This window comes from Dipteris shenzhenensis, chromosome 33 (assembly GCF_047967505.1).
Source record: "Dipteris shenzhenensis isolate YYH24624 ecotype China chromosome 33, Dip_SZ_1.0, whole genome shotgun sequence".
NCBI classification, from domain to species: Eukaryota; Viridiplantae; Streptophyta; class Polypodiopsida; order Gleicheniales; family Dipteridaceae; genus Dipteris; species Dipteris shenzhenensis.
Window position 1 is genome coordinate 21,957,869 of NC_141628.1, and position 63,596 is coordinate 22,021,464.

The following is a 63,596-nucleotide window of genomic DNA, read 5'->3' on the forward strand; positions in this document are numbered from 1 at the left end:
GTGACATACTGAGTGGCTACCAAAAGATACTTCTTTTTGCGGGCAGTCATGGGCAAGGGTCCGACAAAATCTATTCCCCACTTCTGAAACGGATGGATGGACATCACTGGGTGATGTTGCCCGGGACGCAAATCCTTCCTACCGAAGAATTGACATGGTTCACAGGTTTTGCAATACAAAGTGACATCCTTGAACAATGTCGGCCAATAGTATCCAGCATGTAAAATCTTCTTAGCTGTATAGTCACACTGGCATAGTGGCCTCCACAAAACCCATCATGATAATGCTTCAATACCTTAGGCACTTCATCTGCATCAATGGCCCGTCTGAGTACCCCATCCATGCCTTGACGGTACAACACCCCATCAAGGAGGGTGTAGCGCCTACTATCTCTGCAGATCTTCTTTCTCTCATAGCTTGTACTTTCTGAAGAAAAGGAGAAAGCGGTCAAAAACTTATATATACCACCATACCAAGGATCCCCAACTTCTATGGCTGCTACCAGGGTTACATCAAGGCACTCCTCTAAATCAATCAAAGCATTCTTCAAGTTGGAACAACCCCCTTTTACAATTTTGAAAGAAAAATCATATTCTTGTAGAACTGCCAACCATTTGGCCAACCGGCCCATGGGATTTGGTGATTGAAGAACCTGCTTTGCAAGACCAGTGTCAGTGAGTATAAAAAAGGACCTTCCAGCCACATAATGCTTAAATTTCTCAATACAAAACACCAAAGACAAGGCATGCTTGTCGGTCTCTGAACAGCGTCGCTCGGTGTCGAGCAATTGTCGAGAAGCAAATCGAACGGGATACATGAACCGATCCTCCCCTTGCTGGAGAAGAATACCTGCCAGAGTGTGCTCTCCAAACCCAGGATTGATATAGAAGGTCTTTGACCAGTCTGGATTGCGTAGAATGGGTTCTGAAGCCAGAGCATTCTTGATTTGTGCAAACCCATGATCACAATCCTCATTCCTAGAGAAATCAACCCCATCTTTTAATAGCATAGTCATGGGCCGTGTCAAAGCAGCATACTGATCAATGAAGCGGCGATAGTATCCTGCTAGATTGACAAATGAGCGTATCTGACGTTTAGTTGTAGGTGGGGAGAGCTTGAGGATGGCTTCTACCTTCTCGGGGTCAGGCTTGATGCCCTCGGATGAGACAACATGTCCCAATAACCTCCCTTGAGTGGCTCCAATGGTGCATTTCTCAGGGTTGAGACTGCCATTTGCATCATTGACCCTTTGGAAGGCCAATCTAACCTTCATGATGTGCTCCTTACGTGATGAGAATATACAGAAATCATCTAAAAACACCTCCAAGAAATCCCCCAAATAAGGAGCAAACACCATCTGCATGAATCTTTGAAAGGTGGCCGGAGCATTGGTGAGGCCAAATGGCATTACTTTGAATGCAAATGTCCCCCACCAGGGTGTGGCAAATGTGGTTTTAAGCACATCTTCTTCGGCAATTCTGATTTGATAAAACCCAGAGTAACCATCACAGAAAGTATACATCTCATGTCCACTTACCTTCTCAAGAATGAGGTCTTGAAAGGGTAGAGAATGATGATCCCTCTTGGTGGCAGCATTGAGCTTCTTATAGTCGATGCAGACCCGCCACTTGTTGTTTTTCTTTGGGATGACTACCACTGGTGAAACCCATTCAGTATTGTGAACCGGAACAATAAACCCAGCCTCTACAAGCTTCTGCAACTCTGATCGCAAAGCGTCGGTCTGTAGGGGCCCTAATCTCCGATACTTCTGAGCCACAGGCTTTGCATCAGGCTTCAGCTCTATCTTGTGCTCTATGGCCGTCACATGGCGAAGGTGGTGGTAGCTAGTTGCAAAGAGGTCAGGGAAATCTTTGAACATTTCAAGAAACTCATCTTTCTCACCCGGAGTGAGGTCTGGAGAAAGCATTGATTCGAGCTGTTGAGGACTAGCTGTTATCTTTTCTGTAGGTGGCAGGGTCAGAGACACCCCCATCATGTAAACTTCCTCCTCTGAGAATTCCTCCCCCCCGTCTGATTCTTCCATGGACTCAGACACTGAAGATGAGAGAGTATCACTGTCATGCTCCTCTTCTTCTTCCGGTTCCATAGCACCAGGTTGCACAGGGATTTTCTCCTTGGAAGCACCAAAAGACATGTGTCCTGTCTTCCAATAGCTGACTGCATCACTTTTTCTCAACCATGGTCTCCCGAGTATGGCAGGGTAACTTCTGCCTGTATCTTCAATGTCCACTACATAGAAATTGACAGTGGTGGTCAGCCCGTTGACAGTGATGGGCAAATCCTCAATGACTCCCATGGTGGCGAGTCGTCGACCATCTGCTACCTTGATTCGAGTGGAGGAATGCCTTGTACATTTCAAATTCAATTTCTTCATGATGCGGGGCACCATGATATTACATGCAGCTCCCCCATCAACACACACATTTTTGACACGGCAATTATCTATGATGACATCTACTGTGTGTGGGTGCCGATCAATTTCTTCAGAGATAGAAGATACCTCTCGTACCTTTCCCTTTTTCTTGCTCTTCCTTGTTGAGAGACCTTGCTGCAGCTCACGTCTCACCTTAGGGCTTAATGCTATTAGTTGAGGGAGTGTGATGCTCAAAGAACGATGAGCAAGGTCTTGAACGACCGAATAGTCCTCTTGCCCTGAGCCGATGGGAAAATCCGAGGGTGACCACTTACTCCTGCGAGATCTTTTAGTCTTCTCTGTTGGTGGGTCTGCCATCTCAGCATCTGAGGGCTCTGAGAAGGACACCTTCTTCCTGGGGCGGCCCGGTCCACGGTTTAGAGAGGGATCCGAGGTAGCACGAGTTCTTTTCCCGAGATCAAGGATCTCCACATCAGAATCCTCAGTGCCCGACTCACTTAGAAGATTCACCCTTGGAATATTGGGGCATTCTGTGCGATAATGACCCTTCTGGTGGCACTCGTAGCATACAACATTAGCACGATCTCTTCGAGGGCGGTTGGCTTGATTTCTGATGCCCACCATCTCAAGCCGAAGATCATTCAGGGCCTTGGCTAGGTCATTGACTCCAGGTTCTGTTGCAGGGGGGGCCTCTTTAGTTGGAGGGGCCACGGGAGTAGAGAGGAGGGGAGCTCGTGGGTGAGGCTGGGGAAATCTTCGAGGCGGAGGATGAGGATATCCACCTTGTTGAGGGTAAACATCTAAGGGAGGACCATACATCTGAGGTGGAGGCGGTGGATACATCCCTGAGGGGTGGGGGTATGCCCCTGAGTTAGACCCCCCAGGTTGTTGTTGCAAGAATGGAGGGGGATGCGAAGGGACAATCGTCTTCTTTGAAGCGGGGTCAGACTGAACTTTGTCAAACTTTTGAGCAATCTCATGTGCTAGCACCATAGTTTCTGGATTCTCCCATTTAAGCTTGAGGCGGAATTCATCACTCGCTCCTGCTACAAGGTAGCCCAGCACATGCTGAGTCATTCCAGCTCGAAATCCGGCATTGTCCTCTTGTGTGGCAATCAAACGGTCCAGGAGCACGGCCACTCGATCCACATATCGACGCGCCGTCTCCTCTTCTGACTGCTTCAAATTTGCCACCTGCACGTACACATTCTCTGGCTCCTCTTCTTTGCCGAAATACTCAATCATTGCTGCTGTCAACCTTGGCCAGCTTTGGCGAATATCTTCGGTTTGCTTCTCATACCACACTTGAGCCAAACCTTCTAGAAATGTGGGGAGAACCAATAGCCATCTGTCTTCAGTAAGAAAGTTGAGAGAGACACAACGGCGTTTGAAAGCCACAAGATACTCATTTGGATTTTCTTCTACCCGCCCACAAAACACGGGAATGTCAGCCATGCTTGGAAGATGGGAAAGAGGGGCTTATCTATGGACGAACAATAGTAAGAGGAAGCTTGAACTGAAAATCGGGTGAAGATACATCCAAAAAGCACACATAGGCAGGGTAAGGTGTCACTGGTGTAGTGTGAAATATTACACGAGAAGAATCTTCAGCATAGAATAGCACATAGACTATCTTAAAAGGACCAATCCTCATGATATCACTTTGATCATTACACGCGAGGGTTAGAGGTGCGGCGTCGCATGAGGTTGTTCATCAAGGCAAACAAGAATGCCATGACAAATGTCAACAGTTGGAGAGCTTGCACATCACCTTCAGCTTCTTCCAGTTCTTGTAGTCGCCATTCTATTTCTTCAAGGGGTGTGCGGTCTGACATCCTTCTTTTGAGCAATGTCCTTGAGAACCTCCTGATGGTCTGCCGAAGTCGGTGAACTCGTATCAAGTAGGCCCAACACTTAGTTTCATGATGACCACAACCTTTGCATTCCTTACAAATGATCACCCTCCTTCGTGGCTTGCGGCTTGGTTGGGGTGGCGCTTCCACTCGCGTCATGCGTGATTGAAATACAAGCTTCACGTGCCAAGAAATCAGCAACAAGATTTCGAGCTCGAGGGATATGCTGAATTTTTACCTCTTCAAATGGTTGCAAAGTTTCAAGGCTTGTTGATGTCGTGGAACCAAGCCTTTGCTCCGCACCTTCCACCTTCCACTAACTTGTTCACACACCAGTTGAGAATCTCCTTGCACCTCCAATTGCTTGGCATGATGTTCTTGTGCCTTTTGTAGCCCAAAAATGAGCGCCGAGTACTCAGCTTGATTGCAAGTACTTGCGGGCGAAGACTTGCTGTAACAAAACTCCTCACCACTCGGTGAAGTGAGCTTCACACCCACGCCAGCCGCCTTGGTCGAAGGTTTGTAAGCTCCATCAAATTGAAGAATCCAAGATGTCATCACACCAAGACGAGAATTCGGACATCCCAAGTTTCTCGGTAGTCCAAGATAGGTAGGAGGAGAGGGTGGGGAGAATTCAACACTTGAGCCAAACGTTCAGCACCAAATAAACTTGCAATTCTTTGTTGATAGTTTATCTTAAGCCCAAAAAGAATTACAATTTGAAGCTCGAAATGAGGCACAAAAGGCTGATTAGGTACAAATGGATTCCTTGGTCGAAACATTACCAACCATAGCCAAGGCCTAGAAACCTTTGTAATGAGATTGTGAAATGACCATTCAGGACGAGCTTTTCCACAGGAATCCACAAGCAGATGCGCCAAATCTCCCCCCAAGCTTGGGGAACATCCCACCCTTCGAAGAAGGAAACCGTTTTGATTACCTCTGAAGCAGCAAGTAGTTCGATCACCGCACAATGAGTAGAAGTAAAGTCAAAATCCTCCCAGCGTATCAGTAATTCGTCACCCTGAATCATCCACGGTGTGTCATTCCACCCATCATCACCATCAATAAACCGTTGAAGGTCGACATGAAGATCAAGGAATACATCTCATGCATTGGTAGCCGTAAGGTGCGGAGGAACAGGCACCAATTCCTTAAACGCGTCGAGAAGTGACATAAATGTCCACCCTTCTCGTGAGGCGTGCGTCCGTGAAGTGGGCTTGGAGAAGTTCTGAATTGGCGATCTAGCTAGAGAAGTGGATAGAGAACATAAAATGAAATATTTTTGCTTTTTACAACAAGAGCAAACTCCTTATGGTTAGAGAGTTACAGCTCCTGCAATTTCAATATATGAACAAAAATCATTACATTTTTACCACTTCCAACTTGTTAGCCCAATGATAAGACTTTCTTTTGTGAAGGGGGAGGTCTTGGGTTCCAATCCTACTCTTTAATAAAAAGAGAGGAGAGGAGAGGAGAAGGAGAAGAGAAAGAGAAGAAGAAGAAGAGATAGGGGGGGCGCGGGATCTGCTGTTACTCTTTTGCAGGGGCTCAGAAAACAGTCTGCGACCAGATTAGTCCAGAGAACTGAAGCGCAGAAAACTGTCCGCAACCAGAAGTCGCGGCAGTCCAGAGAACTGAAGCGCAGAAAACTGTCCGCAACCAGAAGTCGCAACAGTCCAGAGAACTGTCCGCAACCAGAAATCGCAGCAGTCCAGAGAACTGAAGCGCAGAAAACTGTCCGCAACCAGAAGTCGCAGCAGTCCAGTGAACTGAAGCGCAGAAAACTGTCCGCAACCAGAAGTCGCAGTAGTCCAGAGAACTGAAGCGCAGGAGACGCACGAAGCGAATGCACGCGCAGTAGCTTAGAAAGAGCACAGATGGTATAGTTTTGTTGATGTAACCCGTACGAATAGAAGATTCGCCAACAGCCGTGGAGATTCGTATCCCAGCAGCCACACCAAAACTTTTAGCCGGAAAAGAAACCGAGACCAAAGGCTAGAGACTAAGTATGGCGACGCTCAAAGGCCATAGAGAAAAGGAGATCACGAGGGCGAAGGGATGTCATAGGGATGAATAAGGAATTAGAAGTGGAGGGAAGGAAAAGGGAGACTATGACACAAGGGGAAAGGGAGAGTGGGAAGAGAAGCAAGTACATGATAGGATGAGGAATGTTGAGATGTAGACATCAAGGGAAGTGAACCATACTTTATTAGAAAGGAGGGATGAGAGGGAAATATCAAAATACTAGCTAGGTGGCTTTACAAGAATGAGCGTGTCTCATCAAGGAATAGCCCCTTCCTTTTATAGCCAAAAGAGGGGGTCTCTCCACATTAATGTATCCTCCCACATGCATGGTGTGTGTGGAAAAGTCTTCCATGTGGGCTAGGTGGGTGCGCACTCTCAATTGTGTGCGACAACCCTTTGCCTCCATTTTCTGCATAAATCAAGCCCCTTATCTCAAGTCTATGATACTCCCTAGGTCTCTTTCTAATTTTATAATAGGTTCAAACCTCTAGGAGGACAAGTGGAGGGTTGGCACAAGGAATCTTGCCGCCTCATCCTACTTTCCCCATTATTTAACTAGCTCTCTTTGTCCTTCTATACCTCCCCCACATGGGCCTATCCCATATGGAGGGAATAACTCAATATAATAGCCATCTCCACCCATTTTATATTGCTTCTCCCATGGACTTTGAGCCATATCTCAATTATTGCATCCTAGGTGGAGGGGTGGCACATGGAGGAGCCATGCCACCTTGCATTTTATAATATTACTATTATGATTATGTACAACACACCTTATGGGACCTTTTACATGGAAGGGTGGCACATGGTCATGCCTTGCCACCTCAACCTTGGGCCCTATGCACACCATATTTGATTATACTATTGCCACATATACAAACACACATACATATTAATGCCTTTTTCCTTAGACAATTTTATCCATAACACTATTCATCTCCAAAAGAGATCTGTTTGAGATCATGTACGGTCAAGCTCTTCCCATACCATACATACACATTGGGGGTATGGTGCTAGCTGCTGATGAATTTTCTGAGCATGAAGAAGTATACAAGTTAAAGTGCATATTGAGAAATCGAAAAGGTAATATAAGACAGATAAGAAAAGAAGAGATCTGAAATTTCTGAAACCAGACTAGGTCTTGTTTAACACAGACAAATTCCTTAACACAGTAAGGAAAAAGCTGAAAATATGTATGAATTGCATTAATAAATATAACTTCTCCACCTTCGTTCTAAATTACAGACTTCAATGATATATTACAGTCAGTGAAGTCAAAGTTACAGGCAAGTGGCATTTGTATCAGTGCTAGTCTGTGACACAATAGCCTAATGATTACATTGAAAGACAAAAAGCTACAGGCTACCTATGCTTTGTGTTATTCATCATGAATGGATTTTACTAGAGTAAATTAAAGATAAACCTGAAGTAAGGTCAACCCACTCTAAAAGATTCTGCGATTTGCTTCAGTCCACCACCATATTTCTTCCACTGTCGAGCTGCTCACAGACATCCCAGATGAAATTAGAAAAATTCTATTCTATTTTGATGATGAATCCTGAATCCTCAGAAAACTAATGATGTCACGTTCACAGAAATTTAAAAAAACCTTTAAGATTGCACTGCAGATAAAGCACCTTATACCACCATTCCTGCAAGTTACACATTGTGTGGTGCTTGAAATGTGGCAAAAAAGGACTTTTTTTTTCGTGAAACTGATTTGCAAGTATGCATTGCTGACATTTCTACATTTTCTTAAATGTCTACATTGCATGATAGTAGTCTCTCGAGATGGATCAGAGTTAAAGCTCCCCACTCAAAAGTTTATGATAGTAACATTTAAGCCGTTGCATTATTGCAGAAACCTCTGCTAGAAAACAGCAGACAAGTAATGCTACAAATACTCAAATAAGGCATCATTCAGCCTGTGCTATGAAGGCAGATTATTGGTGAATACGTTGTATCACATGTGAGAATGAAAAAGATGCACAGGATGCAGAATGGTCATAAAGTGCCCAGAAGATGTTATGAGTCAAAAACAAGTTTCTTAAATGATATTTCTGCAATATTATTGGGGTTTATACTTTCCAAAACTCTCTCATGATGCGGGCAAAAGAAGTGGGAAATCAATGCAGTCCCTGTCAGACACTAATTTTCTAACTCCAAGCAGATCACGGGAGTAGCACCAAATTTGTTCCACCCAGCCAATCTTGCTGAAGCGTGAGAGCTGACGGAGAAAATCAGATAAAAAACCCAACTCAGTCCTTAGTGTGTCAAATACCGTTGTCTAAAAATGACCACTGACATCTCTGTCTGACATTATGGATCTAGGCAATCCATGCAGACAAAATATATGTCTAATAAACAAATCCGCCACTTGCGGGGCACTAACAGACTCTCTAGTCGGAATGAAGTGAGCCATCTTGGTTAGACGATCAACCACCACAAGGATAGAATCATACCCTCCTTGTGTTGTAGGCAACCCTACAATAAAGTCCATGGAAATGCTCTCCCACTTACTTAGTGGTATTTCCAAGGGCTGTAAAAGTCCGGGTGGCTTCACCCGCTCGGCCTTGCTTACCTGACACAAAAAACACCGTGTCACATATTCATGAATATGCTTTTTCATCTTTGGCCAAAAGAAATCTCGCTTCATGAGATCATATGTCTTCTCGACTCCTGGGTGTCCCGCACATGGGTTATCATGGCACTGTCGAATGACTCTCTGCCTGAGATCATTCTGACTAGGTACTACAACCTTGCCATTTCTTTTCAGCATACCATCCCTTATGGTATATCTTGCATATGTTTGGCCTTTTCTGGATGCCAGGTCATCCTTTTCTTTCTCCCCGGGTTTTAACATATGAGCCTTAGGCCATAGACTCTGGACAAACTCGTTCACCTTTTGAGTTTCTCTAATCTCGGTCATTAGAGCACTCTCTAATACCGTGAAACTCATATTGTGCATAATGCGAGACAACGCATCAGCAACCTTATTATCTTTTCCTCTTCGGTACCGAATCGTTAAATTAAACTCCTGCATGAGCTCTGCCCACCTAGCTTGGCGGCCCCTCAAGTCAGGCTGTTTACAAAAATGTTTCAGAGTATCATGATCCACATCCACATAAAACTCTGAACCATACAAATAATGCCTCCATGTTTTCAAAGCATGGATAACAGCATACAACTCCAATTCATGAGTTGGCCAATTCCTCTGAGAGGGAGAAAGCTTCTTGCTTTCAAAGGCTACTGGCCTTCCCTCTTTAAGGAGAACTGCTCCTACCGCAATGCCACTTGCATCGGTTTCCAGGAACAACGGTTTCTGGGGATCAACTATTTTTAACACCGGCCCTGTGACCACAGCTTGTTTTATGGTGTTAAAACTTCCTTGTTGATTCTGTCCCCATATAAAAGCACACCACATTGTTGAGTCCAATCCCCTAGCATCCAAGACCAGTCACAGCTGTCCGAGACAATGTCTCCATGCAGCCAACACACCTTGCATACACAACTTTTTGCACGAGTCGGCTTGAGTCGCAACGTAATTCACAAAGGGCCTGTGTATCAAGGAGTAATTCACAAAGCATAAAGTTCTCACTCTCCTTGTGTGCAGTTGTTGACCTTTTTACTCTCCACCAGCTGCCTTCTACTCTTCTACTACTGCGCTCATCAGTGCTCTCCCCCTTTCCACACATCGTGTTGAATCATGCTCTCGATTGATTGTTCAATCTGCAGTGGAATCAGCACGACTGCTCTCATATTTCAATGTTTATGTAATCACATCTTGGATTCTCTTCCCTCTTGGACGGATGAATGCTGACATCTCTTTTGATCAATCTCATCAATCCTACTTTCTATCCCCAATAATCGATTCACCACTGTTTTGTCTCTCCCTCCCATCTTGGTTCTTGGATTTCTTTCAATTTCTCTGTCTAGCACGTGCGCTGCGATAATCGATTGCCTTGCAGCACTACCATTGCAAGCAAGTGCTAGACAGATAATAATCACGATTCACAAAACGTAATTCACAAAGGGCCTATGTATCAAGGTGTAATTCACAAAAGGCTTGAGTCGTAATTCACAAAGCATGTATCAAGGTGTCTCCATTTCCATAGAAGGCCCTATTCGATTGCTAGCCCCCCAAGCCTGCCCTCCCGTCCCCCCCAAAATGCATTTATTTAGCTTTAGCCCCTTTTGGTCTTTAGCCGAAGACATTAACCACATTCTTGCCCCAGGCACTTACCCTAGGTGCATAGCTAACAAATTAACCAACATTAATGTGCATGGAGGCTTCCAAAGCCTCCTTATCATCTCGGACCCTGTAATCAAAGACCTTGACAGACAAATCCTTGATCAAAACATTTAGACACAACATAACAATAAACTATTTACATTGTTATACATTACCATCGGTCTCTCTAAGGAAACTTTGTCACAAACTGGAACATAACAGTGTCACTTAGTTACACAATCAGGATTCGAAAGTGCAAAACAGATGATCGGATATCCTCAGCTAGCCATAGCATCTCTTATAATGAGCTATCTTGTATAGATCCCTATTGTTTTAACACTTAAAAGCATTGAAGGCCACTCTGCCAACCTAGAGACTACTTGGTTTTTTACCAACATAGGGATTATTTAAGTAACAAAACCAGTTCTTTTTTGAGCTCCAAATGGGTTCCAGCAGCAACATTTGAGATAGTTTTAAAAAAAAACTTAGACCTTTGTCCCGATGTGATTCTTGTATCGCACCTCTTTCTTCTTAACAAAATTTTCTTCATAGTCTCTTTAAGACTATGATGTATTATGCTCTTTGATTCTTTAAAAGAGTGTAGGCCCTCTTATGCAAGGGAAATGTAGCTCGCCGCAAGAGCAAGGCGCTTGTTTCTACTGATTGAAAATTTGGTACTACTATGTTCTCACCTCCTATATGTACTTAAAATTGCCCTATTTCAAAATATTATTTTTTTCAATGATAATTGGTCACTTCCTGACATATGTATACATACGGGGTGTTCAATTTAAAATCCTCTTTGCATATTCATAGATACCTAATTACATTAGTAGATAACTATTTTTTACAATCCCATCAAGGATGTAAACAACGTGTAAGTCTCCCTATTAAAAGAATCCCTGCGTTAATGAAGGTGCAATGTTACATGTTCTCCACCATCTGTGCCAAAGGAATCTGATACTTGGGCAGTTTTAAACGTATGGCCTACTGTTTCCACATCCCCTTCGCACCATAAGAAAAAGTGAAACTTGTTGGACAAGTGCTTCTGATGAGTACATTCCACGACATGCACTCCATAGAAAAACGTGAATTTTAGGAATGGAGTAGCCTTCCATGCCCCTTTCAAGGTTTGCAGGATGATTTTCTTCTTGATGGACTAATGGAACAGTTTTCATCCAATGAGTAGGCTCCCTGACATTTTTACGTCACAACCTGCTTACTCCTAGCCTTTCATCAGTCACGGGCACAGGCATAGACATTGTCCTCCCAACCAACCTCGGTGGTAGTAAGCTCTCACTCTCTTGAGAATCGTTACATTAAAGCTCTTGCTTACAAAATTTCCACCAAGCCCCAAAATTCCCTAGATGGATCTAGTATGCCACATGTCTTCATTTTAGGGTCCCTCCTTAATGCATCATTTACCCCTCTCTTGGGATATCATTAAAACCATTTGCCCCTTGGCACATTTCATGCATTTAGGTCCCTTAGCCTTAGATCCACCTAGTCTAGTGCCATGTCACCCTCACCAAGGACCTTGACCTTAATTCCTTTTTGATCATTTATATGAAGTCCAAACAAATATAATACAACATTGATCCTTTAAAGGAAAATGTCGACTGACCCTTCCGAGGTCATGTTACCTCGACTTGAGCTTCCCTCTTCAGGCATCAGTGTCCTTGATGATGAAGTCTGGGAATACTCTCCGTAACTGATATACGGATTCCCAGGTAGCTTCTGATAGAGGTAGAGAAGACAAAGAGAAGAGGGTAAAGAGAGCAAACCGTGAGAGCCGCATGAAGACTACCATGTTGCGAAGAGCTGACTGGACCACGCCAACTAGCACGCGGACAAAGACTAGAGTGAGCCACGTGGTGGCGAGCGGAGCATGGACAGACAGATACAATGGCAGAACCACTAGAACATGTGACCCATCATCACGCCTTTAATGCCCACCCACGTGGCCAGTTTCACCAGCTTAAACAGGGTACCTGCAACTCGCCATGGCATCCTGAAGACCCATGGCACGATGACGCAAGTGGCGGAATGAGGACATGGGGGCCGATGTGCAAAAGGCAGGGGCCAGGAGAGAGAGAGAGAGAGAGAGAGAGAGAGAACAAGTGACAGAGAGAGAGGAGAGGATAGAGTGATAAAGTTAGAGCGGGGATGCCATGCAACCAACACCGTGGTTATCTTCCGATTGCGTACTTGCATTGTTTCTCGGTCCAGGATTACTATTGGTTTGCGTCTTGCATTATCCTCTATCTCCTGAAACAAAATAACACCCTCGATTATTGAGTCACCTGTATGCAAAAATTTCTTTAAACGAGAAACATGAAACACTGGGTGCACCTTACAACCTTGTCTAATTTATAGGCTACCTTGCCTATTCTTTTTAGAATTAACCATGGCTCACAATATCGAGGTCATAACTTAGCACACTCTCCTGCAGTCAAAGACTTAGAGTACGAAGGAACTCTGAGAAAAACCTTTTCTCCTTCCTTAAATTCTCTAACGGATCAGTTTTCATCCGCATACGCCTTAGCTCTATCCATAGCTTGGCGGATGTTAGCTCTCGCAAGTGCTAGCATCTCCCGCATCTGAACCACAAAGTTCGTGGCACTAGGCACTCTCTGAGGTATTCCAACTATAGTTGGATTCGCTGGTCTATAACCATAGTTCAGCTCAAACGGACTGAACCCTGTAGAGGAATGTTTTCTATCATTGTAGGCAAATTCTAACAATGGCAACCACTTGTCCCATGTATGTTGCCTCAATGACACATATGCTCTAAGCATATCCTCTAAAATTTGGTTGATTCTTTATGTCTGACCATCCGTTTCTGGATGATCCCCACTACTCATTCCCAACTCAGTCCTTAGTGTCTCAAACACCGTAGTCCAAAATTGACCGGTAAATTTGACATCTCTGTCTGACACTATGGATTTGGGTAATCCATGCAAACGAAATATATGTCTAATAAACAAATCCGCCACTTGCGGGGCACTAACAGACTCTCTAGTTGGAATGAAGTGAGCCATCTTGGTAAGACGATCAACCACCACAAGGATAGAATCATATCCATCTTGTGTCGTAGGCAAACCTATAATAAAGTCCATGGAAATGCTCTCCCGCCTACCTAGTGGTATCTCCAAGGACTGTAAAAGTCTCGGTGGCTTCACCCGCTCTGCCTTACTTACCTGACACGAAAAACAACGTGTCACATATTCATGAATATGCTTTTTCATCTTTGGCCAAAAGAAATCTCGTCTCATGAGATCATATGTCTTCTCGACTCCTGGATGTCCCGCACATGGGCTATCATGGCATTGTTGAATGACTCTCTGCTTGAGGTCATTCTGATTAGGTACTACTACCTTGCCATTTCTTTTCAGCATACCATCACTTATGGCATATCTTGCATAAGTTTGGCCTTTTCTGGATGCCAAGTCATCCCTTTCCCCGGGTTTGAATACATGAGCTTTAGGGCAAAGGCTCTGGACGAACTCGTCCACCTTTTCAGTTTCACTAATCTCGGTCATTAGAGCACTCTCTAATACCGTGAAACTCATATTATGCATAATGCGTGACAACGCATCAGCAACTTTATTATCCTTTCCTCTTCGGTACCGAATTGTCAAGTTAAACTCCTGCATGAGTTCTGCCCACCTAGCCTGGCGGCCTCTCAAGTCAGGTTGTTCATAAAAATGTTTCTACATCAACATAAAACTCTGACCCATAGAAATAATGTCTCCATATTTTCAGAGCATGGACAATGGCATTTTCATTTTATTTACTTAAAGACTGGCTTTCCTCAAAGCACTGAACACTATTCTTAAGTATTCATGATGCTCAGTAATACTTTTACTGAATACCAGAATATCGTCAATAAAGTCTACTACAAACTTTCCGATATACGGACGTAGTAAATCGTTCATAAGCATGACGAATGTAGCTGGAGCATTGGTAAGTCCAAAGGGCATTACCAAAAACTCATAATGTCCAAACCTGCTTCTAAAAGCGGTTTTATGCACATCCTCGGCTCTAATACGGATCTGATGGTAGCCACATTTAAGATCTATCTTACTGAAAATTACGACCCCATGTAATGCATCTAGCAAATCATCGATCCAAGCCATCGGATACCTGTGCTTAATCGTGATATTATTCAATGCTCTGTAATCTATACAAAGGCAAAAAGTATCCTCTTTCTTCTTCTTTAATATCATTGGCGAAGCAAAAGGTGAGAAACTTGGTTGAATCTGCCCCAACTTGAGGTATTCTTCCAGTTGTCTTCGTACCTCCGCCTCTTTGGTAAAAGTCAACCTATAGGGAGGTCTATTTACAGATTCTGCCCCCGGGATTAGTTCAATCTTATGTTGAACATTCCGCTCTGGAGGTAACCCATAAGGTAGCTCATCCCTAAAACAATCAGACTCCTCTGCTATTTGATCAGCCAGCTTGGCCATCTCTCCATTTTGAGCAACATCAGTGCTAGCCGAAGAATCATCAATCGGCTCTACCGATGCTGTACAAAGAAACAAAAACTCTTCTTGAGCTTTTCGAATTTCCATTACGGAAACCAACGGTCCTTGAGGTATATCTTTTTCACATCGTAAGACATACAACACATCATTCATCTTGAATTGATAAACGTGCTTTTTCCAATCTATGGCTGGATTCTTTCTAGAATGCCAAGCCTTACCCAGGGCTATGTGTGCAAGAGCAAGCTTAGTCATTTCAAAATCAAGCTTCTCAGCATAGTCATGAATTCGAAGCTCCAACTGGGTAACCCTTTGGTCCCATACTTCAGTTGAACTTCCATCTGCCATTCTCACTGTATATGCATAGTCAGATGGACTAGTCTTTAGTTTCAGCCTCTTTACAAGCTTGGAGTTAATTACATTGTGCGTTGATGCTCAGTCAAACAACACTACAGAGTTATTTTGGCTTCATGGAACTTTCCTTTGATGAGAAGACCTCCGCCCAAATCCTTCGATAGGTGGAATTTTACTTCAGTGACAGTAATCTGCCTCTTGACAAGTTTTTGCGAAAATGTGTGGAGGAAAGTGAGGATGGCTTGGTTAGTCTTCCCCTAAAATGAAGACATGTGGCATACTACATCCATCTAGGGAATTTCGGGGCTCTGATGGAGATAGAAAAGGCAACAATGTGCATAATGGAGAGTGTGTAGAGTCAACGGGCTATGGGAGGGCACCACAACATCATCTAGGTACAGCAGTTAACAGCATCGCAAAAACTAGAACACATAACCTGTGATATTGGCAAAGCTCATGTAGAGCAACAAAACCCATGTGCTTACATCTGGAGATCCTGCATGTGGAGATTGCAATGCATGAGGTAGGTCTGGCAGACAGGGCAAGGATAGGTGCAAAAACAGCAGACAGCTGGCAAGCACATAAAGGACAAAATAACATTCAAGGGCCCGAACAGGCTAGTTGATAGGGTGGCGCGATGAAACAAATTGTATGGAGTGCCCAAAATAAATGCTTGGGTCTTTTGAGGTCTTCAAGGGCACCAAAAAGGGGGGAAGGCTGCACTAGGAAATGAAAAATGAGGATCAAGGAGGAGGTAGAAACACAATGTATCATGGACTGACACACATCATTGGATTCCTTGTTATAGGGTCCTATTATTATTCGTTGGGCTTGCTGGTCCATGTGTCATCCACATGTGGTTGCCATTTCCCATGCTTCAACACCTGTCCTCAAGTCATACGTACTCGAGGGGTCCCACATGAGAGTAGGGTGAGTACCCCTCCTTGTGACACATTTTATGCCGGGTTCCTTCCCTGGCCTTAGTTGGCGATGCCTCCGCCATCCCTTACTAGATGTGCCACCTTATCATGAGTGGGGACCATGCATGGAGTGCCTTTTTGCCACATGTCGTGTGTGCGCATTGTGCTGCCTCTCCTCAAACGCCTGTCCCCCAAGGCGTTATAAGATAGCCTAAAATGCCAATAATATTATTGTGCAAAAACTATCATAGGCAAAAGAGAAACTGGGATTGACTCACATCACATGAAGGGAGGCATTGTTGGAAATCTCCATCATAAGTTGCATATTTTACTAAAACGAAAGGCCTATAGACCCTAGCTTAAGCGTGTCCGTTTGTATAACTACAGGCAATGCTGTTGCAATTGCATCTGTTAGTGAAGATGAAAAGTCTATAGACCCTCACTTAAGTGCGTCCATTTGCATGAGTAGAGGATACACTGTAGTGGACAGCCTGATTTGTAGAAGGCATCTTATCTCTCATAGAGATGGTGGCCTTCATATATACTGTGTTTCTTGAATATGAGACTCTCTCCTTACTGGTTTGCAAGCTACAGCATATTTCCACTCTCTCCTTACTGGTTTGCAAGCTATTGATTCCTTTGCTCTCTCAGCATTCAGTCTCAAAGTTTATGCGATTACAGGCTTATGTCCTTTTCAAAAGGGCTCTCAAGTCACTGAAGAAAACCTTTGCAAGGGAGTCCCAAACAAGAAAGAGTAAGAGGAAAGCCAAGATGAACATGGAATCTCCTTAACAATAGCTGGATCTTGAAAATACATAGCCTCGAAGTGAGATACTAATAGTTCTTATTCCCCCAACCAGTAACTTAAGTAACCAAGAGAACAACGAGCACCAAGAATCTGTTTGTTTCCCATCCATAGAGGGAAGAATATAACGAATATAACACCTTCAGGACTCATCATTGCTTTAAGGCAATGAGCCATAACACACTCTTCATGCACTGTAAGATATACAAAGCAAAAACTGTTGCCCAAAAGGTAAGTTCTCATCAGTCCACTACCTCATCCTTATGTTGAAGGAAAAATAGGTCAGCTAAAGGTCACAGGATCAACAAAGTTGAAAAGTTCCTAGTGTAAATGTATAAATCGCCCAACCCACAAAAAAAAAGCCTCATGTCATACATATTTCTCATTGAGATATTTGGTACAGTTCATTACTTGGAGCTCCCAAGGTACAATTTCCACACAACACTTGAGCATTCCATGGACTTGCCAACAATATTCGAAGCACCTAGAACTTAGAAATCAATTATTATTCAGCTGCTCATAGGGATAGCATCTTTCAATTTCCTTTGGAACATGTATGCTATGCACAAGCCCAAATAAGGTTTCCATTTGATTCGAACTTGAAAGTTAGAAAGGAGGAACTATATTTTTGACTCATTAATATAATCCACAGCAGAGAGAAAAATGAGAGATCGAACTCACCATTACCACTGACAGTCATCAAGTAAACTCTGTTTCCAGCAGCTGTCGCAGTGATCAAAACATGTGGTACTTCAAGCTCATAAAAGTAGTACTTCCTTCCATCGTGTTCACTAACTTCCATATCCCTCACTTGACCTTCCACGTTTTGACCTACAAGTTCTGGCCCAAAAGCATCGATGACTTTCTCTGGTGGTCCAACTTTTTCGATCCTTGCATCATCTCCTAGATCTGTGCAACACCAATTCACACAAGCTTGAACTTTCAGATTAAATGCACAACATTTCTTAAAAGAGTGTGGAAACTATCGGCATGCTCAAAACTTTCTTTATCAACATAAACACATAAATAAAAGTGCCAAGAGATAAAAAGCATAGTTGACAAGAACTTCTATTAAGTATGACCAAAGCACATGGAAACATAAGAAATTATGTGAACAACCTCTAAAGTTCAAATAGAGACAAGGTGAGGCTCCTTAAAAATTCTAGGCAGTGTAAGTGCCCTCTAGCAATGTAAGGGAAGAATAAACTATGGTCCCACTCCCTCATAAAAGCCGATCTCCTGGCCATGGCTGCCAATGGTGAGCCTAAACTGTGCTCCAAGTCATGACAATGTGTCAAAACACTGAGAGCGGCTTAGAAGCATAGGTGTGGGTCCCATTTAAGGCCTCTGTGCATCTAGATCTCCAAATTAGCCATGTAGTGAGGCCAGCAATGATTTCCCAAGCCGAGTCTATGAAGGGGGCCTGGCTCTAGGCATGTAAACCAACACTACCTCTAGAGTGATAAGCTGAGGAAGCTCCCCTCATAATGAAAATGGCCATATCCAAATCCGCTCTCTCATGGAAGACCTGTAAGATTTGACTGAGTAGGCTGAGGCGCTAATCCCCACCAAGTGATGTAGCAAATGTCTCTCCTCATTCTGCCAAACAAGTGCACAATGCCCTACCACATCCTCTGGTTTTCTTTGCATCCACAAATGCAATGCTATGTGATCCAATGGTTAGAATCCAAGTGTTGATTATAAAGGATCTACAATTGTCAGTCCTCTAAAGGAAAAATGTTGACTCACCCTTCCAAGGTCATGTTACCTCAGCTTGAGCATAACATTCCTTCCCAGGTTAAGCATCGACGTTCTCGATGAGATGAAATATGGGAATGCTCAGAGCAACTAGTACACAAATTCCCAAGACGCCTCAAATAGGGCTAAACCATGCCATGTAACCAACACTGTGGTTATCTTTCCATCTCGTACTTGTTTTGTTCCTCGGTCCAAGATTCTTGTTGTTGGTTTGCACCTTGCATTATCCTCTATCTCTTGAAACAAAACAACACCCTCGATTAGTGAGTCACTTGGGTGCAAAAAATATTTTAAACGAGAACATAAAACATTGGGTGGACCTTACAACCCTATGGTAACTCCAATCTATAGGCTACGTTGCCTATTCTTTCGAGAAATAACCACGGCCCACAATATTGGGGTGATAACTTGGCACACTTTCTTGCAGCCAAAGACTTGGAGTGAAGAAACTCTGAGAAAAACTTTGTAACCAGTTATGCAATGATATAAGCTCAAGGTCTTCCAACAAGCCCCACAGGGATGAGGAGGACCCAAGACTATATTTGTAGTCAAGTTTCTTTACATGCAATAAAAAGTTTTTAGTTAACTTTCATAGTTAGGGTTTCTTTGTCAAACGTTTCCATATGTGTGTAAAGATAGGTATAGCTTTACAATGCATCTAGCAAGTCATCAATCTGAGCCATTGGATACCAATGCTTACCAGTGATATTGTTCAATCATCTGTAATCTATATAGAAACGAAAGGTGTCATTTTATTCCTTCTTCGCTATCACTAGCAAAGAAAAAGATGAGAATTCGATGGAATCTACCCTAGCTTGAGGTATTCTTTCAGTTGCCTTTGCATCTCGACTTCTTCAGTGGAACCTAATCTACAGGGAGGCCCGTTTACAGGTTCAGCCCCTCGGATAAGTTCAATCTTGTGTTAACATTCTGCTTTGGAGGTAACCCATAAGGCAACTCATCCCTAAAACAACCAAAGAACTCTGCAATCTGATCAACAAAGTTGGTCATTCCCACATCTTGGGTGGCGTCAATGATAGTCGACAGACCACCAATCGACTCTACCGATGTTGTACAAAGAAATAAAAACTCTTTTAGAGTTTTTTGAACTTCCATCACAGAGACTAACGGACCTTGAGGCAAATCCTTTTTACCTCGCCGAACGTATTGCTCATCATTCTTCATGACCTGATAAATGTGCTTTCTCCAATCAATGGTTTGATTCCTCCTAGAATACCATGCCTTTCCCAAAGTTATATCTGCGTCAGCAAGCCTGGTCGATTCAAAAGTCTACCTTCTTCATGTAGTCCTGAATCTGAAGCTCTAATTGGGTAACCCTTAGGTCCCATACTTCAATAGAACTTCCATCTACCATTCTAATTGTATAAGCATAGTTACATGGACTAGTTTTTAGTTTCCACCTCTTCACGAGCTTGGAGTTAATTACATTGTGTGCGACGCCGAGTCAAACAAAACAAAAACACTATGATTGGCCACTTGCCCCTTCATTTTAATTAACTCTGTATCACTAAAGATATATACGCTATTGTTGTGGGCTTAGATAGAATGTTATCAGGTACACTATTCATTAACTTACAATAGATACACACAATAACATAAATACCAATCTCCGATAGTCGAATTCTGCATCTGGTTAGCTCTAGGACTCTCTTGCATTTCCCTGAAACTACCACCTCAACCATCTGGCATTCCTTGTTGCACGTACAATCTTTCTGTTGACGGCTATGAAGGCGTCAACAGCATAAGCCTTCTCTCCTCGCTTTATCTTTTGGTTATGGGGTTTAAGAGGATTTTGACCAAGCTTGGGCTGCCATTGGAGTTACTTTTATTTCCACTCCAACGGTGATACTAGGCTCAACCGGCTTTGCCTGCTTGGCTTGGCCACTTGGCTATGGAGCACTGAGCTTTCTAACCCACCTCTTTTGCAACCCACTATTTTTGGGTTTGGAGTACTCACACTAATCCCATGCCTGCACAGATCCGCTTGGCTTGCCTCTGCCATCTTCATAGTTCTAGCTATAGCTATTGCTTCATCTGAACTTTTAATTCTATCATTCAATCCGAAAAGAAAATCTTTTACTTGCACTAATTGAGAAAGAGGTTTCGATATCTTCATTATGCATTTCCCAAACTTGTCGGTGCATTCAAATTCTTCTGATGAAGGCACCTATACTTATCCCAAGCTCAAGATGCTTCGTCAGGAGGCAGAAAATGTTTTTTGAATTCTTTCTTGAACCCCTCCCACGCAACGGATGCCATTTTATCCTCTTGTTATTTACCACCTATACGCTACCTCAGTAAAAATACGGGTGACCTTAGGGATTTTTCTTACGCCATTTGTGATTTCACAAATGGCGAATGCTTCATCCCATTTTGAGAAAGCAACTCTCTATGGCATCCAAACTACATATTGACATCTGGCCAGAATACTTTTCCGGTCTATAATTGGCAATATCAAGTACCTTAGGCTTCACAAGCTCGACCGTAAGCATAATGGTTTCAAGCTCTATAGGAGACTTTTCTAGATGGTCTTGCAGATAGATTTCGAACCATCTCTCAATTCGAATTGCCCTACGTTAGCTTGTCACTGTTGTGCCTTCTTTGTTATAAGGCATCCTCTAACAACACAATTCTACCAATCAAAGTACAGGCAACAAAAAGTGTGACACCTGCTATGCCAGCCGGGACTCCTAATCCTATGCATCCACCCCTTCCTCAAACATGCTTTCCCTCTGTCCAAAGAGTCTCAAATCTAATTTTTTTTCATACTACCCAAAGCTGAAATCCCAACTTGCATATAAACTAGAACTGAATTCAAAAGGCAATACAAAGCTCCTTGCTCCAATTTATCCTGTGCTCAGTTTTCAATTTTCTTTGACTTCACGTCCAGGCATTCAAAGATGTTGAAAAGTGCCTTTAAACTGAATTTTCGTCCAGTTCCGCCCATTTATGGATGGAAAAAAACAAGATTTCATCACAGACTATAATAGAAATCCATAAACCATGAAATTCTATGCAACTTTCTAATTGGAATTTTCCTACTGGCATCTACTCTTTTCCAAATTAAAACCCTCTGATTATCAATTCTTTTAAGCCTTGTGCACCTGATCACACCCCGATCAAACTAATGAATGAAGTCTACTAGCAAGAATTAGGAGGACTGTAAAACGAATAGCCTAAGATTGTAGAACAATAGATTAAGAGGATAGATTAAGAGGATGAAGATTTCAGGTTTTGAAGCCCTGCCTAGAAATGGTATGTGTGCAAGGCTTCAAAACCTTAACAGATGTCATGTATCTTCTTTGTCACCTCAAACCAAAACCTTCCAATAGAGACAAGGGGGTTATTGGTTCCACTCCTCCTTCCGCAGGGCTCCTTTGCACTCCTGCGCCAGAGGTACTCCTTCGCATTCCTGCGCCAAAGGTACTTCGCAAGAATTCATTTTTCAGTTCTGGCAGACTTGGCTGAAGAGGAGGAGTTTGTACCCTCCATGCTTGGGGAGCACATCTTCCAGGACAAATTTCCCCCTCAGCAGGGGGGGGGAGGGGTGTTTTCCCCAGTTGACTCCCCTCCTCTTGACACGAGGAATTTTTCACAGGATAGGGCTTTCTCCGCTACCAGGTCGGGTAGGATCTTCCATCCGGCCTCCTCCTCTCGTAGATGAGAATTGTTAGTTGGAACGTTCAGGGCCTCGAGGGTGTACCTCGCCGCCGCCGCAGACAGCTGATTCACAACCAACTTCATCCAGGTGTTACCGGGGGTCCCATGGACATTTTGATGATTCAGGAACACAAATTGGATGCCAGGGACTGTTCCAAGTCGGGTAAGCTTCATTCAGGCCACACTTTTTGGTCACTCGCCTTGGGCACCAGGGGAGGTACTTGTATTTTTGTTTCTTCTTCTATACTCCCCTTGGTGATTGGACACGGGTCCCTTCCAGAGCTCAATGGATTATACTTTTGATTGATGGGCATGAGGTTGGTCTCTTAAACCTTTATGCACCCAATTCTAGAGGGGATTGTGTTCTTTTTTGGAAGGAATTGCTCTCTTGGTCACATATTACAGATGCTTGGATTATAGGGGGCGATTTCAACATGGTTGAAATGCCCTCAAACAAAAGGGTGGTAGGAAAGGTGGCATTCACTCCCTAGAGAGAGCAGTGTGGGATGCCTTCCTTTTTCAGTACAGTGGCAGGGATGCTTGGCATGATGATGCTTTTCACACTCAGCCACATTCTCTCTTGTTTTCTTGGTCGAACAGGAGATTGCAGATGCCTATACATGCATAGATTGACAGATTTTATGTGGATGATTGGGCTCTTGGCAGAGGTGGTACTATTTGCATTGTAATTGAGGTGTCCACTTCGGATCATTTTCCAATGGTTTTGATGGTCTCAGATCCCCATGTGAGTCGCCGCTCTGCCAGTGTTAGGATTCAAGATTCTTTCTATGCATAGGAGGGCTTTAGAGAGACAATGTTGAGGACTTGGGTATCCCATTTGCAGGATGGGCAGCTTTGTCCTTCAGACTTAGCCATAGCCCTCTCTGATATCAGTGACTTTTATCTTTCCGTTGCTCGTATAAGAAGGTCAGGCATGAGATAGGTATCCACCAACAATTGGCTGCCCTCCAGAGGGAGGAGCAAAAGAGGCCTACAGATGCTTGGATTCAGGAGTGCCTTGCTGCAGCAATGGCTCAGCAGCAATCACTTTTAGATCAGAGAGCAGAGTATGCCTTTCATGCCAGAGAGTCATTTTGGACACATAAGGGAGGTAGGGTCAACAAGCAGTTCTTCTCTACTCTTGGCCCCCAGACGGGAGATTGGTTGGACAGCAGCAGATGGATATTTACTTCAGCCCATCTCAAATCCCCTCCTTCCCCTCTCATGGCTGCTATTCTAAAAGCTTGGGGCTGCTTCAGAAACACACTTCACAGAGTTCAACCCACTTCTCGTGAAGAGATTCAAAGGCAGCAGTCATGTGGAATGACTCAATTTTGGATGTTGAACTCAACAAATCCACCTTCCTCAACATCACCATAAATCCACGTTTTCCAAATGGAAAGCACCAATACGATTTCTAAAACACGATCTTTGTCAATGGACGACCTTAGAAGAGGACAATATGCGCTTGTTTTTTTAACGAACACCGAATGGTCTTCTACAGGTCGACGTAGTCTCAAGGCTTCAACCCCACAAATTGCCAAAATGCTCTGCCGACCAATTCACATCAACCTCTCCACATAATCACTCCCACTCGACCTAAACCTTGAAAGCATGACGACGGTGATTTGTAGAATTCCCCCCCAAGCCTTGCTTTGTAGCACAGTCACACAATTCGAGCAATTTTTACTTGGCCAGCACTAGAGTGTTTTATGAAACTCTAAAATCCTAGGAAGCCATGTGGCACATTCTAAGCCATTAGATCAACTGGCCTATTATTAGCTACTTGACATATACTTAGGAGCTGGCCAAGCATTCTAGTTCTACATATCAATTCATGTGATTTTCTTCTGCAAATGACCACAATTCCCTAGATCAGTCTAGATTGCCACATGTAGGTGTTCCTTTTTACCCCTTCTTTGGATTCATTAGAACCATTTGCCCTTAGGCAAAAATTCGTGAAAAGAGCCATGCAAACCACCCTCTCTAATGACCTTGACATTAAATCCCTTTGACCATAAACATAAAGCGCAATGTAGATTATTTACGGTTGTCGGTCCTGTAAAGGGAAAATGCCGACTGACCCTTCCAAGGTCATATTACCTAAGCAACTTGAGCATAACAACTCCATTCCACTAGTTCCCTCTAGGAAACTCCAGTCCACTCTGTTACCGCTACTAAATAGAGAATGATGTCATCCATAGATCTCATAATTACACAAGGCATCTGAATGCAAATTGATCCTCTGTCTCAATCTCTTGCATATCACATAAAGTCCATATCTCTCTCTCTCGTAGAATGCCCGTGTCTTGTCTCAACCCATAGCCAGTGCGAAGATACCTAGAATTGTCTAATCATGTGGAAGATGAATCTCCGTGTAGCCCCATGGTCTGGTAAACCCCTCTGAGATCTGTAAGCAATGAACTATGTAGAAGCTGAGTTTAACCGAAATCTCAATAGGTGCTAACCAAGTCCTGTGTGTGTGGAGCTGCAAGAGATCCTCTTTGATAACCTAGTTCACCTCTGTGTGTGGAGCTGCAAGAGATCCTCTCTGATAACCTGGTTTAACTCTTGGTAGCAAAGCGGCATGGATGGATCCTCAAGGATATACTAAAACAGTGGTAGTCTATCCAATTGCAGCCCCAAGCCTGCAAGTCTAAGCATACCAGCTCCTCTGATTTCCCTTTTCATCCAATTCATAGATATGTATAGTATGCAACGATCTCCATTGGTGCCCCATCAAAGGTTAACTACTCTCGATGTGCGGTTGCTAGGGATGTGTTGGATTTACCCAGGTTGACCTTCAAATCATGTGTCTCATAGAAGGATTGGAGTGCATCCAAATGCCATTGAAGGCCCTCAGCTGAGGAGGAGAGTAGATCCACATCATTTGTATATAGGAGAATCGGAATCGAAGGATCCAACCAAAGGGAAACATGCGGCTCCTAGAGTCATGATAAGGACTCCCGCTCATTGATGTATAAGCTAAATAAGGTAAGTGATAATGGACGGTGTGAGTGGGATGGATAAGCTGTGTGTATGATCAGCTCCAAGAGGTGACAGGGGAATAAAGAAGTATGTGATGTGAGAGGTGAAGGCAAGGGATCCCATGAGATAGTCAACTATGCTGGTCCCTCCTCCATGTGGGAAACAACTGGGCCCACCGGAAGATCACCATTTCTCCATAACATTGTACATGATCAAGTCCTGCATCCTGCCCATATCGGATCGCCGATTTGCACAAACTTGGGGGATACCGCCTCATGTAATGTCAGGCAACATAACCTAGTCATGCTGAAAATCAATGATCGGTACCTAGTGGTCAACGGTCCCGGCGCGTTGAAGTCTCCAAGACGGAGAACTTCCAAGAAGCTCGAAAATTCTATGATGGTCATGTATAGTATGGAGATGCCTCTTCCTCCTTCGGAAGCTTCCTAGCAGTATGTTAGGTCTATGGAGGAAAGTAGCAAACTGCGATTTAGGTACCCCTTGATGATGTGGTCTGATCCAAATCCGAAGGAATCTAGCAATGTGGGTCGCATCTCTGCATGGTGATCATCACTGTGAAAGATGATTGGTACAAAACTGCAATCCCTCAAGATCCACGTACTCCTCCGGCCTCTCTGGTCTGATCCCGATAGGCAAATTCTCATGTGTACCCACAAACTACTGGTAGCAGATGCTCTAGGCTTCGATTAGTCTCTGTGCAGAAGATGTCTTGTCCTGTGTATGACTCCAAAAAATTCCCTGGCTCTGAGCATAAGGTTCCATTATAGTTCTAACTGGTACAGGTCAAGGTCTTGGTCCTGCGAGTCTCATAGACCCTGCATCCCTATGCAGGTGAGTTTCCAAAACCTAGCAGGACTTGGTGCACTTGAATCTGCAATATTTAAGGTCCAGAAAGACTTTTGAATGCATCTCCCAAGTGAAAAAGGTGCACACAGCAACCAATATATATAAACATCCACAAAAACACCGTAACCTCATACAAACACAATGTTTAGGATTGAAAAAGGGACAGAAATGGATTGCAGCCATCTATGTCCTTGATGGCACTTTTTCAGAGAAAATACAAATTATGACCAGAACTCCAAAGGAATAATGCATATGTGCTTGAAGAAGTGAAATCGAAATGGAATATTATATCCAATTCATTGTAAATTAAAACTATACCGCTGAGATTATAGAAAAACCTGCACAGCTCGAACCAAGCAGGATAAAAGCATCCTTGTTTTAAGCAGAGGACCATATACTCACCACTTGCAAACCTCAACACCGGAGCCACAACAACACTTAAGTTTCCTTCTTGCTTGTTTGAAAATCTTAGGTCAATCTCTGTACCTCCAAGATCAGCAATGGAAACTGGGACCTGCATCCACAGATGGCACACAGAATTTAATGAAACCTTGCCTATATATGCATGACCACAGAATTCACAAGTTGACATCTCAAGCTCATCTTCCAAAACTCTAGTAGCCCTGCTCAGCAAGTCAGAATTCAACACCTCTACTGGATCAAAGGTAGATTGCTTGTTAATTAGAGTTATATACCGAAACAGAAGAGAAGAAGATCTCCTCCAGTTCTCAGGTTTCCTGACTGCAGCAAAAGTTTTGAGGTTGAAGCTGATGCAAGTTCATTTGTGTGGGCAGCTTGTTGCTGCAGTTTCTAGTGTGAACAGTTAGTTGCTGCAGCATCTCCCCAATTCTCCAGGAGAGCTAGTTAGCGAGTAGTTGGCGTTACGTTGCAGAAATTCATGTCAGTGTGTGCATTTGATTGCTACCTATGGTATTTGTGGGGGATAACTACAGTTAGCTATTCTATGTGGGGGGGTAACTATTGCGGGTTCTAGTGTGGGCAGCTAGTTGCTGCAGCATCTCTCTGTCTCCAAGAGAACTTGTAGCCCAGATTGGGATTTCTTTGCAGCAATTCATTGAGTGGTAACTACAGTCTAGCAGGCCTCCTCTTGGTTTCTTTCAGAGCAAGGTAGAGGATGACAGTACGAGACACTATGCATGCTCCATAGACAACATGATTCACAATGGGACCCCAAGAAGGAATAGGTAAAGCTTCGATCATTCATGGCCAAGACATACAGGACCATCTACTTGAGATCACATACACTCGTTCAAAATATGCCTTGCCTTTTTCAGCTTTAGATTTTTCAGGTTTGTTCAGCTTCATGTTACATTAGATCTTCAGACATGCAGTAAGGATCCTTAGTTCCTCTACTAGGGTATTCTTCCCATGATGTATTGTAGATTTTGTCTCATATGCCTTTTTGTCCTTCGGTAAAGGTTAATAAACCTAGTCAGCTTGCACTTGGCTGCTCTGGAGTGTGTGGAGTGGTGAGTGCTTCCCTCTGTAACAAGTGGAAAAACCAGACCAATAGAATGGTTCCGTGGTGGCATCCATCCCCTCTATCCATGGTGGATGCATGGGGGAGGATGCCACCTCATGTGGCCCCTTAAAAATCTCTAACCACTACCAATGATGTCATGTCATGGCACGGTTCTCCTAGGACCTAAGGCTTAACTACCACTCTTTTGGAACCTTTCATAATCCTAACCAGCCAATGACCCCGAGGGTGGGTCAACGAACTAAATCATAGTTTATCATTCATTTTTCCAACACTCTCCCTTGATGAAAAGTGGATTTGGCTTAACACCATCAAGTTGAATATTTGCCCTTTCTTAATTTTGGCAAGAGGTTTAGTTCAGATATCTGCTACATGATCCTTTGTTTGGACAATATACCAACTGTATTTTGTTGCTAACAATGTTAAATGGTGTTGCATTTCAATGTGTGTTATTGAGCATGAAATACAAGATCTTTAGCCAACTTCATTTTAATTTAGCTTTCTTTATCAATCGATAAGGAAGTTGGACCTTTTTGTACAAGTTAATAACAATAAGGATTTCTCCTTAACCCAATTCCTTCACATGTAGCATTTGTAGCTACTCTATATTCAGCTTCTATTGATGATAGAACAACAATGCATTGTTACTTGCTAGTTTATGACGCCAAGTCTAATCCAATATTGAAGGAATATCCAAAAGTGGATCTTATCTCATCTTGACATCCACCGACCCAACTACTATCAATGATCTCTGATAGTTTTTAAACAATTGTGTTCTATTCCATAAGTCGGTGTTTGCTTAACATAGTTAAGAAATCCCTTAGCTGCCTCCCAATGGATTGCTTTCGCACAGCCATATATTTAGTTATCTATGTATTTTACTTTTCATGAAATAGACTTTTTCATGTATTTAGTTATCTATGTATTTTACTTTTTCATGAAATAGACTTTTTCATTTATTTATTTGTTTTATTTTACTTTTTCATGAAATAGAATTTCATTAAGAATACAAAAAATGGCCAAGAGCAGAACACTCAAGGAACAAATACATCTAAGGAACAAATACATCTGTAGAGCATGAGAAACCAGTGGTAAAGTACCACTCAAAATATCTAAGCAGATGCAAATCTTGAAAGAAACCAAGCTCATGGCTGAAAATGCCACACCATCCTAGTAAGAGACACAAAGAAGAAAAGAAGGCCTCTCCACTCTCTGAGAAAAAATGTCCTCCTTGCCGATGCACACCCCAAAGTCCCCTACATAGCCTCTACATCTGCATTCTCCAAACTTTGTAGGCAGTGATAGAAATGAGATCCAAACTCATGTCCACTGATCCCATTGGAGGTCTGGCTGAGAAGCAAGAGCAATGTCAAGTTGACAAAACTCAATAAGATGATGAGGAACCATGATACTCCAAGATGAGGCTCAACCCTGATTGAGAAACTTCATGGGAACAACCCCATAATCCAACAGTCGAAAGTTTTGATGAGCAACTGTGGATGATCTATGTGTTGCATATTCCAGAGAGTAAAAGAGGATGTGGAGGCACCCATCATCAAACTCTACTCTCTTGGCCTTATTGAAAGATAATAATTTCCTCAAACATCCTTGTTGAGCTATGCCTTTAGCTTTTGTACCTTTGAATGTAAGGTTATAGAATGGCAGGAGTTGGAGTTGATGGGATAACCATTTCCTACTTGCAGTTGCCTACCCTTCATGAGGCTCCCTTTGCTAGTTTTGTTGCTTGATGCTCTGGACTCTAAACTCCCTACTCTCCAACCTGCTCAAAAGCCAAGTGCCAATTGGATTGGACATGTTTTTAAATGATTTTTCTTGCAATGATTTTGAGAGTTTTTTTGTCTTTTGTTAAGTTCTAGTCATGAATAGTATGCACGCAGGAATGCAGCTAGCTAAAATTTTCGACCTTCTCATAAACGGAGGTTGTTGGATCTATGTCGCGAGATGCTATGCTACGGATGGAGGCTAGGCTCCATAGGAACAACAGCCCTTTGCCTATGTGTGGCCTATGTGGTGCCAGGCTCCCTTGCACTATGATGCCTCTCCAAATTTGTTTGAAGAGTATGAGAGTCTAGCATGTTTGTTGCCCTCATCATCTAGTCGCCCATGAAATTTTGCAATCAAGGACGAGCTCTTGAAATGGGGAGCTAAGGAGCTAAGAGTTATGTTGCATGATCACCGTTTCTGGCCTGAAGCCTAGTACTCAAAACCTATCAAGAAGGCCTCCATCAAAAGGATATGCTGTCACCCTAGAACCCAAACCCTGGAACTTGTCAAGAAGGCCACTGTTAAGAGGGTATGCCTTGGAACCCGAGCCGATTAAAAAATCAAAACCCATTACCCAGAACCTCAAACCCATTACCAAAAACCAAGAGCCCGAAACCTACTAAGAAAGACTTCATCGAGATAGTATGTCATCCCTAGAACCCAGAACTCAAAATCCGAAATCAGTTACTCGGAGCTCAAAATCTATCAAGGAGTCGTCCCTCAAGAGGGTGTCTTGTCAAGAAGGCCTTCATCAAGATGGTATGCTATCCTTGGAACCCAGAACTCGAATCCAAAACCCGTTACTCGGAACTTAGAATCTATAAAGGACTCTCTCAAGAGGGTGTGTTGTCACCGCGAAACCAAAACCGAGAACCCTCTTGTTGGAACATAGAATTTCAAAAACTGGAACCCATTTACTAAAACCAAAATTCATAACACTAAAACCCGTACCCCGTAACTCGAAACCTAAAACCTATCTATCCCCAAGAGTTGGTAAACCGGAAGCTGTAGAGATCCATTCTTTGGAGGAAGAGACTGAGAGGTAAAGGAAAAGGAGCAAAAAGGAAGAACTAGAATTCGGGTGAAGCGGATGAAAGTTGGAAGAATCTTTAGTAAAGATGTTGAGGGCATATGAAGCAAGAAGGGAGGGTGAGAGTGGCAATGGATAATTGGGAGCCTCTTCTATTGTGCACCGTGCACTCACACTACTGGAAAGGGCATCGTTCCTTTTATCACCCTGTCTAAATCATGCTAGCAAACGGGGAAAAAGGTATCCATGTCCTTGAGGCCATTGTTGGGCTAGGGCCTTTTCATTCCACAAAGTTGGTGGCTTTGATGACAGCAGCTGGGCAGGACATTATGACACTAGGGTGTCACACAGCAGCAATTGTTTTATGCTTGGAGCTTCATGCATCTCTTGGTTCAACAAGAAGCAACCTATAGTTGCCACATCCAGTTGTGAGGTGAGTACAAAGCAGCTTTCACAGCTACAGTAGAATGTGTTTGGCTTCGCAAGTTACTTGCAGATCTTGATATCATTCAGCCCGACTCTACTATGATCTACGCCGACAGCCAGAGTGCTTTGGCGGTTGCTAGAAACCTAGTGTTTCATGCGCGCACAAAGCATATTGAAGTCCACTATCACTATGTTCGAGAGCGACTATTTGGTGGAGACATCCAGTTGTCCTATGTTCCCACCGAGGACAACTTGGCAGATCTTTTCACAAAATCTTTACCGCGGCCAAAGTTTGAGGCATTTCGACATGCTTTACACTTGGCTCCTTTTGTTACGTGAGGGATCACTATGTACATATCATAGGTTGCTATATCCCTCTGGGACGAATATGTGCAACCATGATGTAGTTTCCAGGTATTCCTGAGATATTTCCAGGATACCTTAGCCATACCATGGAGGGGGGGTTTGTTAGCACTTAGCCCTGGTATGAGCCTTGTAGGTCATGTCAACTCTATGAGTTGACTTATTTGGTCAACCATATGGTTGACTTGGGGGCCATATAGGCCACCCTTTGTATTTTCCTCCTATCCATTTGAGCAGTACTACGTTTTGCTCCAGCTTGTTGTTTGCTTCCCGCACTCCAGAGTCCACTCCCGTTCCATTGCTGCACCCAACAATTCTATTGCAATAAAGTCCTTCGGGCGGGGACAGGGGGGAGGTGGTCCATCCCTTATTCCTGAGCCCTAGTGCTGTGTTTTCTCGCTCCTCCTCCATCTCCCACACCCTTCCTTCATTGCGAATTGTGTTCCAGCTTTATCATTGAGTTCTACTGCTGCTATTCGGAGTTTCCAGCTTCCAAGCGATGATTATGTTGAAGTGCGAACTGACTTTTAGTGCTGCGAATTGATTCCCCTTGTTGCGATTTAAATTCTGCAGCTGCAAATTAACTAGAGGAGCTGTGGATTGTTTACTGCAATCGGTTTGCTGAAGATCTGGTTAAGGTTTCAGTGGTCCATAAAGAATGTGAGCTTGTGTGTCCTAAAATCCAAGATTGGTCATGGATCTTGTGCTGCACTTGTGTGTACTCTCTACTATCTCAGAATGGAAAAGGACATGCTACTGCCTACATGTATTAATACATGAAGAAAGAGAGCATGTTACTCCATTGATCACATTAGTGGCTGAGAAGATGAGGTCATGAGCAAGATGCTAGAGAACTTAGATAGCCATGAGTTTTCTCTATAGAAAGCCATTGACTGTTTTTAATTTCTGCCCTAACACTCCTCTAGCTGTGTGCCCTCTATGAGCTTCAATGACCTTCAAGTGCCTAATCTAGTCATCTCTTGAGACCTTTAGGGGGGGGAGTTGGCTGTCCCCGTTTCGGATCTGGCTGACCCTGCCCAGATCTCATAGACCCAATTGGTTTGTAAAATTGCCAATTCGCATTCTGTAAGATGGTCGACTTCCAGACTATGACCAACCTAGAACCATCTTATTGAGCCCTAGGCTGGGATCCAAACTGCCCTAGCTGCCGGCAGTATTCATATGGCTGATTTTCATCCTTAGATCCCCATCCTATATCTGCAGATCTGTCAGCCTCTTGAGCTGCAACAAGGAAAGGCAGAGAAGAGAAGAAGTAAAGAGGTAGGTCAAACCTATAGTGAGGATACTAGAATGTATGAGAACCAAGTCGCAAAAATGATAGGAGAACTTTGTGCTCAGAGAACAGAAAAGAAAGTTCTTTACCAACATCTCTAAAAGCTGCAAAACTCATTGAAAATTGAGAAAGATAATAGTATAGGTCATCTAGAAGGGATAATGCACACACTGTGGCAGTGATGCCAAAGTTGCAAGAGATATTTAAAGCAAGGAAATGCAACTAGAAAAGAGAGAACGATGGATGAGCAGCGGGCAAAAGAGACACCAATTGAAGGTAGAGCGCAGAAGGAGAATAAAGAATGTACGATATTGGAAAGAGAAGATAAGCACAATGCCCTACACACAGCTATGCTAGTAAATTTTCATGCTGTTCACATCAGGATGTGAGATTCTCAATGGAAAATCCTCTCCACCCAGATCCGCCCATGTGTCATCTTCGTCTCATGTCTAGATGGTAGCTCTTCTTAGCCCCCACTCCTATGCAAGCGTCATGTCTTTGTGCTCTCTTCATCAGAGGGCTTATAGGTGGGACAATGAACCATCTACTCCAACACCCCTCTCAATGTCACGTTGTGAGCTTGCAATAACCCATTGGCATATCCACTCCATCTACTTCCAATCATAAAGTCTCACAAATAGATTGAGAAGCTTGTCAAAATTTGGTCTAGATATTTGCATACATTGCACTTCCATGTCCACCTGCACATCACCGTTGACCTCCAAGAACCAAGCCATACACACTCATTACAACCATAGCACCATCCTTCAATGGTGTGGCCAAAACGCACTATAAATCTGCCAGATACATTAAAAAACCCTAGTGCACCCAACAAGCACATCTAGCTGCATCTAGTTGTCTGTTGTGCATGCATCCAAGGTTCTCTCCTTCTAGCCTAGCAAACATTGAGTACCAAACATGCTACTATACTGAATATATCAACATGGGAAGTTTGTATATCATTGGTCTTCTCTTTGTTGTTGCTTGCTGTCAAAAAAATCCAAATACCACCCTAAAGTACTCCCATTAGCATGCATGTCGGAGCCAATGCTCTAGTCAATGCCAAACACTAACTTATTTTCCATTTTTCTCCTCCTGTGAACACAGCCTCATCCACAACCTCCTTTGAGCAATCGACGCTAACCTTCATCTTCCAGAGGAAACTAGATCTTTTGATCATTGCTCAGTATCAAACATGAGCATTGTCAACCTCTTAATTCACGTACCTATCCTAGGTCTACTCCCGGTAGCTATTAAGAACAACTCCTCTTTAATTACCCACATTAGCTGACTACATAACAGGTTCATCTTCCTCGGATTGTTCCTCCTTTTCCTTTTTATCCGTTTTTTTTTTCCATCATCAAATAAAAATATTTCCTTTCCCCTTCCTTCAACAAACCGTACATATGAGTTTTCTCTAACTTGGAAACTATCTTGAGAATTGACGAACTACCAAAGGAACAAAATCCATTAATACTTTTGAAGAATGAAACCATATAATGGACTTCAGAATTAGTATATGTATTTTTGTCTTCAAAGAGTGAGATAAATCTTACCTCTTCCCATTCCTCAGGGACTTTGAATGAATAAGGAATCATAGGACTCCAACCAACACCATGACCACCAGATTTAGCATCTGGCCTGCGATATGTCCTAAGCCCTGAAGAAATTTTTTTACAAGTCTCTTATCAAACCAAAAGTTCTAATTTCTGAAAATCTAAATCTGTTTGAGTGACAACAAAAAGTGCATCCTTTCTATGCCCAAAACTCTATACCTTCCTTTATAATTGCAGTTTTATGCATATACGAAACTCTCTCTCATAATTCAATGCAGAAAGCATAGAGATTTGATAAACTTTTATCACAGCAAGACTTGATTTACAACATTAAGGTTGTACCATGCAACTTTACAAATTCAAAAAGGAAGGCAAGTTGGGCCGGGGCCCCTTATCGTAAGGGGCATTAAAGACATTTCCAGATGCCTCTTATACATCCATAAATTTTCTTTTAAAGTTTTTCGATGCACTATGTAGATGATAATGATGTGAATATTGTTGAGATATCGAGCTCCACTTGCGATATGCCAGGGTGACCGTTGTGCATTTATGTCACCAACTTGTTAGCTACAGATGCGGTTGGTACACCGCCCACGAATAATAGCTGGATGACAGCTATCTTTATCTACACTAGTTCGTGGCTCATTTAGTATGCCACCTTAGTTAGTTGAGTTTGGTTTGAGACCCACATATAGGGTTCTTCTATTTCTTTGTACTAGAGTTCTTTTGGCTTTCACAACTAAGAAGAGGAAAACTGTTTTCAGCCTCCACCTTTGTGTGTATTCCCCCATTGTGTATGTGAGAAAGCTGCAAGTGAGACTCCTTCCCTCTCTCCCACTATCTTCACATGGTATCAGAGCCTTGTTCGTGGTAAGGAGCTCAAGAAAGCAAACCAAGTTCGCAGTGTCCTGGTAAGAGGACCAGTGTTGCTTTCCTTTTTCGAGTTTGGGAGCAAATCTCTGTAGGTAGCACAGCCGGAAGTGCAAGAGTGCACTGTCTCAGATTGAGACGCCCTTCGCGGTGTGGCGAGAGGGCATTATATGCTGCGTGCTTGTTGATGCAAAATCGTCACTAGGAAGTGACTGTGTGGTCAAAAACCACTTTCGTCACGTTTGCAGATTTGCCCTTGTGAGGCAGAAGTTGTGTCTTTTGCAGTGACAGAATATTTTGCAATGTTCAGTAATGGCGTCTGATTCTCTTTCACAGATTGTCACTGAAAAGCTTGACAAGAACAACTTCCAAGCATGGAAGTTTAGAATGACGAATTTCCTTATGGGAAAAGGCTACTGGGAGTTCATTACAGGAAATGAAGAAGAACCAGTTCTTCCTAATGTTCCCAATCAACAGGAAATGCAGGCATTTAAAGGATGGCATGAGAGAGCCAGAAAAGTTATGTACTGGCTGTCTATCAGTATTTCAGATTAAATGATTGTGCATATTCAGGATGCAAGTACGCCAAAGGTGGCATGGGATACTTTGGCTAAAATGTACAGCACAAATACGCAGGCCAGGAAAATGCAGAGCTCAAACAGGAGTTGCACAATGTGCAGAGAGAAAATATGAGCATCAATGACTACCACATGAAGGTGAAGAAAATTGCGGATGCACTTGCTTCCATTGGGTCGCCAGTGGATGATGACGATTTAGTTTCTGTGACCTTGAATGGTCTAGGAAAGGATTATGCACAGTTCCGGACATCCATTGCCGTCCGTGAAAAATTTCCTGATTTTGAGGAGTTGATTGCTCTTCTAATTTTTGAAGAGCAGAGAAATGGTGGTGCATCTTCTTCAGGAGGAACCTCAAAAGAAACTGTCTTCTACTCAAATGCTGGAAGGGGTAGAGGTAGAGGTAGAGAAGGCCGATCTGGAGGCCGTGGTAGAAATCAGAATATGCAGCAAACTCAAGAAAACCAGTCCTATGCAGGAGGACGTGGTAACTCTAGAGGCAGGGGGAGCCAAAGAGGTCGTGGTGGATGGCAGAGAGGCCAAAATGCAAACAGCAATGTTGAATGCTACTACTGTGGTAAAATGGGGCATATGGCTAAAGACTGCTACAAAAAGCAAAATGACATTATGAATGGAAAATTGCAGCAAGGCAATTATGCATCCTCTAGTAGACAGGGTGATGACAGAAATGAGCATTTGTTTATGGTACAGCATATGACAAATTCTGTGACAAGTGCAAAAGAAAGCAATGATGTGTGGTATGTTGACTCAGGTGCGTCAAACCACATGACAGGTCATGCTGAATGGATGCAGGATGCAAGGAAAATGGAAAAACCAGGATTTGTGGAGACTGGTGATGATACTGCACATCCTATTGTGCAGATTGACAAAATTCCTTTGTCTATGCAGGATGGGAAAAAGAAATACTTGTCTGATGTATTTCATGTCCCGAACATCACCAAGAACCTGGTTTCTGTTGGTCAAATGGTTAAGCAGGGCTTGCAGGTCAGATTTAATCCTCATGGATGCTTTGTTGAGGATATGAAAAATAATGGTCGCTTGATAGCAAAAGGAAAGAAGAAGGGCAGGATGTTTACGCTGGATGCGGACATGCCTGAATTGAGTGCAGCAATGTTTGCACATGGGACCGGTGTAGTTGCAGATATTGATATCTGGCATAAACGCATTGGTCATGTTAATGTACAGCGACTTAAATCAATGCAGGCCCAAAATATTGTTGCAGGATTGCCTAAATTCAAGGTTGCAGAAATGCATAAGGTGTGTGAAGCCTGTCAATTTGAAAAACAGGCAAGGAAACCATTTCCTAAGCATGTTCAAGAGAGTAAGAAGCCATTGGAATTAATCCACTCTGATGTGTGGACTACTAAAGCTGCATCTATTGGAGGCTGTCATTACTTTGTCACCTTTATTGATGACTACAGTAGAAAAGTTTGGGTGTATTTTATGAAAAAGAAAAGTGAAGTGTTTGGGCACTTCAAAGTTTTTAAAGCTATGGTTGAAAAAGAAACAGGCTTGCAAATAAAATGCCTAAGGTCAGATGGAGGGGGAGAGTACCTCTCAAATGAGTTTGCAAGGTTCCTGCAGGAGCATGGCATAAAACAGCAATATTCATGCAGTCATACCCCACAGCAAAATGGAATTGCAGAAAGAAAAAACAAGCATATTGGAGAGGTATCTCGGGCCATGCTAAATGAAAAAGATCTACCAGATTATTATTGGGCTGAAGCAGTTGCTACAGCAGTTTATATAATGAACAGGACTCCCACTGCAGCAATACATGGCATGACGCCAAAGGAGATGTATACTGGTAGGAAACCAGACATTTCTCATTTGAAAATTTTTGGTTGCATTGCCTATGTTAATGTGCCAGATGAGTTGAGGTCCAAGTTGGATCCAAAGGCTGAGAAGTGCGTCTTTATTGGTTATTCTCTGCAGCAGAAAGGGTATAGATGCTATAACCCTTCTACACGTAAGTTCACAGTGACTAGAGATGTTGTTTTTTATGAGATGAGCAGCTGGTATAAACCAGTAAATGTGATGATTGATGTAGATGCACAAAATGGTAATGCTGCACAAAATTCACAGCAGCAATCACAAAATATCAGTGGACCTGCATGGGAATTAGTAGATCTCCCTCCCGGCAAGCATGCCATTGGTACCCGGTGGGTCTAGGAAATTTGATGGCAGTATAGATCGATACAAAGTCCGTCTTGTTGCAAAAGGGTATGCCCAACAACAAGGCATTGACTTTGAGGAGACCGTTGCACCCACATCAAGGATTACTACCATTAGATGTGTCACTGCCATTGCAGGCAATCATCATTGGCAAGTGCACCAACTTGACATCAAGGCTACTTTTCTTCATGGGGATATGCAAGAAGAAGTCTATGGCTTTGAGGTTGTTAATTCTGAAAACAAGGTATGCCGGCTTAGAAAAGCCCTTTATGGTCTGAGGTAGGCACCTAGGGCATGGTATGCCAAAATTCATGCACACTTACTATCCCTTGGTTTTCAGAATAGTCCCACAGAACCCACTCTTTATGTCCGTGGGAGTGGATCTGATTTTTTAGTGCTGATTTTATATGTGGATGATATGCTCATCATGGGCCCAAATACTCAGCATATTGCAGCTTTCAAGGCTGATTTGCAGCAGTTTTTTGAAATGTCAGACATGGGACAGCTCCACTATTATTTGTACATTTAGTTTGCTCCTCTAGCAGTGGTTCACATACTTCGCCATGGACAGGTAGATTGAGATCAGGAGAATCTCCTCAAAGCAATGCAGATAGTGGTACGCAGGTATCACGAAAAGGAAAAGAGAAGGTAGATCAGCCCATGTTTGATGTGAATGCAGGTCACTCTTATGTGGATGGTGAATCCAGTGGCTCAGAGCAGAGCATTGATGATGAGTTGGGTATTCCTTCTGTTGTTACACCTGGAGTAAGGAAGACCAGGGATGTTTTGAGAGCACCTGGAAGTGAGCCTATTTTGCGCAGGTCTACCAGGGTTAGGTATCCTGTGGATAGGCTGAAATATGATGGATTTACAGCTATTCACTATGCCTATATGGTCAAAGTGATATAGGAACCAGAACCCATTTCTTTTGAGCAAGCCATGGGAAAAGAAAAATGGGAGAAAGCCATGGATGAAGAAATGGATGCCTTGGATGCAAATGCAACATGGGAATTGGTGCCTTTGCCTAAAGACAAGAATGCAATTGGCTGTAAATGGGTTTATAAAGTGAAGCACAATGCAAATGGTTCTGTGAACAGATACAAGGCAAGATTAGTTGTCAAGGGGTATGCACAGACATATGGCATTGATTATGAAGAAACATTCAGTCCAGTTGCAAGGATGGCGACTGTAAGAGCAGTCATTGCTATGGCTGCATCAAAGGGATGGTCTTTACATCAGATGGATGTAAAGAATGCCTTCTTGCATGGTGATTTGCAAGAAGAGGTCTAAATGGAGCAGCCACCAGGTTATGTGCATGCTGTTCATCCTGAGTTTGTTTGCAGGTTGAAGAAAGCCTTGTATGGCTTGAAGCAAGCACCTAGAGCATGGTCTGACAAAATAGGACAGTATCTTGTTACTATTGGCTTTCAGATTTCCAAGGCAGATTTCTCACTCTATGTGAGAAAAACAGAGAAAGGTATTATGCTGCTTGTCATTTATGTTGATGATTTGATCATCACAGGTGATAGTGATGAAGACATCCTTCATGTGAAAATGCTATTGAAGCAGAAGTTTGAGATGAAGGATTTGGGAGAGCTGCGTTATTTCTTGGGCATTGAGGTGATTAGATCACCAAGTGTATTTCTGATAGACGATCTACCAGTGGATATGTGTTCTCTTTTGAGAGTGCTGCAGTCACTTGGAGCAGCAAGAAACAGCCTACAGTTGCCTTGTCGAGCACAGAGGCTGAGTACAAGGGTGCAGCAATGGCTGCATGTGACGTAGCTTGGTTGCATAAGCTACTCTATGATATGCATCAGTCTACAGATGGGCCAGTTGTCATTTATTGTGACAACATGAGCAGTATACACTTGGCAAATAACCCAGTCTATCATGCTAGAACAAAGCACATTGAGGTGCATTATCACTATGTGCGGGAGAAGGTTTACTAGGTCTTATTGATCTAGTTTATGTCAGCACAGAGGATCAGGTAGTTGACATATTCACGAAGGCATTGGGCGCAGAGAAGCTGCGCAAGTTCAGAGACCTGCTTGGTGTGCAGGAATTGGGATTGAGCTCGAGGGGGAGTGTTGAGATATCGAGCTCCACTTGCGATATGCCAGGGTGACCGTTGTGCATTTATGTCACCGACTTGTTAGCTACAGATGCGGTTGGTACACCGCCCACGAATAATAGCTGGATGACAGCTATCCTTATCTACACTAGTTCATGGCTCAGTTAGTATGCCACCTTAGTTAGTTGAGTTTGGTTTGAGACCCACATATAGGGTTCTTCAATTTCTTTGTACTAGAGTTCTTTTGGCTTTCACAACTAAGAAGAGGGAAACTGTTTTCAGCCTCCACCTTTGTGTGTATTCCCCCATTGTGTATGTGAGAAAGCTGCAAGCGAGACTCCTTCCCTCTCTCCCACTATCTTCACAAATATATGTTTCCTATGAATACTTGTAAATGTCTTGTGATATTCTTTAAGTCTACTCTCCTCCCTTGAAAAAGGTTAAAAATCAGAACATAATTTACACCTCTTACACATCTAAAAATCTATGAGTCTTTAAAGTCTGTTACAGTGCATCCCTCTTGTCACACTACTCTCTCTCTCTCTCTCTCTCTCTCTCTCTCTCTCTTAGAGCAGAGGATTTGCATGCTATGTACACTGGGGGCAGTTGCGACAGAGGAGAATTTTCTCTATATTTGCCCCAGCCTATTATGAGATACGAGAGCACTACCACACTCTCTACCTAGAGGGGAGTGGCTTTGGTCCACTATCATGACTGATCCATTTCCATGACCAAGTCTATGTTGGGCTCTATTTGATGGAGATGCGCTGGCACAGGGAGACACTCCTACGACTGATCAGAGAGCAGCAGGAGGCAGCTAGACCACAGGACATGGAGGCTGCTGACGGGGCATAGCAACGCGTCACAGATTTCTATACATATGAGTCAGCTCCAAGACACAGTGGTGTAGGAGGAAGAGCTAGCTGAGGTGAGGGAAGCCTAGATTAGCAGAGAGAGCCGACACGGTGCCACTGAGAGAGGGACGTAGAGATCACACACGAGACAAAGAGTGGCCAGAGCACACTCTATTGAGGTCAACCTATCACAGCTTTTCTCATGGGGGACCGACAGAGATGAGGCATCACCTTGGACATAGCCCAGAGAGTTCAGAGATCGAAGAGATCTCGTCCCACGCCACAGCGCGAGATGACTTGACAGACATAGATACGAGATATTTTCACAGCTCACCAGAGAGCCATCACTGTGCCAGGCTTTGATTTTGAAGTCCCAGCTCCGAGATCGACTTGACTCAGCTTGTGCTTGACTGGTTATGGTTATGAATCATGATTTTGCTAGCATCAATTAGTACTCAGCAAGGGCCCTAGTGCGCCCTTTGCTCCATCCCATTGAGGCTTGTCTGAGTCTACTGCTTTTGCGCACTTTGTCCCATAGGCCCACGAGGCCTCCTACTTACGTTGACATTTCCCTTCTTGTCTTGCAGCCATCACCCACACCATTCCCTCCCTTCTGTGTTCCTATTGTAGGAGTGTGAGATCTTCATCTAGAAAGATCTTGGTCCGTTGCAATGCTGCCCGTGTACTCATAAGGGTGGATCTATATGTGGCTGTTCGCAGCTTTACAACCAAAGGCCTCGTTGGTGCATCTGTTTTACCCACTCTCCAGGCTGATTCACAAGTGAGGTTTACTCCCATCTTGTCAAAGAGGGTTTTGGCATTTGACATGGGGCTATCACCTACCGTTAGGCCTCTGATTAGCACATTCAAACTCTTGCTGTCCCGTCATTTCTCTTCCTCAATTGTTTCAGAAATGAGTTCCCTTTTCTTTGGTGTTGTGGCAGTTTACAGAGATGGTAGGGTGATCATTCGAGAGAAGATAGAAAAAGAAGTACGAGATGCAACAGGAGAAGGGGATAGCACATGACGGTGTCTGAATGATGGGCCGAGTATGCAAAACAAATTGAGGATGGCAGTGTGGAATTGCAATGGCACCCTAATGTCCGACCTAGGGGGGTTCTTGGAGACATACTGTTGGAAAGGTCACCACCCCATCAGTAAGCCCCCATATGAGGAGAGCATGGGGGAGGGAGACCTATGGCAGGATGTGCCCAAGAGAAATAGAGAGAGAGGGGGGGCTGCCACATGGGCAGCACCTCACAAGAGAAGAAGGCTGCAACAGATGGCGCGAATTACAGTGTAGATGGCGGGGCATCCAAGTGATGGAGTGGGCCTGCAAGAGGGCAGATCTGGAGCAGCAGAAGAGCCTAGGATGAGAAAGGCTATGAGCAGGTTAAAGGGCCTGCAAGAGGGCCTGGCAGCAGCACAAGTGTTGCAGGGAAGGGAGGGCCTGCAGTGGGCAGCACCCTGCCCTTATATAGGGCCAGGAAACTGATCAGCCACATAGGCCAGCCCACAGCCCCACAGCCCCATGCATAGAGGGGAGTGGGAGGGGGCTGGCACACAAAGCAAGGGGGGCTGGGCCCCCACTTAAAGGCAGGGAGCACACAGCCCTAGAGAAGTGCCCACAGCCCAATAAGTGGGGTCGGTTCTATGGCAGACTGGTCGGCCATGTTAGGGCAGGCCAGTCGGCTACTGAAAGGGGCCCTAGATGCCTATATAAAGAGCCCTTTGGAGGGGCATAATTCATTTTTCAGCAGTGCAGCTTCCAGCAAAGCAGAAAGGAGCAGCAGAGCACCACCCTTGGGGCCTACATCCAGAAGCTGAAGGAGTACTAGTGTTGCTGCAGACTTAGCTCAAGTGTGAGGCTGAGACTTTGGCTGTCTTCTAGGGCAGCAAGGAGCTGAGGTCAAAGGACGGAGAGTCCACATAAGCTCGAGGTGGAGCACGCGGGCTCGACTCTAGAGATAACTGGCTGATAGGAGAAGGACCTTGTGGTAAGATTAGAGGACCACACCATTGGTGGGACTCTGGATCTATATCTTTTGTATTGTGTCCATAGTTTTGGACGGAAATATATTTTGGTGGTTTCTCTATCTGGCTGGTTCATTGTCTATTGATGAGTCTGCACATCTATGTGATGCACATTAAGTAAAGAAGTTTGTGATTCCACACCCACACGCACACTGTGTGAGCTCCTGGGCATTACTATAATTCTTCCGCTGTGTGTACCCTCTGTTGGGTCCTTTCTAACACATACCATAACAGAGATGTGATCTTCTACACCGAAACACATGAGAGCCCAGAGAGAGGGCTACCCACAGTGACAGGATACACATGGGAGTCTACCCACAGGAAGGAATTGAGGAGGGATAGTGGGGTACGAGGATCCGGAGGTGTGGCTATTCTTTTCAGATCACATCTAAGGCCACTCCTTTCTATGATACGAAAGGAGGAGCATGCACGACACATGTGGATTCAAATCTAGTTACTATACACACAACCGACTTTCATTGCAGTATGTTACTTTCCCCCAGACACATCATCCTAGGCATGAGAAGTCACCATTGACGGACACAACCCATATGAGACTATTCATGATGATATCACGGAGTTCTCTAGACACGGGGACACTCTCCTCCTTGGTGATTTCAATGCACGTACTAGGAACATACGGGTGGGCCTGTTAGATTTTGATGAGGATTCCCTCATAGTACCGAAGATTGATGCAGCAGAGTTGGGGATCGTGAGACAGTCAGCAAATGCAGATGCACCAGTGATAGCATATGGGAGACATTCACTCAAGCTTGGGGCTATACATGACTTGATCATATATAGTGGTCTCCGAAGATGGCCATCATCTAGCGGACTCACTTGTTTTCCACATGGAGGGGGGAGTAGTACGGTAGACTACCTGCTTGGTCCACTGGCACTGGCCCCACGCCTACATGACTTTATTGAGCTGCCCCCCCCACTCGGAGCTGACCACTCATATCTCACTTTCTGTATATCAATCGCCACGCCAGCCATTAGGAGGGCCCCCCTACCACCCACTCGTGTTCAAATCCATTTTGACCGTGCTCTTGACCTAGTATGCGTGAGCCACCAGGCTTCTAAGCTCCCGATACTACTTGGTGATGGGATGGACCTCGCACATGCATCAGACACTCTTATATCAGTGATATAGGATGTTGCCAAGAGATCCTTTCCCACGACACGATCTGCGCGTGTTCCAGATGAGAAGATGCCCCAAAATCCATGGTTCGATGATGAGTGCAAAGAGATGAGAGCCCACCCTACACGTGAGATAGCACTGGGACATTTGACTCTGCCAGAGGCACACCGGATCTCACGCCGAGTGACACAGCGTAAGAAGCGGGCTTTCCTCATGCACAGGATGGACGTGGTGATCAGTTCTTTTTGTGGAGGAGATCCTACCATGGGATGGGGACTCCTATCAAAAGGGAAGTCACCCATTCCCATCACAGATCCTGTAGTCTGACACATATACGCTTGCTCTCTATATGATGTCCCAGGTCAGGCACCACCTGATATGTCCTCTATGCCCAGACCCACCACATGTCATCTATTTACTTCGCAGAATGTACAAGCTGCCCTCCTTTGGCTTCATAACCGACGATCACTGGATCATGAGGGACTATGCATTGAGTATTTTGCGCATGGACAAGAGATCTTGACCCTGATATTAGCACAGCTGTTCAATCATATCGTATGCCATGGCTTCCCACCTACCTGGAGCACCACCCATCATAGTACCGATACACAAGGCAGGTGATCCCATGGACACTGGGAATTACCGTACTCTTATGATTGGCCACACTTTGGCTAAGATATATGAATTAGTCATAAAGAGGGAGATCAGCAACCACACAGAGGGTCATGGACAGCCGGCACTTGGGCAGGCAGGATTTCGGAGACAGCACTCCACCCTGGATCACATTTTCACCCTGAGGGCTATTATTGAGGAGGAGAAGTCGAGGCGTCAGCATGTCTACAATTGCTTCGTAGATTTTCGTAAGGCATTTGACACTGTCCCACGCTCTTGCCTGATCAGGAGGCTACGGGAGTTACGGCTCCTAGATATCATGATTTGGGGGGTCATGAGTCTATGAGTTTGTCAGAGGGAGGGTACGTGCCCCAAGAGGCTTATCAGACTGGATTGAGAGCACCATCAGAGTTAAGCAAGGCTGTCCCCTATCACCAACTCTCTTTAGGCTCTATATTGAGACGAGATCACTTCTTTTGTCAATCGACTAGGTGGAGAGGGTTCGCTCTTGGCTGACCTTATGGTGCAGATATTGTTATATGCCGATGACATAGTCCTCATATCATCCTCAACAAGAGGGCTGCAGAAACATCTAGAAGCTCTAGAGGTGTTCTGCAGGGAGAGAGATTTGGCAGTTAACCTTGGGAAGACCAAGGTTAGGTTATGGTCTTCAACACCTTGCGAGCAGCGTCCGTATCATAGTTTCACATACCGTGGCAAGCCTATGGAGATAGTGCAATCCTACACAGATTTGGGGATAGTGTTCACTGGACCACGTTTCACGATGATCCATGCAGGTACGGCACAACTCACACGAGGACCGGGTGCTCTGGCCCGACTAGAGAGGAGATGCTTCCAGGTACACTTCCATGACCCCCCGACGAAGGGCTAGCTCTTTGACACGTTGGTGAGACTGACTGCCATGTACATAGCACCTTTTTGGGGGAGTGATATTTCAGCGACACAGTGGAAGAGATTTGAGAGATTACAAGTGACCATGGGATCCAGGATGATTCAGAGTAATCCCCATCAGATTATATAGGCAGAGTTCGCCATGACCCCTCTCCAGGTTGATGCAATCTTCTAGACTAACATTCCTCCACCAAGTTTGGACCCTACCCTAGGGGAGACTACTGAGGTTAGCACTTGAGTCCTCCAGGCGATTAGCAGAGAATGGTGTTGATACGGCATGGTACGCACGGATATCCACATGGTTTGGCTGTCACGGCATTCAGATGGATAGACTTCCCCCCTTTTAGTACAGCCTGGATGCACCACCCGAGATGATTCCATGAGATGAGATCAACCGTATCATACGGTTGGACCTCCTCCACCTCCATACATCTAGGGCTTGGGGGGAAGAGGATCTCTCCACCAAGCTCCAGTTCTATCATGATCACTTCCTGAGGGTCTCAGAGCACGGTCTTGTCATTAGACCTCAGTATCTTGAGGATAAGAGAGTTTCAGATGCAGATAGGGAGGGCTGCAAGCATACCCAGAGAGCAGAGGACTTGCACATATGCCAGATGGGGAAGATCAAGACAGAGGAGCATTTTCTATGTGTATGTCCGGTCTACTATGAGATCCAAGGACGATATCACTGTCTCTTCCAGGAGGGCCATGGCTTTGGTCCACTCACACGGTTGATACATTTTCATGATCAAGTTTGTGTTGGGCTCTACCTGCTTGAGATGCACCGATAGAGAGACACGCTGCTGCGACAGACCAGGGGGTAGCATGGACTAACACCAAAGGTCACCATCGATAGATCACAGACTTTTGTCACAGACTTCTATGCATCTGTGTCAGCTGCCAATATAGCTGAGGGAGAGGAGCTTGATGAGATGAGAGCATCATGGATCAGTAGCAGGATTGTCCACCAAATGTGGTCGGACGAGTGACACACTCTTCACGTACGACACAGAGAGAGCCCAAAGTACGCACGATCGAGGTCCAACCTATCTCATCCCTTTTCAGAGGTGACCGCCAGAGACGAGGCATCACGCTTGACGTAGCCCACCAAATCTAGAGATCGAGGAGATCACGCCCTCCCCCACGTCGCGAGACAGCTCGACAGACACAGATACGAGGGCTTCTCACATCTCACCAGAGTGCCACCAGGTTACTGGATATGTGGAACTCGAGCATGTACTAGGAGTGCTAGCCCTGAGCGCCTGACACGCTTATGTTACTTTGCTACTCTAGTGTCTTGCTTTGCTCACTAGATGAGCATGTTAGCATGTTAGCTTTTGCTTTCAAATTTTCAGTTTTTCCAGTTTTTCAGTTCTCGGCAAGGGTCTTAGTGAACCCTTTGCTTCAGCCCTCAATGGCTTGTATGAGGTACTTCTTGGGTTCGCACTTTGTCTCATAGGCCCGCGAGGCCTCTCGCAGACATTAATATATATATATATATATCTCTCTCTCTCTAAAATGGAAGAGCATGAGCATCATTGGGGTCAAACAAGGTTGTCTGTTATCACCGACCTCTATATATCGACGAGCTTGAGTCCTTCATCACAAATCTGGGAGGTACATGTTCCCCATTTGTTGGCTCCTTGATCCCGACTCTACTACACATAGATGGCATGGTCCTACTCTCCTCTTTAGTTGAGGTCCTCCAACGACATTTGGATGCACTCTAGTCTTTCCGTGAGACACATGATTTGAAGGTCAACTTGGGTAAAACCAAGGTCATGATCTTCAATACATCCCATGCAATAGTGTACCGAGAGCAATTTGCCTTTGACGGGGCTCCAGTGGAGATTGCTTCATATTATACATACTGGGGGTCCTCTGTTCAATCTCGATCTTCACGATGCGACCAAGTATGCAGGCCCTGGTGGCACGGGCACACCCACAAGGAAGCCCTCTCTCACCATGAGATGCAATACACTTTCTTTGTAGTTCATGGTGAGCATGATATCTGAAGAAGCAAGACTGGACCAAGTCTATATGTGGCTTTCAGTCCTGATCCTTCCAATCCCTGAGCTTCTCCTGGAAATCATCCTCCCAAGCAGCATCCCAGTGAACAGAGCTCTTGGAATATTCAGGCTTACGCTTGTAACCCTAAACAAGCTCCCATAGGTCCTTGTGGATGAACCATATCTTCATGTTGAGCTTCCAATGGGCATAGCTCTTGCTATCAAGCTTATCCTCCTTACACGTACATGGGGATCCCATGAAGCTATTCAAATCCTTGCACCCCTACTGCCGATGTTGGCAAGTATAGTCCATAGAGAGGAAAGAAAGAGATGCAAGACGGAATAGAGGTGTGTAAGAAAACTGCCCTTCAGATGTATCCAATCATCATGAACCTACTGTGCTATCCACGACTCCAACATGCTGTTATAGACAGCCACCTATATCCTCTGCCTTCGGACTAGTGGCCGACCTTGGGTGCTATCAGTTCTGCCTGGAACCGTACCAGGATGCCATGGATAGCCACCTCAAACCTTTGCTGCAGATCTCCCTCAAATAGGCCTACATCAGCCTTGCTATTGACCCCTTTTGCTGTCCAATTGCGGGTACACTGCTCCAAACAGCCGCTTAGGGCCTCTACATCAGATCGCCTTGAAGTAGCCCTATTAGCCCCTCCGAAATGCAGCTTAATCTATGCAGCAATAGCCTTCAGAACTGCGTCATCTCAGCCCTCTCTAGATCCCTCATCACAATGGCAAATGATACCATGTGAGAGTTGTTGTGCACATGCAAAAGTGTGAGAAGAGAGAGAGAGAGAGAGAGAGAGAGAGAGAGAGAGAGAGAGATGTAGGCAATAGCAACTATATAGTCTAGGTACAACCACAACCAAGGGTGTTGGACAAACTGAGGGACTGCCCCAAGAGAGAACCCCACATGTGACTGCAAAGAGTGGAGGGGCATAATATAGCCCCAGCCAGCCTAATGGCCTGGCCAGATGGATCGACAACTGGTTGTCCTTGACGCGACCCACAAGTTGGTTGACCGACCCAAGCAGGGTTAGGTTAACCCGACCAGTCAAGTCGGGTAACCCGACCTAGTTGGGACTCCACACTTATTTTGAAAGAACAAGAGAACTCTCGTGGACCTCGCAACCTCCATAGAAACTTATGAAAAGCACGATCATACATCCACTCACTCCCAAACATTGCGCAACACCAACACAAATCTCACGGAGCTCACAAGCTATGAATCACTACAAATGTAGAGAAAGAGGGCAAGATTTACATGGAAATTACAAGAGAATTGAAGAAAGTGCATAGGGAAGCTGCAAGATATTGATATACATGAGTAGAATTGAGAAGATACAAGACTGGAGCAATAAAGCGTGCTCAAATTTGAGTTATCGGGGCACATCAAGGCTAGGCAACTTCACAACCCCTAAGGGAAGACCTAAGGCTCAATTTATAGATGCAGAGGGGGCTAAAAACAGCCAAAAGTTGGGCAGCAAAAAAAGAGGTTGCTTGCCTTGTAGAGGAGATTCAGATTGCGTAAATCAGATTTTCAACCTAATATATCATGGGTTCAGATCTAAAGTCGTAGATCGTAATTCCAGCTTCCAATGTACTAAAAAGTTCCTCAATTAGAGGTCACTACTTTTTCTAGAGAGGCAACCTACTTTTCTCCATATTTGCTTGCTTTTTCCTGCCTTCACTCCAATAGAGGTGAGCACCTATTTTCTCCATTCTTGGCCCACCATTCTTGGCCCATCCCAAACATGGTACCACCCTCTAGCAGTAGCTGGCAAAATCTGGCTATAAAAATCCATGCATCATAGTAGCCCCCCCAATAAGATGGTGCATTCATGTAGCATCTCCAAATGCCATATGCTTATTCACCTCATGTAGGTAGAACCTACATGCTCATATATGCTCCTCCTGAGCTATCAAAAATAATTCCATCTATCCAATGAAGCTTTCCACCATAGGTGCAAATTGTACCTCATCACCAAACATGCAACTGCTTCCTCTTGGCAAAAACAAAATTATGATGTAACATGACATGCGACCTGGAACTGTAAATACAAAAGTCATCAATAAAAACTCGAGATCTTACTAATAATGGATGAAACACTAGGTTAGTATATCTCTAGAAAGTAGCCGGACCATTGGTCAAGCCAAAAGGCATGACCCTATCCCAGCACGATCACCAAACTATGAGAGCAGTTTTTTCAACTCTTACACTAGCTACTGCTAGCTAAAAGGAAAGGGCTATGCAATATCAAGTGCCATAAAGCCCCCACCACAAACACACTGAACAACACCAACCACTGAAGGTAGAGCCTCCCATTCTACTATCCCAAACACGTATACGTGTGCGCAATATGAGAACTCTTCCCAAAACAACCAAAAACATACCCGTTCTTGAAGCCACACAGGCAACCCACCGCTTTCTTTGAAAGACAGCAGAACTCGTGTAGAACCTCGCAACCTTTGTAGAAACCGATCAAAAGCACGAGCATACATCCACTCCCAAACACCGCACAACACCAACACAACTCCCGCGGATCTTGCACACTACAAATCACCGTAAACGTGGAGAAAGAGGGCAAGACTTTGAAGAAAGCGCATGGAGAAGCTACAAGATACTGATATATCGTGAGTAGAATTGAGGAGATACAAAGATGGAGCACGAGCAAAACTAGGCGCATCAAGGCTAGGGGACTCCACACCCCCCCCTATGGCTCAATTTATAGGTGAAGAGGGGGCCAAAAACAACCAAAAGCTGGGTAGCAAAAAAAGAGGTTGCTTGCCTTGTAAAGGAGATTCAGATTGCGTAAATTAGATTTTTTACCTAATATATCATGGTGGATTCATATCTTGATGTCTTGTGAAAAGTTGTTGAACACAATTCCATCTTTCCCATGCACTAGAAAGCTCCTCAATCAGAGTTCAGGATCAAAAGTTATGATGAAAATAGTAACTGCTGCTTTTTTTGGAAAAGGCGACCTCCTATTTCCTACCTCAACGCCTTCAATAGAGGTGGGGGTCTATCCTACTTTTCTTTCTCCCTTCTTGGCCGACCTCAAACATGGTACCACCCTCTAGCACCTTCGAAAATCACCTATCCATCCTTTCAATAGAGGTGGGCGTCTATCCTACTTTTCTTGGCCCACCTCAAACATGGTACCACCCTCTAGCACCTTCAAAAATCACCTATCCATCCAATCTGCATCAAATTCCTCCTGGGCCCCTACGATCTCCCACATTCTGTGACAAAATCTGGGTATCAAAAATCCATGCATCAACGCAATGTTTGGTACAAAGAAGGGCAATTTGGGTTCACCTTCACATCATGAAGAATCACCTCAAGAAAATTGGGAAGAAGTGTCCTAAGCTTTCACATCAAAGCTTTGGACATCCCAATCGTTCAGATATCAACGATGTATCCATGAAGCTCCACTTGCCAAAATCATGGACCACGCAAGCCCAGCAGGCCCTCTGCCTAGACAGTAGCAGGAAGGAGGAGAAGACTGCCTCGTCTCCATTCTCTATCCTCACAGGAAGGGTGACCTTCATATAGTTGTATTCACCTATAGGCCACAGTTATAATCAGCATTTTGGCTCAGTAATAAATAGTAATTACTCTTTTCAGAGAGGGGTTGCTATTGCACCCCAATCCCGCCTCATTTACACACTCTCACAGCAAAGCACATTTGTTCTTGTGTCTCCCTCTTTACAGTTCATGTATTCCGCTCAATAGAAAGATAATAAGCACATGAGTTCTCGTGTCTCCCTCTTTACAGTTCATGTATTCCGCTCAATAGAAAGATAATAGGCTAGAGATAGTGGTCTCATGTGAAGAAAATGGCATCCAAAAACACAGTCCTAGGCCTCGATTGAATCTACTCAACATTGTAAGAGACATAATGATGGTAATGCAACTGTTAAATATTGCAAACTACAGTGGGATACTAGAGCTTACCTATACTTTTCTCTAAGGACTTGTTTATGGGTTCAAAAACTCTACAACATCAAGATTGAAGGGCAAAGAGGCCTTTGACTTGGTGGATAGCACCCATAACTTCATCAATTCCAAAGCAGGTCAGTCTGTTAGATTGCTACGATTGATTTGAATTACAGATTGAAGGTTGAGGCAGCTAATGGAGAGTACAGAACCACCTGCAAGTGTTGCTACCTGGTAAAGATTTAACTCTCAGATTCTTATATCATCCAAGATGATCCACCGATATCATTTCTAATTCCCATGATGGTTGAATCTTGAACAGGGGTACATGAAATCCAACCATCATGGGAATTAAATCACATTGAATGGTGTCAAGCGTACTTCTATGGTGGTTCTCTCTCCTCAAAGGCTTACAGCATACAGCTAGAACACTTAACTCAAACAATTTAAGAAACAACCCAAGTACTATGAGCCAACTATGTTGGGTGGAAATGCATATTCATTCTTCACTTGAGACATCACAAAATCAAACCACACTCCCACACTATTGATTGAACCTTTGAACTTTCTAAAGCTTCTTCCTACTCAACCAATATTCTGGGAGCACAATGGTCCTCTTGCTTATTACAACTCCAAAAATTAATATACTTTGCAATCACATAGCAAGTACCCACAAGTATTCCATTTGGGTTTCAAATTTACATCCAGTTATTTCTCATCTCAAAACGTCTCATGGTTAGAGCATACTACCTAATAAGGAAAACTCTCTCTCTGTCACACCTACATACACATATCTCTTCCCTTCTTCTTTTTTGTTTTTGCTATGCAGCTGCCCTCTCCTATAAAGTTACTTTTTCATGAAATCAAGAAGCATTCTTGCAAAGTTTCAAGAACATCTTTAGACTACCTTATCTTTTGAAGCTGTCATTAGGAAATTGCTGCAGCATTATAGGATGTCAAATTTACATCCAACTATTTCTTACCTCAAAACATCTCGTGCTTCGAGCATACTAGCTCATAAGGAAAACTCACGCTCTGTCACACTTACATACACATCTCTCTTCCCTTCTTTTTCGTTTTTTGCTATGGAGCTTCCCTCTCCTATATAGTTATTTATTCACAAAATCAAGAAGCATGCTTGCATAGTTTCAAGAACATCTTTAGATTACCTTATCTTTTGAAGCTGTCATTGGAAAATTGCTGCAGCATTATATGCAGTTCAACTTACAAAGTTTCATTAAACTTCAGGAAAGCCTACTGATGCTGTCCTTCCTCGCCTCCCCGCGTCTTGGCTTCTCTTCTGTCCAACATTAGCAGCACCTTCTATCCAACATTAGCAGCAGCTTCTATCCAATACTTTCTCAGGCGGGGATGGCTTGCAAAATTAGGAGCAGCTTCTATTCAACTAGGGCTCATTGAGCACCACTGTAGAGTAGTCAATTGTAATTCTGAGATTTAGAGTTATAAAGATAGGGTACTTTAAATAGAACCTGTGTATGTTTGCCAAGTGGCACTATCCCATATGCATGGTGTACTTTTGCCATGGTTCGCCATGTGCCATGTTCTATAATCTCATAAGCACGTGTACTAATGCCTATGCCAGGGACACCATAGTTTCAAACTTTGGGACATAAACATGTGCTGTTGTTCTGAGATCAACCCCTTGATGACTCACTTGATTAGCTCTCTCTCTCTCTCTGTCTCTCTCTCTCTCTCTCTCTCTCTCTCTATCTCTCTCTCTCTCAGGCTTGATGTCTCTGCCAGCTTCCAGACGACCATCACAGTGCCGCTAACTTCTCTTTATGTATCAGTATCATTATGAATATGGTTCTTCTTGTATTCATCATGGGTGTTGATGTCCACTTAGAGGCTCCACCCCTTGAGCTCGTTGTATCAGGTACTTTCATTGCCGTAGACCCTTCGGTCTTTCAAAGACTTTTAGTAATCTCTCTCTCTCTCTCTCTCTCTCTCTCGCAGGTCGCAGTGCCACTTGCCAAAAAGGCCGCACCACTCAGTGCAGCTCAGAAGTAGGTCGTGCAGATCAGAAAACCAGTTCGCCTTCAGATCTTCGGGTCGCGCCACTGCCTGGAGAAGCTCAGGTCCAACAGAAGATTTCCCACAGCAGCAGGGCCCCGTTTCAGCTCGAAGTAGTTTGCAACTCCACCTCCAGCGCAGGTTCTAGTTCAGGCTCAGTTTCCAGTTCACAGCCAGGTCCAAGCTTGCTTCTTTTTGGTTCATAAACAGCCTCAACCAAGCCTCACTCCGAGTTGGGTACAACCCGCCCCTGACTCTCTGGTTATCCAGATGTAGTAAGTCAACCTTCTAGTGTTTGTACTTTGTCTCATAGACCCACGAGGCCTTCTGCAAACGTAAATCTCTCTCTCTCTCTCTCCCTCTCTCCTGGTTTTTGTTCCAACTTGGTGCACTCCTCTCTCTCTCTCTCTCTCTCTCTCTCTCTCTCTCACACACACACACACACACACCGGAGCAGTTTGACAATGGACAGCACCGCGGCCCAGAAGAAAGGGGCCCACCCGAAGCCCATGCCGCTCACCACAGCCTCGACCTCTATGGTTACCACCACTATTTCGCCACCATCATCCCGCCTCATCATCTACGCCACCTCTCTCCTCCCCATCTCCTGCATCATCACAAGTCTCCTCCCTAGTAGCCCCATCACTAGCCCCACCAACCACGGCTCCACAGTACCTTTCCCTCGTATCCCCTCTACCTCTCAGTCAGCCACCCTTCATCGCCTCGTCCGGCCTCGCTACTCCTACACACCACTCCCCCACCCAGATCACGTTGTCCCCACCCTCAATACAACCTCATCAGCCCACCTTCATTCCAACCCCTCTCGAGATCCAGTTCCCGCCTGGACCAGGATATCTTAGGCCCCCACCAGATGCTTGGGACTCCCTATTGGCTGAGATACACAGCATCTGAGCCCCCGTCAAGCAGATTTGACACATTACACTCAGGAGCAGGCCCGATACACCCAGGAGCAGGCCCGCATTATACACGAGCAGGGCACCCTTATCCAGGGGCTCAGACACGACATCACACAGCTCCAAGAGGAGCTCGGGACCTTGAGAGCAGCAGTGCCTGGATGGACCCCAGTCACAGAGATGGAGGCACAGACAGCCACGATACAATCAGCTATAGCAGAGACGACTAGATGGGTGGACGTGGCGAAACGGGAGCTCGCAAAGGCAACCGTTTCAGCTGCCATACAGGAGCAACAGCAAAGGGCTTAAAAGGCCCTCAACATCCGGATACGAAGGATCACGCGAGACAGCACCAGCACCACGACGACGCCCATGGAGGAGGCGATCACCTTTGTGACCACCACCATGGGGGTACCCGACCATGGCATAGAAAGTCATTCGCTTCAGAGATTCACATGCTCGACTAGCGACACTCTGACGTTGAGCCGCTCTACGAGAGCATCCCACCCTGTCCATGGATGAGGATTTGACACCACTACAGATTGAGGAGTGACAAGTTCTTCTCCAGCAGCGGGATGTTGCCCGCAAGGAGGGAAAATGGGCCGTGGTCCGAGATGGTAGGTTGTTGACCGACACCCATTGGGCTCCCACCCGTACCCCCTAGGGGGACGGGGCCTATGAGACTCGGGTTTTCGAGACCCTAGCCTGCACCATTTGGAACTGTAATGATACCTTATGGTCAGACCTAGGGAACTTCTCGGAATCTTACATAGGACGAGACATAATCTTTTACACGGAGACACACCAGAGCCCAGAGCGTCCACTACTGATAGTCAGTGGCTACACATGGGAGTCTGCCTTCAGGGATGAGACGAGGGGTACAGTAGGAGTTCGAGGATCACAGGCGGGATCGCAGTATTGTACAGGTCTTCCCTCGTTGGAGCCATCTCCGTTGAGAGGAAGGACGCACACTCTTGATTCATGTGGATCCATATCCGACGCATAGCCACACGTGACCTTTTCATAGCAATATGCTACTTCCTGCCAGACACATCCCACTTCGCCAGAGTGGCATGAGAGGAGGGTGAGACATCGCCACATGCACCCTTACATCAGGATATCCCAGACCTTTCAGCTCGCGGGGAAGTTCTCCTTGTTGGGGACTTCAACGCCAGGACGAGCACGCGACAGGCACCACTCCTGGACTTCCGAGACGACTCTATCATGCTACTAGACATGGACCTAGACAAAGCAGGTATGATCGGGATCTCATTGGACCAACACGGGCCTGTTACACCATATGGACACGCGCTCCTTGATTTGGGCAGGATGCATGATCTCATCATCTACAACGGGCTTGACCTATGGCCCTCCTCAGGTGGTTTTACTTGCTTCACACATGGGAGGGGCACTAGTGTAGTAGATTACATCATGGGATCCCCTACCTTCACCTCACGTATCACCGACTTCACCGTAGCACCACTCCCTCCAGGAGCTGATCACACATACCTATTCTTCACTATCGCCACCTCACGCTTAACCACACCACACACACCACATATGAAGCACGACACCTACCACAACATACACTTTGATCACAGCCTCTCCCCTGCCTACTCGGGACACCTAAATAGACTCCTAATCTACATCGATCACATACCACTCATAGAGGACCGTGCTGCCCTGATTAGTCGCACACTCCACGAGGCTGCCCTCCAAATCTTTCCCCACACCACATAATCCACTAGACCACCACCTCTTGGTTCTGTACCTTGCAACAACTGGTACGATGCGGAGTGCAAGGCTTATTGCCGACAACTCCGACTTGAAACCAGGTGTCACCTCCCGAACACACCAGACATGGTATGCAAGTACCGACGTCTCGTACGTTGGAAGAAGCAGGCATTTCTTCGTCGAAATGAGGAGTTGCTGAACATCTTGTACAGCAGCAACTCTAAGAAATTTTGACGGAGATTCCTTGAGCATAGGTCTCCATCACCCCTCACTGACACGAGAGTTTGGCACACATATGCACGCCACCTTTATGATGTCCCACACCAGCCTACTACTCCAGATCTCATACACACACCTCGCCCCACCACTTGCACATTGTTCACCAGAGGAGGAGTCAAGGACGTGACATTGAAACTGCACAATGGCCCAGCTAAGGACCACGAGGGGCTATGCACTGAGTTTATCGCATATGGGATCGACGCGTTAGCCCCGATCCTAGCAAAGCTATTCAATGACGATGTTTGCCTTGGCTTCCCCCGCACTTGGACACTCAACACCATCACCCCCATCCACAAGGCAAGGGATCCCATGGACCCGAGTAACTATAGGACTATCATGATTGGACATGTGATGTCCAAGATCTATGCAACAGTATTGGATGCATCGGTCAGCCTGTCCGCAGAGATGAGAGGGCTCAGAGCGGAGGGTCAGGCCAGTTTTAGGCGAGACCATGGGACTATGGATCACATCCTTACACTCAGGAGTGTCATAGAGGAGGCCAGATCACGGAAGGAGAGGGTAAATTGCTGCTTTGTGGATTTCCGCAAAGCCTTTGACACAATAGCTCGAGCTCCATTCATCACACGCCTATAGGCACTGGGATTTGATCAGGAGATCATCTGGGTAGTCATGGCACTTTTGAGAGAGTCTCAGGCCGAGTTTGGACAGGCGTAGGTTGGATAGATGAGATCTTGAGTACCACAGGGGTTGTCCCTTATCACCAACCCTGTTTGGCCTCTACATCGATGAGCTTGAGACTTTCATGGGGGCTTTCGGAGGGACCCACTGCTCACTTGCCAAGATCATCATCAGGATTCTTCTTTATGCAGATGACATGGCACTCTTGTCGTCCACACCCGAGGGGCTCCAGTGACACCTAGATGCACTGCAGGCTTTTTCTTGATCCCATGATTTGGAGGTCAACCTTGGCAAGACCAAGGTCATGATCTTTAACACCTCTTGAGCAAACATGCAACGGAAGCAGTTCACTTTCCGTGGGTCACCAGTTGAGATCGTATCCTCATACACTTACTTGGGGGTCATCTTCTCCGGCCCGATCTTCACGATGAGACCAACGATGTAGGCCAGACTGAGTAGGGGATACACCTCACTGGCTCGGCTAGAGAGACAGTGCTTCCACTACCACTTCCAAGACCCTTGGACCAAGGCTCTTCTCTTCGACTCCTTGGTCCCGACCAGCCGGTATGTATGGCAGCCCTTGTTGGGGACCTGACATGTCAGAGATAGAGTGGACACGGGTGGAGCACCTGCAGATCCTCATGCTCTCATGGATGATCCCGGGGGAACCATCTGTACCACATCATATCATTCAGGCCGAGTTTGGTGCTTCTCCACTCCAGCTAGATGCAGCCTTTTAGACCATCACATATCTACACCAGGTTAGATCATATGGGGATTGTACATCAGGGAGACAGAGGTTGCCATGGTTGGCTCTCGATTCCTCCATGAGGTTGGCAGCAGAGGGAGACCAGCGATGTTGGTATGCATGGTCTCACAGATGGTTTGTGAGACTAGGGTTTCACATCGATAGCATACCTCCTTTTCAGTACAATTTAGATGCCCCTCTGGTATTCCCACCCACCATCCCGATCAGGCCACACACCAACCAGGTCAATCGAGAGGATCTCTTGCAGCTACACACCTTTAGGACCTGGTTGGAGCTGAGGGAGCTTCCAGTGAAGCTGAGTTTCTACAGAGATTACTGTCTTCGTATTTCGGAGGAGGGATTCATCACACCACCGGGGTACACTGAGCTTCATATGCCTCACTCACTACGGATCTCCATTGGATAGTTTCGGGTATCATCACACCGCCTCCACGTAGAGAGCAGCAGAGCAGAGGGGATCCCTAGGGAGCATCGCATATGCACACTGTGCGACTGTCAGGAGGTTGAGTCGAAGGAGCATTTTATTTTTAGGTGCCCTGTGTACTACGAGATCCGAGGTCGCTACCACTATCTCTTCAGAGACGCTCCGGGCTCCTTTCCAGATTTCTCGCCCACCCAGATCAGAGATGCCTCGCGGCCTTCATCCATGAGGGGGTCCGACACAGAGAGTACTTACTCAGGTGACGGGGCTTGGCCACACCATCAGACACCTCTCAGAGCAGGATCACAAAGTTCTTCCCATCGAGTGGCATTGATCGTCCAGTCTCTAGCCGTAGACGTGACAAAGACCCCGACTCGACGACTGCAGCACGACACACGAGACATCGAGGGGACTCACAAATCACTATGGGGGACCTCTGTCATTGTTTAGATCCAGGACACATCCCACAGGAGTCACGGTGGCTCTAGTCTTGTGTCGAGCCTCCTCCAAGAGACCGAGACGCACGGCACCCCTTGATGGATGCCAGCGTCCCATCACCGGCTATGCACCAGCCAGGGCGACATGACATACAGAGGACTCCGCTCCGCTCCAGTCTTTTTTTTCTTTTCATTGTCACACCCAGATGTATTTGATTATGTATGATCAGACTTAGGACTCAGCACAGGTGATGATACTCGTTTAGTAGCTCCACCCTTATTGTGATTTGTATCAGGTTTTCTTTCAGTCTCATAGACCCATCGGTCTTCCGAAGGCTCTAATAAATTTTCTTTTCTTTCTTTCTCTCTCTCCTCTCTCTCTCTCTCTCTCTCTCTCTCTCTCTCTCTCTCTCTTTGCATTGGCATATTGTACTCATCCCCCCATTTTGCACCTAGGGGCGGTTTCCTTGCATCTAGTTTACTTTGTATTTAGGCTCAGATTTGACATTATGTACTTTCACTTGCATTGTATTGCGTAGCACTTAGATGATATTCGACGATGCCTCTTCTTTGTGGCACGTTGATTTTGTGCTATCTTGTATGCAGAGTTCTTGATGTCCCATGGGCCCATTTTGGCCTTTAGTGGACAATAATACACTTTCTTTCTTTCTTTCTCTCTCTCTCTCTCTCTCTCGGCTGGCTTTTGTTCCAGCTTGGTGCACTCCTACTACCCCATGGATCAGATGGCTAGTCCATTGTCCATTTATTATTCTCCTCTACTTCCCTGTCAGTGACATCTATTAGCCTCTCTCCTCCATTTTCTTTCTAGGTGACCGACAGACTTCCTCCATGTTCGATTCACTCTTCTAGTGACCCTCCAAGCCTCTTGTTCAGCCATGTTTATACGTTTCAAGGCGCCCAAAGAGTGACAATGTACCTTACTACGCATTTTGAAATCGATGACCTAAATTGAGATAGTGTTAAAAACCCTTGACATGGTTGTTCGTAGAAACAAAAATGGCGTGATGAGAGAGCCACGTAAAGCGACAGAAATGGAATCTACCATTTTCGTCCGGTGGAGAAAGCCCTGGTACTCGGCCAGCCAAGAGATTTTGTTTGACTGCTGAGGCGTTTTGCACGTTGAAGCTGAGGCTTGATAGTGTTACAACACCCATCAAAATGGACCTTCTGTGGAAGTTCGTGGCCACTGACGGTGGTTGTATTGCTTTAGATAAGCTGCTGTCTTTTAGCCGTGTGGCCACTGACGGTGGTTGTATTGCTTTAGATAAACTGCTGTCTTTAAGCCGTGAGGGATTGTCCTGTGAAACTTGCACTTGCGTTTGGATTTCAGGATTAGGCTTTAATTCTTCATTTCGGACTTTTCGATGGCTTTCATGTTGCGCGTTCTTTGTACCATCCCTTGAAAACGCACAGGATGAATGCAGTTGACGCATTGGGAGAGACTGGGAAGGATGGGCCTGATGCATATGTCGGTCCTGCAGAGTGGGCGGAGCCCCTGATGGGGCGTTGCGCTCTGTAGAAATCAATTGAAAGCTACAAGGCAATTCAAACCCAGCGGATTGAAGTGCCATGAGGAAAGAGGCGGCGCCGAGGAGGAGAGGAAAGAAGTGAGCTCCGATAACAAAGCTGGACGAGCAGTGCGAAAACAAGGGAACCAAAATGAACAAAGGCCGTGAAAGCAGAGGATGAATGAAGATACGAAATTCCTGTAAGAGGGGAGAGCGAGATTGGAATACTGCAATGGCTATGGCGATGGCGAACCATTCCCTTCGCAAGAACAGCGCTCTCTATGGGGCTGAGAACATCCCACGTGGCATCCGCTTTAGCTCTTTGCCTCTTGCCACGTGGCACCTCTTTAGCTCTTGCCACTTGTCGTGCGCACAGCCTCCCATCTCCTCACCTCCTCTCTCATCACATCGTTAATCTGCATTATCTCTCACCCTCCAAGGCTCATCATCTATTCGCTCTCCAAGTGTGGCAACTTTCGAATATGAGCTTGTTGCCGCATGGCATCTCTCTCCATTCCTAACAACACATGGAGCCCTCCTTTGCCCATAGCATGAATTTCTCTATGAGTGCCATGTGGCAACTCTTCCTTCAAGTAGTAGTAAGATAAGATGTACGCGTGTGTGTGTCTCATAAGGCTATAGGAAAAAAATGGGGCAAAAGCATTAAAGTAACCCTGTAAAATTCAAGTCATATGTCAATTAGAGCATGACCTTTTATTTGTGATAAAATCACTCAAGCACAAAGGGTTGCTTATTGATCAATAGCATATAATTAACAGTTGCTTATTGGTTTTAAAAAATGTAGGTAGAAGGGTGTGGAATTAGCAAGTGACCCTTAATTTTTAGGGCATAGGAATAGGAAAAGGCAATGTGCATTTTGGAGGACACATCTATAAATAACACCTAGTGAGCATAGTAATTCATGGCTTGGTGCAAAAGTCGATTGGCTATAGACTTTGCTCGTGGACTTCGTGAGTTGTGACCTTCTTCATCGATTGCTTAATACAAGGTCTTTAAAGGTGTGAGCATACCTTCCTCTCAATGCACATGCCTACAACTCATGTCACGAGGATTGTTCGCTTTGAACTACAGCTAATGGTCTCGACTCTCGAGTTGAGGCATTGAGTACATGATACGTGAGTCTACGGGTCATGGCGACTCATGGGTAGCCTATTGCCTTGCAATATGCATTGCATATGGAGTCAGTTGATGGGCGGTATGCTGCACATTGTACGCAATATTGGGGTGTGGCTATGCAATAGTGCAGTCCCTTGTGGCCTCTAGGCCTCGCATTTATATTAAGGCAATAAAGATGCTCCATTGTGGAACTGCACTGCTGTTGATCAGTTGGAACGCCAATTGAGGATTGTGGTACTTTGTGACTCCTATTTTAGCCTCGGAGATAGCATTGCATCTCTGTTCGTATACTCGTACGAGGGCGCATCTACATAGTACATAGAAGCTCACCATGAACTATGCCACAGTGCCACTGCACATCACATATTTAATGTGCTTAACACAAGCGTGAGTGCTTTCTTGTATTTCAATGAAAAACTAATATGCACCCGCGACGACTCTACTAGAAGGGTAGATACAGACCAATCCATTAGGACCTTCTTAATTGGACTGCAAGACACCAAGACCACGAGACATGTAATGTGGATCTCAGGACCTCATGACCTTCTATACGATGTTTTAAGACCTTAAACCCTTTTAAGTGGACCTTAGGACCTTTACACCATGGTCCACTTATTTCTTCGGTGTGCCTTAAGGATGCTATGTGCATTTGGCTTTTTTCAATACCCGTAATACTTTTTTCATTATAATTTAGGCAATATAAGGGCCCTTTTTTTGGGTAAAAGGTTTCTTGAAAAAGAAAAAGCCGTATCATTTTTTTGTGAAAATTACAATTGTAAGCCTTTACTTTTTAATCAATGGCTTCCTTTTCTTTATAAGGCTATCATACTTTATAATTAAAAAAGGTTTTTAGTACATGTGTGGTGATATTTTGTGTGTAAAAGGATAAAGGAATTTTCCAATCCGTATATTTTCTATGAATTAAACTTTTAAACAATTTAAAACGTTTACTATGGAAGTAGATGGGGGGACGGCGGGATCACATGTTCAAACATTAGATATTAAAATCTTTCGAAGCAAAACTATTCGACAAACACTTTACAAGGGCTTAAATCACATCCCTTGTAAACCTTGTCTTTTTTCTCCAGCCCTTAAGGCCCTCAATAATTTTTGGAAGGGTTTATTAGCACAATGCAATTTGGTCAATAAACAATTAGCTATGCCATCTTTCTTAAAGGACTGTGCTGACCAACTTAAAACTTTCAATACTAGAAAATTCAAAAAATATGAATTTTGGTTAGACAACAAAGATGTATTGGATGAGATTGAATGGATAAAATCACATTTCTATATTTCAAGATTAGACAAATGCTCTAATGCTATGGTATTTGAATGCATTCATTGGATCCGTGGTATGGCTAGCCTTAGACTTAATGGGCCGGACTTCAACCCATGAATGGAACAAAATACATGGATCTCCCAAAACAGGTTGCCTCTAATCTCTTTAAAGATTTAACTCACCTTCTACCAAGAGTGACACCATCTCATGATAATCTACCGTTCTTGTGTTCAATATTTCAGCCACATAAGGGGTCTCATAGATGGATTACCAATGCTCATAATTGCATCTATTCTACCCTAGCCAAAAGTATATACACTTATATTGGAAGTTCTAAGGGAATGGGCACATAACAAAACCTTGATTGCTAAATCCTTTTTAAAGGTAGATACATCATTATTATGGATAGTCAACTCTATATTTAAGGTTTCTCTTAATCTACCAACAAAAATCAACTCTATCTTTTGTGTAGACATAGTTAAATGCGATGAATCTTTACCTCTATATGGGGAGAATGGATTGATTATCATACTTGCTAAGGTAGTTACTCTAACTTTTAAGCAAAAATCCATGCATCCCTTCATCTTGACACAATTTAATGAGTCAAATGGGACATGGGGTAAACCAAAGTGGTCTAAATCTATGACAAATACACAAGGTTCTATTTGCCTAGACCAAAGTAAATTAATCTTATTACAAACTTGGCTTATCACTCATTGTTTTATACAATGTGGTGATAGAGTTTGGAAACAGTTTAAAGGGATTCCAATGGGTTTTTCTTGCTCCCCATTATGGTGCAATTTATATTTCCTTTGGTATGAGTCTTTTTTCATTTTAAGGCTCATGAAACTTGGTAGAGTCGACCTG

General features: G+C 44.5%; 1 protein-coding gene across 1 annotated transcript; it reads right to left on the reverse strand.

The window, feature by feature from the left end:
- Positions 1 to 7,481: 7,481 nt before the first annotated feature.
- On the reverse strand, positions 7,482 to 60,581 carry LOC147879830 (thylakoid lumenal protein (Mog1/PsbP/DUF1795-like photosystem II reaction center PsbP family protein)). The gene is made up of 5 exons (XM_087371824.1): positions 59,848 to 60,581; positions 34,320 to 34,423; positions 26,767 to 26,878; positions 17,752 to 17,979; positions 7,482 to 7,775 (listed from the first exon to the last, which is right to left on the reverse strand). The coding sequence occupies exons 1-5, from the start codon at positions 60,374 to 60,376 to the stop codon at positions 7,711 to 7,713; spliced, it is 1,038 nt and encodes a 345-aa protein (XP_087227950.1). The 5' UTR covers positions 60,377 to 60,581; the 3' UTR covers positions 7,482 to 7,710.
- Between the last annotated feature and the right edge of the window lie 3,015 nt (positions 60,582 to 63,596).

What these genes read in the sequence shown, in the direction of transcription:
- LOC147879830 (XM_087371824.1), bottom strand. Translation starts at nt 60,376, where the DNA reads ATGGCACTTCAATCCGCTGGGTTTGAATTGCCTTGTAGCTTTCAATTG. An exon ending in TCCCTGAGGAATGGGAAGAG is followed by an intron (nt 26,879 to 34,319) that starts GTAAGATTTATC and finishes CTGTGGATGCAG; the next exon opens with GTCCCAGTTTCCATTGCTGA. An exon ending in GGTGTTGAGGTTTGCAAGTG is followed by an intron (nt 17,980 to 26,766) that starts GTGAGTATATGG and finishes GGTGTTGCACAG; the next exon opens with ATCTAGGAGATGATGCAAGG.